We start from the raw sequence: 68,443 nt of genomic DNA on the forward strand, positions 1-68,443 counted from the left end.
CAAATGTTACACTGACCTCCCCACAAACTGATCGACATTTTATTCCGGCCATTGACCATGTTAAATGACTAAAACACCCTTCAATATTTTATTAATATCACATAAAGAATATCTTTGATTTGAAATTACTAAATTGTCCCTAATAGTTTTGAAGGGAAAAAAACTGATGGCTAAGTCCCATCATCTGCAACCCTTTCATTTCACTCATTATATCAGGCAACCCATTTATTTCCTTTATTTATATCAGAACCATTTTATTTCCTTTACACATATCATACAGCCGGTTCGAGAGAGAAATAGAAGAAAAAGATGGAGAAGCACAAAGGTGAAGAGTTTGATGCGCTGTCTTTCAAACCTTAGATTTCTAAAGACTTTGATCTTCTGTTCTCTTTGCTAGCCGTTACATAACCCATAATCGTCCAACAAGTAGGCATCGGTGTAATATATTTTCAAAAGCACGCATCGCTGGTGAAGGTAAGCCTAATTTTTTTCAGTTTTGCTATTCTTGTTGAGGTCTTAGGGTTTTTGTTTTAAAGATATATAATAGGTTCCTGTTCATTGCTATTTTGTTATGCATGTCTATTTTCGCAGTGATTTTTAGAGTTTTCGTTATAGTTTTTCATGGTTCGTTTATGATATATATATGTGTATATATATATATATATATTGCCTAATTTGTATTCTGATTTTGTCGTATTAATATGTAACGAGTATAGTTGTTTATAGTATGAATTTTCTTTTTTTTTGAATCTGGATTTTTTTTATATGCATCGTAATTTTTTTTTTTGAATCTGGATATTGTTGGATAGGTTCTTCGACAAGACATAATTGACACTTATATCTAGTATGTAATTATTGTCAGAGATTTTTTTTTTTCGTATCAACACTTATATCAGTTGTTGGATAGGTTTTTTTTATATGCATCCTAATTTTTTTATTTTTTTTATTTATAATTTTTTTTTTTTTTTTATGCAACGTTGTTTCATAATCTGGATTTTTTTTTTTTTGTTTACAGTATAGTTGTTCACAGTGTTTGGTTTCTAAAATTTTAGTGAAAATTACCATATTGAAATAATTTAGTGAAAAATCATTATATATATAGAATTTTTTTTCTATATTGATATGTGTTGAGATTACCATATTGAAATAATTTAGTCAAAATTCATTACATATATAGAATTTTTTTTTTTCTAAATGTTTTTTGTATTCTATATATATAATGAATTTTGACTAAATTATATCTATATCTTTTATTTTAGATTACCATATATATAATGAATTTCCACTTACTAGATTTTTTTTTATAATTATCCTAATGTTTTTGTGTTTTGATTTTTCCATATTAATATGTGTTAGACTAAGAAAATTGTGCTGTTATTTTGAAATATGCATGTGATTTTGTTATATGTATCCTAATGTTTTTTCTTATGTGGTATAAACAGATGGCAGATTCTGATTGCATGACATTATTGTGCACTAGAAGTCCACTATGAAAGGAATTTATAATATTGACCCTGATAGGTACTGTTTTATTGATTTGATGGTTGATGTTTTACAAGTGTCTTTAGAAAATTTACCTGCATAATTAGGAGTCTCAATTATCATGCATTGTGATTTGCCTGGGAGTAATGAGAAAATGGTAGTGCAGAGTGATGCTTATATGTTACAAAAGTTCAGCTTGCATACTAATCCTTATAAAAAATTTGTTCATATTCATGTTGAGTTAGAAACTGTTGAAAATTTAAACATGGTATATGAGAAGAATGGTGCTGTGAGGGATGGTGAAAGGGATGGTTGTCCAAGGGGTGCTCATGTAAGTGGTGGTGAGAGGGGTGGTAGGGTAAGGGATGGTGATGAGGAAGATGAGGATGATGGAGATTATATATTTGGTTTCAGTTCAGAAGATGAGAAATGGGAAGATGAAAATGAAGGGTATTCTAGTGATAGTGGACTAGTAGATGAAGGTACTATGGGGGGAGTTCAAATAAGTAGTGATGATGGTTTGTCAAATTATGGGTCAAGGGATGAATGTGGATCAGAATCAAGTATTAAAATATTGGGTGATACTGATAAAGAAGATAGGCCTAAGGGTAAAGCATTTGATCAATGTTTGTTTGGGATAGAATTTCATAGAGTTCCAGGACAAAAGATAGAGCTAGTAAAAGGTTACCTATTTGACAATATTAAGAAATTTAGGGAAGTGTTGAGGGATTATGCAATTCAAGAGTGTTTTAAAATGGTTAGGAAAAAAAATGAAAAAGCTAGAATAAGATGTCATTGTGCTGCTACAAGTTGCCTATGGATGATACATGCATCACCTCTCTTTGATAAAATCACCTATCAGATTAAAACAATAAACAAATAGCATACTTGTGTGAAGGAGAGCACTTCTAGGGAAGCAACATCAACATGGATTGCTATGAAGTTTGCAGATAGAATAAGAGAGAATCCGGAGATTAAAATAGCATCTTTGGGAGTTGCAGTGAAGACACAATATGGAATTGAACGTAGTAGAATGCATTTGTATAGGGCAAAGAGGAAGGCACTAGAGGAAATTAGGGGTAATCATGCTAAAGCTTACACATTACTTCCAACTTATGCAAATGAAATTGATAAAACAAATCCAAGAAGCTTGGTTAAAATTAAGAGGTTTAGGGCAAATTTGTATGTGAACCCAGTCTTTAGCAGAATTTTCATCTGTTTTGAGGCACTGGCCACTGGTTTGAAGAAAGGATGTAGACCATTTATTGGTCTAGATGGCTGCCATTTGAAAGGACGCTATGGTGGTGTTCTACTTGCAGCCACTGCACTAGATGGCAACAATGGCCTTTTCCCAGTGACCTATGGTGTTGTGGAAAGTGAAGGAAGGGAAAGTTGGGGTTTTTTTCTAACACATCTGCAGACTATGATTGGCAAAGATTTTGAGGACAACCCATGGACTTTCATGTCTGACCAACAAAAGGTATTTTTATATTGAAATTTTTTTAATTTTTATTTTATTGTCTTTGGTAAATTTAATTGTTGACACTGTTTTTACTATTTTATATAGGAACTGGATTCTGCAATTTCTTATATCTTTCCTAAGGCCCACCATAGATATTGCTGCAGACATTTATTTAATAACTTTAAAAAGAAGTACCCTGGTTTGTTGTTAAGGAAGTACTTTTGGAGGGCTACAAGAGCTTACAACCAAGCTGACTTTGATATTGCCATGGGGCATTTGAGGAATCTTACAGAAGAAGGGTATAATAATTTGATAGAATTGCCTGTATCATCATGGTCTAGGCATGGATTTGATGAAAATGTGAAAAATGATCATGTCACAAACAATTTAAGTGAATCATTTAACAATTGGGTTATTGCACAAAGAAATAATACAATTCTGAACATGTTAGAATGGATTAGGATGCAACTGATGGGTAGGATTCAAAAGAGGTATGAGGTGGCATGCAGTTGGCAAACAGTGTGACTCCTAACATTAGGAAGAGATTGAACCAACTCATAGAGGAATCTAGACAATGTAGTGTCATCTTTGCTGGAGCGGATGAATATAAAATAATGGATGAAACTGGTAGAACTGTGGTAGACCTTGGTGTTAGGACTTATGTATGTAGGGCATGGCAAATTTCTGGCCTCCCCTGCAAGCATGCAGCTACTGTAATGGCTTATAAGAGAATGAATATTGAGCTATTTTGTGATGAAAATTTTAGTAAGCATGCTTATTTGGAAGCTCATGGGGGAATGATACATCCCATAGTTGACTCAAAACTATGGCCACCTGCTTATGGTGATCCACTTGATCCTCCTCCACCTTATAGAAGGCCTGGTAGGCCAAAGAAAAATAGAAGAAGAGATGCAGATGAACCTGCAGCAGGGACTAGTCAAGTGAGAAGGTCAATGATCATAAAATGAATAAGGTCCAGAAGGGAAGTTCTTCAAAAGCTGCAAATGCAAGTGGTCCAGAGGGAAGTTCAAGCACATCTTAGGTAATTTAATTATCTGGTTTAATTTAATTCAGTTTTTTTAATAAAAACTGAATTAGTCCATGCCATTTATTCTTATGTTTTGTTTGTTTTTTAATATCAGAGAGTTAGGAGGAGGGGTTTATCACAGCCCTTGGGTGCAAGCAGTTCTCAACCCCAACTTGGTAGAGGCACAACTCAAATGGTAACTTTTTATTTTTTTATTTTTTTCATTTACAGATTTACTTTATTGGTCATACAATTATTTGAAATTGTTGTGATTGTTTGACTTAGGCAGTTAGAGGTGGGAGGGGTGGTATAAGCAGTTCTCAACCCCAAGGTGCTACATGGAGTTTTGGTGCAAGCAGTTCTTAGCCCCAACTTGGTAGAGGGACAACTCAAATGGTAAATTTTTTTATTTTTATTTTTTCATTTACAGATTTACTTTATTGGCCATATAGCTATTTGAAATTGTTGTGTTTGTTTGACTTAGGCAGTTAAAGGTGGGAGGGGTGCGTCTATGTCTCAGCCCCAACTTGGTAGTGGTACCTCTTCTGACATGGTAAATTATAGTGTCATGTAAATTTTAGTTATATATTTCGTTTCTTCTTCTTCTTCTTCTTCTTCTTCTTCTTCTTCTTCTTTTTTTTTTTTTTTTTTTGAACTCCATTTATTTGTTTTCCATAGGCAATGTGGTAACTGTCATGCTGTTTCAATCCTTCTGGCCTCCCCTGAAGAATGTTTTTTGTGTTCTTATTTGGAGCATATATGGATAACTACCTGTCACTTTTGATGTTACTATTTTGTTTTGATGGCATGTGGACAAATGTTTGCTCATAGTTAGAGTTGCATTTGGAGCATATGTGGATAACCTGTCACTTTTGGGAAACTTTGCTGGCTACTTGTTGACAATTTTTGGGATATTGTTGGATAGGTTCTTGGACAGGATATAATTACATACTTATACTCATGGGTCTTGGGTATACTTTTGGTTGTTTTGTGTATGTAATGAAGTAGAGACAGTTGAATTGAACTATATATAAGCTTTTGGTTATTTTTTGCATGCCACTGTGTTTTGCAATGGAGTTCATACTATATAAACTTTTGATTATTTTTGCATGCCACTGTGTTTTGCAATGGAGTTCATACTATAAAACTTTTATATTTCTTCTTAATAGACTTATATTGCTTCTAGTTTATATGGAATACATAAGTGTCATATTTCTTCAAAAACAGACTTACATTGCTTCTAGCTCATATGAACACATAAATGTCATATTTTTTCTTAACACAGTACAAACTTAATAGCTACTAAAATGTTTTTAACAAGGCTAAGAAAGACAACAACAAAGCTGCAATAATGAATATCTTCATTTGTCCATTTCTTGCTTCAATCAGATCCAACCGCCTATTCATCGCTTCATATTGGTCTCTTAGATAAACAGCATCATCATTCGGTTGAACTTCACCATCTTGATTTGTAGATGATTAATAACCACCTATTGTACCAATGGGGTTGCACCACTCCCACAATAAACATTTTTTTCTTTCACAGGTATAATACAACTTCCCTTTGTTGTGAGAAGTGTCGTAAATTGTAACCCTTATTGCAGTTGTTACACTACAATAACAAGTCATACTATTGTACCTCAAAATCCTTGGAGCATTGCCTCTTGCAATATTTGAGCTTGACTGAGACATCTGGTTAATCAATAATGAAAAGGAAAAATAAAATAATTAAATAAAATCACAAAATATGAGAGATGGAGGGAAAAACTATAACTATATATATATATATATATACAGAGAGAGAGAGGGGGGGGGGGGGAAATAAAATCATATATATTTCATCATATATATATATATATATTGAGAGAGAGAAATATATATGATTTTATTTCCCTCTCTCTCTCTCTCTCTATATATATATATATATATATATAGCAGACCTTGAAGGAGACCTTAAAGGAGAACAGACCTTGAAGGAGTAGCAGATCTTGAAGTACCAGTTCTTATGTGGAGGGAGAGCCTTGAGGGATTAGCTTCACGTCGAGAAAATTTAGAAAGAGAATTGTTAGAGAGAGAAAGAATGTAGTATTATGTAGAGAGAGAGTGGGCTTATAAAGAAATCATACAAGTGTTTTATTGTCTTTTTATTCTAGATATATAGGTTATTTTAATACAAAAGTAAGGGTAAAAATGTCTTTGCAAATATAGTAAGGGCAAATGTGGTATTACATGGTTAAAAAGTGCTGATTTCATCAAAAATCATCATTGACCGGCGTTGACTTTCACCGGAGGGGGCTAAGTGTTACGACGGAGCAAACCTTGAGGGAGGGCGGTGTAATATTTGAAACGTTAGGGGTACCGCCTGTAATTAGGCCTAACCCTAGGGTAGGTAAGTGTAATTACCCAAAAAAAATTATTATTAGTATTAACCCACCCAAACAATCCCAAGGTTAAAATAAAGGCCTAATCCAAACAAACCCAAGCCAAACAAGGCCTAATAGATGAACTAGTGCCATGGTCCTAGCCTTAAGAATTGCAATTCGCAGACCTCTATTCTCATCTCCACAACTCTACCAGTCCACCACTGTCCTCCTCTGACCTCAAATATTTATATAGATTATTTATTAAAAATAAATAAATTTATACGGATTATGTAATCTTTGAATTCAAATATTTATATAGATTATGTTATTAAAAAAAAAAAAATTTGCTTAAGAAATTGTGTTATTAAATTTATGTTTAATTTTAGCCCACCTCATTATCAATTCCTAGATCCGCCCTTGCATGTAATCCTCCCATTTTACACGCACTTAGGCTCTAAAATAATTCAAACTTCCAATCTTCTGAATGTGAGATACTGGTTTGGAGTTCTTTCGGATAAGAAAATGTGTGTTCAATATAATGTCATCCCACTAATATTTATCAATAACTTTCTTTCAATGCATGTTTTTTCCTTATAAAAATATATTTGTGAGGATGGTGGTATCAGACCTCTTATAATACCACATAATTAATTATTTGGCACATAGTGTCCCCCAAAACTCTCTAAAAGTGGCTCTAAGAGAATTCAAAATTTTGACCTTCGGAACGAAAATGATTAAGGTTGGAGTTCTTACAGAGTGGTTATGCAATTTAATTTTATGTTTTGAAAATTAATTTCTTCGAAACTTATCATATAGATTAAGTAAATTGGCATCACATCCCAAAAAACAAGAACAAATAGATTGACTAGCATTCATGGAAGGATTATTCCCCTAAAAACAACAAACACATAGATCCAACAAAAGAGATAAGGATACCCCATGGCGTCGTGTTTGAGGTGTTCAAATATTATTAGTAATTTTTTTTTCCCCATAAAAAAAAAAACACAAAACAAACACAAGCTTCACATGATGTCATCTCACTAATGTGTATCGGGAATATTTTTTCAATGCGTGTTTTTCATACACATACAGGCTCCCATTTTACATGCACCTACGTTGAGGTTGTGGAGCTGCTATCTCAATCGATTAATACAAGCTTTCACTTCAATCAACACATCACATTATTGAGATTCCGAGGGCATGAAAAATCTCGCTCGAACTTAGACCTCTTTCGATCAATCAAGGACTAAGTAAGTTCGATCAAATAAATTTGCATTTGGCTCAATCGAACATTGGGATATTTTGATCCATCAAAACTGTGACCAATTCGATCGACATAGATAAGAAGCTACGAGATTTGTTCCCTAAATTGAATATTTGCTTCCAAAAGGCTCTTAGACTAGGAGAGCAAGTCGTTTCCACATAAATATTGGGTTTTGTATCAACCGTGCGAGTGATATGCGGGTAACACATTGTGGAGAGAGATATACACTAGAAATTGTGAGATCGATATATTGTGAGAAAGATTGATGGTGAGTATAGAATTTTTCTTGTTAACATCCATCATTATTGTTCATAGTGAATATTGGACTTCGTGTATGTAGGGAAAACAATTGTACTCTCCACACATCTCGTCACCTATATAAACTCTTATGTATCTTTGTATCATAAGACATCAATACAATACAGAGTTCTATATATAGGGTATTTATGTAAATATCTCATACATCAATACAATACAGAGTTCTATACTCTCTCTTTATTTCTAACATGGTATTGGAGACATAAACCCTCCTGTTCCTACTTGATCATTGTGTTCGCATATTTTTTTCTATCATATTATTCCCCAACGCCTAGTAATTACCAATATATATATATATATAGATATATATCTTGAAAGTCATATAGAATAAGTAATGTGACATCACATCTCATGAAACAGATAACAGATAACAAATAACAAACAGATTGACTAGCATTCTTGGAAGTATTATTCCCATAAAAAACAAACACATAGTTCCAACAAAAGGGATAAGGATTTACCCTATGTTCTCTAATTTGAGGTCTTCAAATATTACTTTTAATTCTTTCTTCTTAGGCAACTATAGTTACCATCATCATGAAAATGACACCAACAACTTTCATTCTTTTATTATATTATATTATGATTGGTTTTTACCATATTTGTATTGATGTCATCTTCAATTTGATTATTGTCCACCACTTCCACCAAACCTTAATATAAAGACGGCTTTGTGTACAAAACATGGATATTAAACTCGAAATGGTATTTGGAGGAATCAAAGCTCATCAAGATTCGAATTTTGTTTGCACAACAAGACACGTCTCTGCAACAATGTTTGGCTAACATTGCATATGACAAAATCAGCATCTTTGTAAGTTACGATGTTCTATAATACCACCAAATCTACAAATATACATGTACTGTGTACACATTATTGTATTGTCATTACTATGTACAATATTTTATATCAAAAATAATAATAAAATCAACCACCACATTTTTAACATTTTATGCATGCACTAGATCCCTACAGTCTTTTAGGACCTTATTCCTGCATTAGACTCCTACATATATATATATATATATATATATATAGAGAGAGAGAGAGAGAGAGAGAGAGAGCCTATATATGTATGCCCTGCAGTGATTAGGAGGGTGTCCTAATTTTGCATAGAGGGTTTAGTCTGCTAGAAAAATGGGCATTTCCAAATTCAATCCTAGTTTTGCCTAGAGGACTTTGGTGTCCTAGAAAAACAGGGCATTTTCAAATTCAATCCTAGTTTTGCATAGAGGGCTTAGTGTCCTAGAAAAACAGGACATTTTTCAAAGTTTGTCCTAGTCTTAAAATTGCCAAATGTGTTCCACATTTTCAGTTGCAGCCAAGCCTGGCATTAGAGTGGGCAATGACAAGTTCTTGTGTAGCAAATCCATGGCAACAATGGCAAGAATTGAGGCCACAGTAACTTCTCCAAGAACAACTAGGCCGCGCATTGTCCCTGAATTGTCGATACAAGGCGTTCCTCACCATGATCTACATGTGCGCGAAATCGTGCAGAAACAATCTCAGGCTAGCAGCTTTGCCATTGATGATGCTTGTAGGAAACCACAGTTCCACCCTATGTTCCTTGAAGAAGCGTATGATCGATGCAAGAATGTTTGTGCAGAATATGCAAAGACCTTTTATTTAGGTACAAAGTTTAATTGCCATGCTTTTGAATGTCTGAAAAACATATAACATTAAACATGAACTTCTCAAACATATTTTTGCTTTCTCTTGTACTAAGCTCATTGTTTGTTTCCTCCAAAATTGTTTTTCATTTTCTCAACTCTATTCGCATTATATTTTTACAACTACTTCCCTAGATTTTTTAATGATTTCAAGATGCCAAATGATATTCACATCCCATATTTTCATCACTCTATGAATGACTTTAAGATTAATATTTTGATTTGTTGTACTGATGCAGGAACTTTGCTGATGACAGAGGATAGACAGAAAGCAATATGGGCTATATATGGTTAGTGATTTACCATTAAATATTAAATATATTATTATTAATTCATATTGAGAGTGATTGGAAGAAATCTAGGGGAAAACACTTAATAGAAGCAAATCAGTCCCTGTCCTAGTTTAGTGATAATCGAGCCCTGCAAGTACTACCTAAAAAAAAGCTCTTACCAACTTGAGGAAACAGGTTGTCTACCTGGGAAGAAGAATCTTTATCTTTATTTGAACCACGACACCATTGATATGACATCATTACTAGTGAGAGAATCAAATCCAATGGTTGGTGGGTGTGCAGGACCTCTCCTTATCTACCAGTTGACTAGTTGGTAAAGCGTCCAGCTTCCCCGAGCCGGTACCTGTGTTTGAGTCCCCCCGCCCTTATTTTGCTAGGTAAAAAAAGGGTGGATTTTTTTTTTTTTTTTTTTTTTTTCGGAAGTCTTTTCTCCAAGTGCTCGAACCCTCAACCTTTCCTTTAGGATACCATCTAGGCTAATGCCCATTGGTTTGTTTGGAGATGTATTCATTTGAAGCTACTCTTTTACACCTATTAGCCCTTTTTTTCCCCTCGACAGTTGAGGCAACTAGTTGAGTTGTCATTGCTATGGCCTTAATTTAGAAGACATTTTTCATTAACATTAATACATAATCAATAGCTTTTGAACTGTTCTTTTGGGATTGAAATAGTTTTTTCCTGCAGTTTGGTGCAGAAGAACCGATGAACTGGTTGACGGCCCCAACGCTGCCCATATGAGTACTGCTGTTCTTGATAGGTGGGAGGAGAGACTCGAAGACATCTTCAACGAACGCCCCTATGACATGCTTGATGCTGCACTCACTGATACAGTTTACAAGTTTCCCCTAGACATTAAGGTACTTCAAAACTCTCCTATAAGCCTCTTTTTATGTTCACTAATCGACTGGTTTCCAAACCTGTCATTTTCCAAGAAAGAACTAGACAAAGTTCAATGACAGGTTATATGATTTTCTTTTGTCAAACACAGCCTTTCAGGGACATGATTGAGGGTATGAGAATGGACACAAGGAAAAGCCGGTACGCGAGTTTTGAAGAGCTCTACCTCTACTGCTACTATGTGGCTGGAACAGTGGGACTGATGAGCGTTCCTGTAATGGGGATTGCACCAGATTCTTCGGTTTCTGCTCAGCGTGTATACAATGCAGCTCTCTATTTGGGCATTGCCAATCAATTGACAAACATTCTTAGAGACGTAGGAGAAGAGTGAGTGTCTATACTCTATACCAATGCCCATTTCTTGTTTTTTTTTTTTTTTTAATAATCGGGGTGTCCAGGGTTTTGCCCCGACTAATCCACGGGACCCGTGCAAGGTGTCCCCATATGAATCGGATAATGTTCAGACTATGTCCGCGAGTGTAACTCCTAAGGAATTGTTTGCACTTAGGAGGAATTGATCTTGAGACCTAATGCTTCATTAGGCACCAGGACCCAAGTTTTTTCCAACTAGGCCAAACCCTTGGGGTTAATGCCCATTCCTTGTTCCCATTTCCTTAATTCCATTCTCTGTACTAAGAACTCTATTTTTTTTTTCCCAGTGCCTTAAGAGGGAGAGTTTATCTTCCTCAAGACGAGCTTGCACAGTTTGGGTTGAGCGAGGAAGATGTTTTCTCAAGAAAAGTCAGTGATAGATGGAGAGAATTCATGAAAAAGCAGGTTTCAAGAGCAAGGTTCTACTTCAACCAGGCTGAGGAGGGAGCTTCTCAGCTTGACAAGGATAGCCGTTGGCCGGTAATTAATCTTTTTTACCCCCCTAAAGTTTAAGTAAACACGCATAGAACCACAATATTGCCCCTAGCAGGCTCGAGTTAATTATTGGCCAACCCACAAACATTCATTAAACACACACACACACACACATATATATAAAGTGTTTTTGCAAGTGTTGATGAATTGATTTCTTGGAGATTTTGCAGGTGTGGTCATCCTTATTGTTGTATCGCAAGATCTTGGATGCAATAGAGGATAATGACTATGATAACTTGACAAAGAGAGCTTATGTTGGGAGGACTAAGAAGCTTCTCATGCTACCTCTAGCATACACCAGAGCTCTTCCACCACCAAGTTTGGCCTTTCACTAGGTGTTTGTGTGTGTGTGTGTGTGTGTGTGTGTGTGTGTGTGTGTGAGAGAGAGAGAGAGAGTAGCCATCTGCATGATAGAGAGAAGGATGGACATTATACTGAGGGAGTAGTGTATCATGTATAGTTGATTTCTTGAAAACTGGAGAAGAGAAATGTGTAATCAGGTTCTTCAGAATCCTGCTTCCTACAAATCATGAAATTGGGTGATCTTTTCCCAAGTGTGAATTTGACTGTGAAGAAATTAATATAAATCAATCTTGTAATTTGTTTACAATTCAATCAGAAATCCAATTGGCTGTGACTCTTTTTCATTACCTTTTCTTCTCTTTATTATGGGTGGCAATATTGGACAAAATAGTATTTTCAAGCTTTCTAAGGACATTCTCAGTTCTTAAGTAAATTTTGAGCATCACATCAGCACACAATAATGTCAGAATTTATAACACTAGAGGTGAACCAAATGAAAGATCAGTGTCATATTTGAAACTAGAGGGGAGATCCTTGTTATTTAGACAAACTATATGGGAAGTAAGTGTAATTATTCCTTCTTTAAATTAGTTTCACTTCAAGACTCTCTTTTACCGTTTTAACTTTCCTAACATCACTCCTTTAATCATACCAACTACCTATATGCTCTCGTTGTCCATCCCTAATTTTGTTGACCATGTGTATCAACCCCACAATACACGCACCATTTAAGTCAGCAGTGCAGTTCAAAATCGAGACTTCAAAAATTTACCTCCTGAATCCTTGCTAACGCCGCTATGTCCCTGAGGACATTTTTTTTCCTTATTACAGTAGAAGATTTCTTTACAAAAAGGTTAGGCATAGATAATTTGATCACACAAGTAAATCAAATCAAATTGTTATGAGAAATAGGGTTTCAGTTTTTTGAATCAGTCGATAGTTAGATTACATTATATTTCATTTTCATCTTATACATTCAAAATATCCACTTCTTTTTCAAATTAACTAATAATTGCAACTTCCTTTCTTTGTCAAAAAAAAGAAAAAGAAAAAAGAGGATTATCATTTTTCTTACAGCTCATACCACTATACCAGTACTCTGGTTTGAATCTTGTTAATTAGGATTCCGAAAATGTAAACGTTTGTGTTACAAAAATCTTGACCTCGCTCATCGTGGTTGGCACTCTGCCTAACCGGGCCACCTTCCGGGCGTGTGCTTACTGTGCCCTTCCGGGAGTGTGCTGTGATACCAAATCAAGGATGGTTTGACTCTATATCGACGGATTGACGTTTGCCTGCTAACCCAAAAGCTTAAACTATTTGATGTGCAATGCATATTCCATTCACTTCCCATCCCGATCCAATGTGGGAAGTGCCCCTCTAACACCACACCTGTACTAGATACCACCACAAAAACCCTAAAACCAACACTTCCAACACAACTACAGCATACGCACCCCGCCAGGCCTACAATGCCACCAGTCTTCTGAATTGTGTTCTATTACCTGAGTGGATTTAGACCTAAAATGTTGCTGAAAAACCATATATAGTGAGCCATCGTCATAACCAATTTCAAAAAGTACTCAAGAGTATTGTTTCAACAATAAGCAACCCTGCCCAAAGATATCATTAACCAATCAAGTACAATATTCCTTTCTGTTTTCTTTTTCTTTTTTCCATAGGTAATATCAAGTACAATATCACAGCACAAGTCATCCAAAAGTATTGTTATTTCCCAAGTTTGTTTAAATTTGGCAGTGACTTCTGAGAAATTATTAGTACATGATCCCAGCCAATCACTATTCAACACCTAAGCAAAAAAAGCTGAATAAAGCTTACACATTTCTGACACATTTGCTTAGGTATTAAATGGTGATTGGCTCTTCAGTAATGATCCAATCCAGTGAATCAGGTGTTAAAAGCTAGCTAATCAGACTAAATAAAGGTCAAACAATGCCCAAGATGTCAGTAACTAAAAGGAACACTTCTATACGTAGGGAAGCAAAAGAGACCATCCAAATCCATCAAATTCAATGAAGACCATCATGGGAATAAAAATCATCTTACCAATTACAGAACTTACTTCAACTATTGAAAAAATTATAAAAACACCATAATAAGAAAAGGAAAAAAAAAAAAAAGTGTTCCCTCTATTGACCCCCATTAAATGATCATCCATGACAAGAAAAAGACAAAAAATGTAGTAAAAAAAAACAAAGGATTGAGGAAAGAGAAGATGCCATATTGTTAGCAGGAAATGGTACACATGCAACATACGCATAGTTGGCTCTAGTGCATCTTCTGCAGCAACTTGGTATAGTTTCAGGAAACAACTGAATCAAAGGAAGCCTTACCTGCCCGTTTTACACACTTCGCCACCCCACCACCATCATAGCGAACTTATAAGTTTCAAATTTGAAAAACACATAAACCAGCTAGCAGGCTCTTGCAGCTCGCAGTCAGGGTAACAACTCAATGGCAGCCGCATCATAGAAAGTAATCTGGTGTTCTTCGGGTTACATCTGGCTCTCCTCTCCTGGGAGCTGGGTCAAACTGCAACCAAGAACAAATTTGCAATTCAAGCTTTAATTGCACAGCTAGCGCAAGCAAAACATAAACCAAATAAGGCCTGAAATTCACCTCATATTACGCTGCATTGAAGTGTGCTTGTTTGTGTGTGTGTTTGTGAGAGAGAGAGAGAAAGAGGAGATAGACCTGAATGAAAGTGTGGCCGTTGCAGTCATCTACTTCAAGGATAGATGCCATGTTCCCACAGCGATAACAATAATTAGGTGCACTAAATATGGTAACTACCTTTTGCTCCTGTCACAAACAAAGGCCAATCAATTATAAATCTCAGCACACAACGAAAATATCACCAACCAAACAAATCCCCAAGTTAGGCTAAGTAGGTACATGGCCCCAGTTGAATCCCTCCATAACCAGCTGGTGTGCTCTAGCAATGAGCTTTAAGTTGTTGGTATGGTTAAATTGTTCAGATATGTCCTGTAAAAACCAAACAGTTGACCAGGGAACAAAAGCTTAATTTTATGGAGAAATAAAAAACAGAAGACAGAACAAAGGAAAAGGGAACAAACATATAAAATACCTGGCCAAAAGTATATCCAGCACCCCTGGGTGAGATACCCCAACCACAACGATCATCAGGGTCAGACCACAAAAGATCGCACATGGGACCCTCGTGAGGAACTTCTTGAACACGGTCAAAATTACGGATGTTGTCAAGAGTTTCAATGGAAGGGGACAATCCACCATGGAGACAAAATATCTCAGATTCGACCTAGAAAATTTAGTGTGTGAAATATTGAATCAACACAAAAAACAATAATGTTAACAAGAAATGGCATCATACACGGCAAGAATTAAAAAATATAAATTTGCATTCAGATTAAGGGTGCCTCCTGATTGTGTACTCCTGGGTATATTAAAAAACAGAAGAAAGCTGTATTGTGGCTGGATGCACAACCACTTACATTGTTTAGGGTAATTTCAGGGAATCCTAACAAATAGACTTTCTGTGATGAGTCTAATGAATCAATGACTCATACACTAAACGAAGCTTACATGTAATTTACTAAACCATCCGAAAAATGACGTATGCAACAGTTGACATTTTAGTCTATTGGGACCAGTTAACCAATGGTCCATCAGAGTGCAAGTATAAAACAATAACTGAACTTCGAATGCAGAGAATGGAACTTCCAGAAGACATCTGTAGAATCTCAAAAGGACATTCAATCTCAGGGTGAAATAAGATAATCTCTACTACATTTTATTTTTTATTTGAGAAGTTACAATTTGAACATAAAATTCAAACTGTTAATCTACATGCAATAAAGTAAGAGCAAAAGTAATCTAACAAGTCAGAAAGAACAAAATCATTTTTTCCCCTTTGATGCACAACACAGGTAAATTGTAAATGTAAGCCTGTGGACCACTAAGCACAAGTGGTATACTTATTAAAAAAAAAAAAAAAAAAAAAAAAAAAAAAAAAAAAAAAAAAACGAAAAAAACATCAAATAGAATTTAATACTGAACGTGACAGCAACAATGGCAATACTGCCAATAGTTACAATGAAGTGCAATTATGCATCAGCATGTTAGTAACTGTGGTAGCAGTAGCGTTTTACTAAGAAGGTGTGGCTATTCTTCCTAAGAAACAATTCTGCTTCATAATAAACGAAATTTTCCGTTTCACAATTTTGCTTCCAATAACACATTTGCAAAGAGCATTATTGTCCAGTTCAGCTACATATAACTCTAGTGCCAACAAAGTTAACCACACAAATACTTTCAATACCGATTCCCACCATCGACGGCTTCAACTTTTGGTACACATGTTTATTTTTGCCATTTCCAAAACCTTCAACATGAGCATTGCCCTACTTTACATTGTTTAACCAAACACTTCATTTAATTCTTTGTCTAATTTCAAAACAAGAACCATAAAAAATTTCTATATCATAAATCATACTAACCAATGCGGTAAGTGGAAAATAGTCGAACAAATCCGTAAAGATCTTCCACACATTAGCATTGCCGTATCTGCAAATAAAACAGTAGGAATGGGTTACCATTGCAGATTTGCAAAGAGAAACAAGAAGAAAAGAACCACCAAAAAAATGAGCCATAGAAAAAATCAAGCAGTATAAAAGGACATGGTATTTAGATGGCAATCAACAGTTTAATTATATCAAACAGGTGGTAGCTCTGTAAGAAAAGTTAACAAAAAAATCCACTTCTGAGACTGGTTTAGCATTGAATATAAAACTTATGAGTTGTTCAGCAATAGAATTGGTGTTTTATTACTGTCTCATGCTTGCACATATAAGCAGGAACATTGAAACATTGAAGGATATAACTATAGCGAACAATACCAACGAATCATTGAAGCCTGTACTGGAATTACAGCACTTGCCACTCAACATTAGAAAGAAAAAAAAATGCAGCAAGAAAACGATGTCACAACACAGATAATAGTATAAATTACCCATGTCCATGGCAACTAGAAAATGAGTCAGTAAATGTGTCACGACAAAACATGGGTAAATGAGTACAAGAAGTGCCCAGAAAGCATGTCTAATACGTTTGTCCACAGAGTATAGAAGAAAGAAAAGAAAAAAATTCCTATAGGTACAATGTCTCCTAGTCCACTAGCTTATACAATTTCTCTTTTACATGTTCTCTTGAGCGATAGAAACTGGCTGTCCCTCCCTCCCTCAACCATTGATACTTATCAATAGTCAAATCATGAGCTTAGATCTCGCAGAAGAATCCCCAGTGATATCATATAACCACCCAAGCATGATCATAACGATATAGCAACAGCTTTGATACAAGACTGCAAATGGAACTCATAAACATGATTATCCCCAAAAAAGAAAGAAGGGGGGAAGGGGAAAAATATAAACATTTCTTCAATATTAAATCTGTATAATTCTGTAATGAAATAACATATTGAAATTAAGAACAAAGATATTTTTTTTGATAAGTAAAATAATTTAATAACTTATTATATACTTTTTTTTTTTTTTATTTAAATAAATCAATTAGTGCTGCACCCATGACTTGAACCTGAAACCTTAAGCATAAATCCCAAACACACTACAAACTTGGCTACTACGCTCTTAAAATTAAGCAGAAAGATCAAGCTTAGGTTGAAGTTTTTAGACAAAACTATAAACTATTATCATTCTGTTGATAATTAAAACTCCTACAAGCAAGATGTGAGAACTCACTTCCTTAGGCATTCGTCATAAAATCCATAGACTTGAGTTATCTGCAGTCAGAAGCATAAACCAATATTCAGCACTAATTCAATAAACATGAAAGAACCAGTAAAAGGATTTTCAAAGTAAAATGAATAAAAGCCTACACCTGTATGGAAGAGGACAAAACTATCAACGATCAAAATAGAACTTCTGAGGATAATTAACTATAGCTATCACCAGCTACCAATGCTATAATTTCAACTCACAGAAACAATCCTAGTTGATAAAGAAAAAAACAAAAGGAAGTGGTAACCAGGATGTTGAACAAGAGAGGCAGCATATGAGATGAAATAAAGAAGCGGAATATACCTGACGACTTTCATGGTTTCCTCTTAGAATAGTTATTCGTTGAGAGTAGCGCACCTTCAGGGCCACCAGAAGCTGAATAAATGAACGATCAATATCAGAACAATATTACTGTACCTCAACTCAAATGAAGCAAACTCAAGGAACATCCTTAGGATTGGACAAATCCAAACAGGAAGTCCTCAACAGTACTATAGGTCCATCTACATGAAACTGACCTATAAGCACTGCACGGATGCACATATGCAATCAATTAAAACTAGAACATGTATGCAACAAGCTCATCTTATTCTCCCACTTCCACAATATCACCATTCACCACATGTGGTCAAATATTGGAACTTGTGTAGCATATAGGGTGAAAAGAAGGATCAAGGTGTGCCATTATAGTCGCAGGATGTTAAGAAAATTGTTGTTCAATTTGCTAACCTTGAGAAAATTCCAAATTGGTCTTTACGCTTAAGCTAAATTAGTTCTGTTTGTCATCTTAGCTACTTTGACAAGGGAAAATCTACTTTGTTTTGGTATTCCTGGAATTTTTATTTTCACTATATATTCATGTACCCACTCCATGAAAGAAGGAAATAAAAGAGAAGAAAAGGAAAAGTGGTCTGCTATAATGACTTGTCAGGTCACCACAAATCATACTGAACTTTTCTTACTTAAAAAGGATAGATTCACACTTACCGTTACAGTTTCGACTGAATAATAGCCACGATCAACATAATCTCCCATAAACAAATAGTTCGTATCTGGACACTACCAATCATAAGAAGACAACATCAAATGAATTTATGATTGAGAATGCTAAAAGGATAAGAAAGAAGAAATCTAACAAGATAAACATCTTGTGTGTAACATTTTGTGTATGCATGCACATATATTATATATATAAGATAGCAATATTAATAACAAGCAACATAAAATGAACATAAGTAACTTAATCCAATTATTAGAGCTCAATAAACATAACAGTGCAGCAACATAAAACAGAGTTCATTTTAACATAGCATGTGGCAGTATCACACTGTTGCATTCACAAATAGAAATTAAAGTGGAAAATTGTATAAATTGTATGGGTCACCAGAGATACTTAGGAACACAAAGTGGACAACCGTAGCTACTAAAATTGTATGTCACCAAAGATAGTCAAAGGAACACAAAGTGGACAACCACGGCCAGCTATGGAGCTTAGGGCTGTAAACTAACCGAGCGTTCGACAAACAGTTCGAACTAGGAGCTCGGCTAGTGTTCGTTTGTTAACAGTTTGTCTATTTGGTTCGTTTACTAAACAAATGAAAACGAACCAAGCTCTTGCAGGGCCAAGCCCGAGCTATTCGTCGAATGTTTGGTTCATTTACAGCCCTATCCGTGGCAATCCTAAAGAGTCTAGGGATACAGCATGTAAAGAACGATCCCCATACCAAATGTCCTTCCAAAAATCTGATTCCCCTGCCATCCCTAACCCCGAATCTGATGTGTTTAGAGAATCCATCCCACCCCTTCCGGATGAATTTCCAAACCCCAACTCCACCTGGCACTCTCAACTCAGGAGATCACCTTCCATCTCTCTCCTCCCCAAATCTACAAACAATCAGTGTCCTCCACTAAAATGTGTAAGTTTTATATCAGAATAAATATCTATGCTAAGAGAATGACAAACTCCCAATTCCCTTCCCTAATTCTCTCTTTCTTCTCTTCATCTTCTTTGCTTCCTCAACCCAAAAAACCCTCAGTTACACTTCCAACCTTGATGTGACTCATAAAAGAACATATAATTCAACACCGAGATTGCAATATATTAAAACATAAACTAGGTATCTGAATCATTCATGGCATTTTAATCTTCAAAGCACAGCATTACTTTTTCCCTTTTCTGGTAAATTCAAGAGCACAACAATCCCAGTTAGCACCTTCACACTATACGGTACTAAGTAAAAAATATTCACCATCTTGTTTCCCAAGCATGTGCCGATTACCAAATGTTTCCAAAAAAATACCATATATCCAAAAAAAAAAAAAAAAAGGTATACCATTCCTCCAATTCGAAAAAGCTCTGCAAGATCATGAAATTGCCCATGAATGTCACCACATATAGTTACAGGACTTTTCACAGGCTGCATAGAGAGAAACAAAACGATCAGTTAAGATTTTGCCCGCCCTAACTCAAAATAAACTTGAAAATGGTATTTATGATGCAATAAATGGCCAAGGATACATGTCTACAAAAACCAGCCACTCACAGGAAAAAGGAAACAAAGAAAAGGAAAAAAAAAAATAGAGGAAGAAGAAGAACGTAAACTTGAATGAAAAAAACTGATTTTTACCTCCTGCTTAGAACCTTAATGCATATTCTTTCACACAATATAAGTATAACAGTAAGTATTTCTTGGCACGCCAAAACCTCAAACCCTCTTTACAAGTAAATGAAAATGCTTATCCTCCCAAAAATCCTCCATAAGATATAAAAACTAAAGTCAAACTGGTGCAGGACAGCTTTAGGAAACTAGAAATTATGCTCCTGGTGATCAATCTCATGGTGAGTTAAGGCTGTCGAAAGCTTGTGTAATTAAGGTTTAAAAGGATGGAACAAAGGGTGTAGAATTCACAAATGGAAAGTTGTGGGATTCAGTATTGTTTTACAAGTGGTAGATTGTAGGAATAACAAAAATTAGTTGCTGGAAATTATTTACAACAACTAAGTTAGGGTTAGGGTTGATTTAGGCTTGGTAGTGAAGGGTTGTAGTGCAAAAATAGGGGGCTGTTCTGGGCTGCAAACACCAACTAGAAAACAATTGTTAAAGAGAAGCAAAGAAAAAAAAATTACGATTCCACATAGAATCATATTTATTGAAGACTAAAAGGCACCTTATGGTGCTAAGATCCCCTAAAGCATAAGTGCAACATCGGGTGCACCTTGAGCAAAGTAACAATACGTATGACAGAGAGATATATCAAATACACTTGCAGTTGAAACAATTCACAATATGCAACAAAAACTAGTCAAAAAAATTAAATAAATGGACGTGTCAATAGAAAGAGTTAGATAAATTAATATACACCTAAGTTTCCAATATGCCTATGCATTAAATATCACAGAAATGAGCATTAATTCAACCATATAGATTTAACATTACTATATTTTCATAATATTCAACATCAAGCAGTATCCAAGGGTAATTTAATGAGTCAACCATACTAATATGAATCTCTTTTTTTTTTTTTTCATATTTGAAACTCACACACCCAATTTGCCCCCCTAGGGACTTGAACCCTCGACCTTCTACTTGGAAGTACTACTAGGCTAAAAGTTACAACCCTTTTAAAAAAGATAAAAGTTTTTTTCTTTCTCTAGAATCTAATATGTTGCGTGCACCTGATAGCTTTATATGAACCTACTAAAGGGGCCTTGCCTATCAAAAATTTAAACGGTATAGTAAAGCCTCAACAAACAATTATGCCTCACATCAAACAATCTTCAATTCTTAAAATTCAATTTTATTGGATAAAAATTCAAAATAACTGCTTATAGGCTGCTAGGCTACTCTTGACTCAAGGCCATGACTCAAAAATCAGAAACTTAGAAACACAGACTACAAAAGTCTACTTTAGACCAACAAAGACTCCAAATAGAAATCCAACAATATAACTTAATCGTGTGCAACTAATTTTGAAATTATTAAAACGTCCTTTACTCTTACCTAATAAAATAAAATAATCCTAATTTAGCATAAGATAAAACTCAATTCAATCCTAAACATGATTAGAAATCCAACAATATAACCTTTTTTTCCCTAAATAATTCAACAATATAACTTAATCATGTGCAACTAATTTTGAAATTATTAAAAATTCCCTTTGCTCTTAAAACCTAATAAAATAAAATTATCCTAATTTACATAAGTCATAAGATAAAACTCAATTCAATCCTAAACATGATTACACAAGATGAAAAAGACTCAAAGAAACAGGTTCGCCATGACAAGGAACGGCATGACAATTAAATAATTAGTAACAACTTCCCTGTTATCCAGAATTTGAGAGCCTTACTTCTAAAACTTTAGCTAGTTAACAAATGTTTCAAAGAAACAAATAATACCCTTTACAAGCTTCCATTAGTTCTTATTCAGCCAAGCAAAATGGTGGGAACTCAGAACGCCTCAATTGGTTTTTATTTTATTTTATTGTCAATGGTGTCCTCAACCCATTTTGAACTACAGATTTCAGTACATAATAATGTGAAATTTCAAAGAACATTTGAACCATAAATTAAGATAGAGATACACAAAAATATAAACTTACAATGCAGCCTTGACCAATAACAGCAATAGCAGAAATTCATATTGGGGGGGGGGGAAGGAATACCTGCACATTGCTTTCTTCCATTAGAATCTCCTTTGCTTTTTCGCATAATACCCTAACCTACACCAAGAAAACAAGATATCACTGAAGAACAATTTTCTTATTCATCCCACAAGATAAAAAGAACCATTAAAACGTAAACTCTAGACCCTAATAATAACAAAAATTCTTTCACAAGAAAAACAAAAAGGGAAGTATGTACCAAAGGCAACACAAGATAACGTCAAACATTCAAACAATAGCACCTTAGTAAAAAATACATGCTACACACACAAGAAAGATTAATTGTGAGCACATAACTAAATGAAATTGGGGCACCTTTAACATTCTTCTTAAAAGTACAAGAATGGTTGTGGAAGCCCATGGAGAAAACACAACGACGTGAACTACAAGATCCATGAAAGTATTTTCAGATGGTCACTGATAGCTAAGGGTTTATGTTGATTTAGTTTTCAATAAAATAGTTTTCAAGAGCTCTGAAAATATAAAACAGCCATTGGATGACTAAAAAAGACTACTAAATGAAGTTGGGGCACCTTTAACTCTGTTTTCAATGAGTAATTTCAGAAAATCATCAACCACGGACTGTTAGTATTCTGTTCTTTGAGATCAGAAATCTGAACCTAACAGGCCCTAAAATCAATCCCTAATGCCAATATTCTTTTCCTTTTTACAAATTCATTGTTGGAGTTTGCATGTCCTAGTGATTTAGATCGTGTATTTCCATCTCTATTTGGAGTTAATATCTTCCTCCCCTGCACTTTTCTTCTCATCTTAGCATATTTTTCGTTAAGATAATAAAAGAAGATTATACTTATCAACAAAAAAAAAAAAAAAAGATAATAAAAGAAGATTATGAAACAATAAGACATCTCAAAGTACAAGTGCTATTTGAAAATAGAGCAGCACTTCCATGTTACTGCCTAAAATGACCCAAGCATATGAATTATAAAGATATGGAATAATTCAGATTAAAAAAATACAAATTTAATTAAACAGACTACCACATTTAATTCCTATTTAAACCGTAAGCATTTTGGGCAGATTGCAATATTGTTACTAGAAATTACAATGTTACTTCTCATATTTAACAACTCAACAAAACCTTTTCCTAACTATTTAGAGTTGGGTACATGAATCTTGTTTTCCCATTTTACTCTATCTAAAGTAATAAATTTCATTAAACCAGATTATATCTTTACTTAGTATCAATACATATTAGTTTACTATCCTAATGTCACTCTCAAAGTCAACCACACCACTCTTCCTCACTAGTACCGTTATTGGGGAACAATTTTATACGATTGTCTCTTATTTTATCTCCAACTAGTGCTATTTTAACCATCATATAAATGTTTTTTTTTTTTTTTACAACTTTATCCTTTTCTCTTGCTAAACATATATCTCAACATTTATATTTCGGTCACACTATTTTAAGAATATGTTAACTTTTCAATTGCTCAAGATTATGTCCAAAGTTTCACCCAAGCTTCATCCTGGTCATGGATAGATCACCCAGGTTCGGGTCCATAAGATGAGCATATGAGCTGTTTATTAAATTTACAAGTGCACATCAATCATACAAATATGCCAAAAACACCTCCATTTAACTCATCCTTTTTTAATGATATGATTAACAACAAATCTAATTTCTTCCTCTTTCTAGAGAATAAGAAAAAAATATGTCTAGTCATTTTATATCTATAAGATGAGTATATGACTTGTTTATTAAATTTACAAGTGCACATCAATCATACAAATATGCCAAAAACACCTCCATTTAACTCATCCTTTTTAACGATATGATTAACAACAAATCTAATTTCTTCCTCTTTCTAGAGACTAAGAAAAAAAAATGTCTTCGTCTTTTTATATCAATTAACCCTCAATATTCACTGCATCCCTACTTATATTTCTAATTTTGCTAAAGTCAACTTTAGTCTTGTAAACATTAGGGTTAGGATTAGATGTAAAGGAGAAGAGCGAAGGTTTGGAGAATTGCTTGATCCCTCACCTTTTAGAACTATTTTTTTTTTTTTTTTTTTTTTTTTTTGGATAAGTAAAATTTATTGAAAACGCTCAAAAAAAGGGAGCGGAACCCAAGAAAACAAAAAGGCCACAAAGCGCCTTAAAACTTCAACGAGGCCAAAAATACAATAATCTCCTCAATAGATTTATAATCTCTCACTGACACCCAACAAAAAAGAGTGGAAATAATAGAGAACTTAAGCGTAGAAATAGATTTCTTCTTTCCATCAAAATATCTCCTATTTCGCTCGAGCCATATGCACCACCAAATACAAAGAGGCGTAGCCCTCCAAGCCTCCCGAATAAGAGCCCCAACAGAGACACCTCTCCAAGCCTCAATCAACCCTCTAAAAGACATAGGCATAACCCAATGGATTCCAAATAATCCAAGCATCAAATCCCAACAATCTCTGGCCATACTGCAGTGCAAAAGAAGGTGGTCAACGGTCTCCTCATCACACAAGCACATATAACAATGATTGACCACCACTTGATTCCTCCTCCTCAAATTATCCTGGGTTAAAATCTTGCCTAGGACGGAAGTCCATGCAAAAAAGGCAACCTTAAGGGAGGCTTTAGACCGCCAAATAGACTTCCAAGGGAAAGAGCCTCCATAATCAACCGAAAGGCACTTAAAGAAGGACCTAACCTCGAACTTACCGTGAGAGTTAGGATCCCAAAACCAGCAATCCGAATCCCTAACAATGATCGCCTGACGGTACAATACTTCCAAAAGACGAGTAACATCCTCAATCTCCCAGTCCTGAAAGTGTCTCCTAAACTGGACATCCCAAGTCAGTCTCCCATTATTAAGGTGATAACAGTTAACCACCATGGTCTATCTATGAGAAGCAATCCTATAGAGCTGTGGAGAAGCAAGAGCAAGAGGAAGTTCCCCAAAAGAGTAAAAAAGAGAACCCTCACCTTTTAGAACTATTATAATATATGAATTGAGAAAACAAAGGATCGACTAGTATACCCTTGTGTGGCATAGTGAGGTGTATACTAATACAATATGCCATAACACATATGTTTTAACACTCCCCCTCAAACTCAAACTAGAGAGTCTATAGCATATAATCCCAGCTTGGAACAAATTCACTTCGACCAATTATGACTTAGGGGATTAGTGAACAACGTGATTGAGATTTCCCAAAAGGTGTAGTAATATTCCCACTCAATATCTTATCTTGAATAAATTGAAAGTCAATTTCAATATACTTAGTCCTCTCATGAAACACTGGATAAGAGGCAATGTAGAGTGCAGTTTGATTATCACAAAATAACGGAAGAGGAGTTTGAACTGCTGAACCAAGTTCTTTCAAGAATATGTTGCAGCCATGTTAATTCACTAGAAGTTTGAATAATGGCCATGTGCTTAGTTTCAGCACTGGATCATGCTACCACTGTCTACTTCTTACTCCTCCATGTAACCAGATTACCTCCTGAGAAGGTGCAGTACTTATATTGAATCTTCTACCTAAGGGAAAACCAGACCAATCAACATCAGTAAAACCTTCCACCTTAAGGTTCCCATTTGATCCATACAACAATCTGAGACCCAGAACTAGCTTGAGGTATTGAATAGTCCGAAGAACAACATTCCAATAACGCCCTAGGAGCTCTGATGAACTAACTCACTACGCTAACCGCGTATGAGATATCAAGCTAACTAATGTGAGATATATTAGTTTTCAACCAGTCAATGATATCTACCAAGATTGTTAAATAAGTCTCCCCCATTGTTCAAGAGTTTATGGTTACACATCCATAAGAATGTCAGGTGGATGACCACCAAATTAAATCCAGGATTGTCAAATAAGTCTCCCCCATTGTTCAGAGTTTATGGTTTTGCTCACTTAGTTTCTTACAGCCATTTTATATTAACATTCCTTCCACTCATTATTTTTTACCAGCTCCATCACTTCATCTGTTAGTATTCCTTTCTTCCAAATCCCCAGTCCAAGTCACCTCTCATAATTGTATGAAAGAAAATTCCAAACACCTTCAGCCTTAGAAGGACACGCAGGGAAGGAACTTACTAATAAAATTGTTGAGCAAAGGTGACTATATTAAATATGAATCCCACATCCATTGCATTTCTTGAAACAAAATCCAACAAGAAAAGTTATCTAAATCATACGGGAGTTTTCAGATCTTCCTTTTTCTGTACTCTAATTTTGAGAATCTGTGCACAAAATCTTTATTAAATCCCATTTCGTATATTCTCAAACAATTGCAAAACCACATCCTTCTTATTTAAAATATAAACAAAAAACATAAAGTCTTGTGCCTCAACTAAATCAATTTCTCTGAAATAAGCCACTTATGATCTTTGCATAAACCAGAAATTTTCAAAGTCTTTGAGCATGTCTCAGATCAGCTTCGGCATATTAGTTGACCTTTTGATGTTCATTAGAACAGAATGGTTCAAGAGAAATCTAAATGACAATGGTCAGGGTCACAACAAAAAAAAATGCAAATTGGGAATATGCACACATTTAGTAAATTTTATGTTCCAGGCAGAAGCACTGGAAACTCTAGTTGTGTTTCTATAATTGTGACACAATTATGGAGAACAATCCAAAACATGGAGGTTTCAAAAAAGACACTGTTAAGCAATATTATGTAGATGCATTGTGTATATTCAAATATTTGTCTAAGCAAGCCTCTCTGCTTAAAAAATAAAGAGCTATTTATGATCCAAAAACTAGATTTGGTAAAGGATAATAATCAACACCTCAAGGAAAATGCCAGTGGTATATCTTTTTCATGAAGGCTCATAATCAGATTACTGTTGATTATTTAAAGGAACAGTCTCAGTAAACGGGTGACTAGTAGAATGGAGACATTTTATAGTCCAAGTTATATCAGGGCTTATTCAGTGCAATTTCCAGAAACAATTTCCATTATCAAGGTTAAAAAAAAAAAATTAAAAGAAAAAAACAAAAGGCAATGCAAAAAATTGTTTCATTTACTATGCCACTTCCAAAAACTTTTTTAAAAATTTTATGTTAAACAAATGCGAGTTATCCAGAAATCAAAAATTTATGTTTTCCTCTTCTCCTTTTGATTTTAAATCAAAACAATTAAAAGGAATTAAAACAATATATGCTTCTCAAAGTTTTCATATTTTTGAAGAAAAAATCGTTGGTAAATTCACTTCTGAAACTTCATAACAGGCCCACCGGGTTGGGAAAAAAAAAATCACTACTAGGGGGTAGGGGTGAGGTGGTGGGAAGAAAGTGACCTCCAAGATTGTATAGGAAAGAAATGGATTGCTCTAACCAAGTTTACTTGCTAGTTGCTGCTCTGGCAAAATAAAGCAGGGTTGCAATAAAGAGAAATGGAAAAGAAAACAAGATAACAGGAATGTATAGCATATTTCATCACAAATATCTAAATTAGTAAAAAGTCAAATCTTTTATTTCTCTGATCATTGTATACAAGGCTTAAATTTTGAACTTAAAAACCTATCAAGGATCAAAGTCCTAAAAGCTCCGGTCTATGTGTCATAATACCTCTCAACAAATCTAATTCTATCACCAGATCAATCTGAGTTTCTCTGGATCACATCAACATCAACCGTTTTGTAGTTTACAAAAAACTAAATCATCTGAACATTCATAAAACAGCCAAACGAAGCAATAAATCACAAAAATGTACAAACTTGCCCGCAAATCAAGAGAAATCCAAACAAATCGAATCTGATCCATAATAATTCACAGAGACATATCAACGAAACTAGTGACATCTCAAGAAATTTGAAGAATTCAAGAAGAAATGCCAAATAAAAAGACGTGAATCGATGATAGTAATGGAACCTCTTGCTCGGACAAGGGTTTGCACTGCATAAGCTGAGAAATCTGCTCCTCGAGATTGCCATGAGTGCTCGAAGGGACCGGATCGAAGCTCATCTTCGTCTACTTCGAATGAGAGACCCCTTCAAAACCCTAGATTTCTTCTTCCCCGTCGTCGTTCTTCTAGAGAGAGAAAAAGGGAGCTTAGAGAGAGAGAGGGTAGCGAGTGCAGAGTGGGAGCGAGTGGTGGTGGTGAAACCAATGTCGTAAATCACCGCTCTTTTTTTATTTCAAAATATAAAAATAAAATTGTTTTTTTTATTTTTCAGGCCGACTCTCACTTTAAGTGGACTCAAGCGCATCCATCCATCTCTATCAGTTTTTTCATCACTAGTTGTGAACAATAGGCATTTTCAGAATCCTGTCTTGTATTGATGCAACTAAACTGTTTTTCTTTCTTTTTTTTCCAATTATAAAACACCAATTTCATACCACTGGACATATAGGGAGTGATTCTATGCATTTTAAATCCATGATATAAAATTTATATAATCTCAATTAATAGTAAATTTATCTGGGGAATGCAATTCGATAACATATTGTTTGTGCCTAAATTAAATATTTGGTCTCACAAACCATAGTTAACTAAAGGAATAGCAAAATCATCCAGATGAAACGATACATCAGAACTAAAGTCCTATCTTGAAAGCCCCTACCCTGGGCAAAGTTCGAAAACTCTTATACAGCCAAATGTCATAGGATTGGACGTACTACTTTTGAATAGAGTATTCAAATACTCCACACTATAAAAGGCATACCAACTTTCAAGTTGTCACGTCAAAACGTGACAGTTTACTATCAACAAATATTCGATGCAATAACAATCGGACGTCACGTCAAAATATGACAATCTACTATCAACAAATATCCGATGTAACGACAGACAGACGTCACGTCAAAACATAACACTCTACTGCCAACAAATATTCGGTACAACAACAATTGGACATCCCATCAACATCAACTCTTCACCTTATCCTCGCGTGGGCAATTACAAATCAATAATCATAAAAGTCACTTCAAGAGATTCAACAAAATCTTTAAATCAAGGTCGAAGTTTGAAAGAGTTATTCCTACTCTCCACAATTGTCAAAGTTAGATAAGGTCAACCTACAAAACCCCTCACAATTGTAGTAATCAAGAATATTTGATTGGGTGTAGTTAGCTAGGTCGAAGTCAGCTCAGCTGCAAATTTGAACTTGATTTTTGAAAGGGTTATTCCTAGTCTCCACAATTGTTTTTCTTTTTTCCCAATTATAAAACACCAATTTCATACAGTGGACATATCGGGAGTGATTTTATGTATTCTAAATCCATGATATAAAACTTATATAATCTCGATTTAGAGTAAATTTATTTCGGGAATGCAATTCGATAGCATATTGTTTGCGCCGAAATTGAATATTTGGTCTCAAAACCATAATTAACTAAAGAAATACCAAGATTATCGAGATAAAACAATACATCAGAACTAAAGTCCTATCTTGAAAGCCCCTACCCTAGGTAGAGTTTGAAAACTCTTATATGTCCAAATGTCGTACAATTGGACGTATTTACTTTTGTCAAATCAACGTATGCTCAAACATATTGTGTAATAGAGCATTCAAATACTTAACACTATAAAGGATATCCCAACTCTTAAGTTGTCACGTCAAAACATGACATTCTATTGTCAACAAATATTCAGTGCAACAACAGTTGAACGTCTCATCAATGTCAACTTTTCATCTTATTCTCGCGTGGGCAATAACAAATCAATAATCATAAAAGTCACTTAAGAGATTCTACAAAATCTTTGAATCAAGGTCAAAATTTGAAAGAGTTATTCCTACTCTCCATAATTGTCAAAGTTAAATAAGGTCAACCTACAAACCCCCTCACAACTGTACTAATCAAGAATATTTGATTGCGTCTAGTTAGCTAGGACGAAGTCAGCTCAACTGCAAATTTGAACCTGGTAGTCCTAGCTTGCCCGCACACGTGAAATTACAAGCCTACCCTTAAAGCACATTTTGAGACAAACACATACTGAATTAGATGCAGCATTGTACCTAACAACATTAAATCAAAAATGTGACAACATTAAGTCATTATTGCATCCTCAATCTTAAATAACTGTATAACAATGTAATTAGTATTGATAATCATTCCCAGGTTTTAAATATTTGAATCAACTAACAACATTCTTGAAAGATATTGGACACACACACAAATATATATATATATGTATGAATTAGGTGCCACGGGCTATCATTTCCTGGAACCTTTTGAATGATTCTTCTCGCTGAATCTTAAGCTGATTGCGGAAGTTCTTGATGAAATATTCAGCCTGTTTGTTTACATCTTCTCTCTCTTCCTCCATAAGCATCCTCCTTCCCATCCTTCGACGACTCCTCTCAGCTAACTCATTCTTCATCTCGTTTGTTGCACGTTTTCCATCAGAGAAAACCTCTCCACGATGATCCATTTCTATATGATCGGATGGTTAGAGTGTTTGGTCGAATTATCGTCTCTAAAATTAACTCTAATGATTATAGAGAGAGAGAGACAGAGATGCAAATCGTGTTCGTGTTAATTTGTGTTTGTGTTTGTGTTTTGTGTCTCCCTATATATATAGATTTATGAAGGCAATCTCAAACTTGAAGCATGAGTATAACGTGTATAAAAAAGCAAAGGAAAGGCCGAAGAAGTTAGAGAAAAGGGTGTGAATGTGTGCTTGTTGACGAGTGAAAGCCATTTCTGTGGTACTTAATTAGTGAGGCCACAAATCAGAATTTCTTTATTTTATTCCAGCTTTTTGAATGCTTTAATTATTTTTAATTTTTGGACTTGTTTGACTATGTATTACTATATTCTTACATGGTAGGGAAAAAAGAATAAAAATATTTCAATAGACATTGATACTATCTGTTGAAACTTTTTGACGTGTTATCAATCAATTTAAATTTGAGTAGTAGTATTATTTTAACATACTTGGCCGTTTAATCTGGTTCAATTAAATACATAGTGACAAAGGGAAGGCATGTGGTGACAAAAAACAAAAAAACAAGTCTAAACACATGTTTTTTAATTATAAGTAGTTTTTAATAATTAACACAACTTTTAGTACGTGTTTCACAAACATGTTCCTCACGGTTTTTATTCATGGTTGCTATATATTGAAAACTGTAAATTAGATACAGAGTTGCTATATATTGACAACTGTTGCTTCAAAGCCTTCAATTGATCATTTCTTTTGACAAAAAGACTCTCTTGCTTTACTTGTTTTTCTTTCTTTAATTTCTATGTGGTTAGAGTAGCTTTTGATTTTTCCTATTTAATTGATATGTGTGTGTGTGTGTGTGTGTATAATTGTGTGTTTTTATGACTTGTTCACCTAAAGTCATTCTTGGTTAGACAAATAAAAATGTCTGGCTACCAAACATAAATCTAGTACGAAGATATATAACTATTTAGTACATCCCTTTCATAACCTTTGATTAAAAGTTTTTTAGTTTGGAGAGCATTTAAAACACAGATTTGGATACAAGAACAATATTTTTGTGCAAATAAAGAAACACCCTTGATTATATGTATAGTATCACCTATGACATAGTTTGGTAAGAAGGTTTGAAGCAGGGGCACTTTTATGAAAGAATTGTATTCCTATCTTGTCTGCGTGACACTCGTTGAATACTCTTTGGACACTCAACCTCGGTTCCTCTTATCAATATGGTGTCATACGTATTGCTACTAACCTAGCATTATATCATCATACCTACACCAAAAAAAGGGACTGTATTCAATACTTTATATACGTATCTACAAATAAAAATTAAATTTTATTATTTTGAACATTTCGCCGACACTTCTAGACACTTAGCCTGATATTTTCTAACATTTCTAAAACAAATTTCCTTGGTAATCTTGAAAATAATATGAACACATTTTAAAATATTCAACTTTTTCTTTAAGAAAAATTGGCATTATACATGTGATCACAAGTGAAGCATAAAAGATAATTAGTTAATTTAAAGCAAAAATACTATTATGACAAAGTAGTAAGTGTGTGAGATATAAAAGTCATTATAATAATTTTTTTTTTTTTTTTTTCTTAGTTGGTATTCACACACGTGCCTCCACCAAGACTCAAATCTCCGACCTCCCTTTGGAAAGTAGGGGTCTGGTACTGCTAGACCATTGGCATGTTGATATAATAACATAATTTCATTTTCTAAATCATTTCAAATCAACTCTTAATATAAAAATTGGAAATGAATCAAATATATAGATGAATATAAATAAAAATATTCATACTTATATATAGTTGTGTCTACAACGTACTCATATTCTACTTTTTAAAATATTAACGTGTTAATATATCTGTATCGTGTTGTGTAGGTATCCTGTCTATGTCCATGTTATATAACAAGAGGACCATCAATGGCCTTCTCTCTGTTTAGCATAATGGGGTTGAGTTATGTCTCTCTTAAAATTTCATGTTTACGTGTCTCACTTATATCAAATATATACACATCATTTAGTAATGCAATTCGACTAAGCTTCTCTTTTCTCTTCAAACAATAAATCATGAAGGTTGAGTATGATTAGGGGTTTTTTTTTTTTTTTTTTTTTTTTTTTTTTCTTCTCTGTGGAATATTGAAGGTTGAGTTTGAATGGAATTTAAAGATTTAATCTCTTACTTGGGTGTTCAGCTCGGCTAAATAAATCATGGTTTTTATCATTTTTTTTGAACATTTAGAAGGGTCACTCATTCATTTAGCACTCGCTTTGTTGAGATTAATTTACCAAAAGGTGGAGTCCGATGATGGTGTGATCCCCGTTTTTTGTTTCTACAACCATAGAAATTAACCTGACACTTTAAGGTTTACACGAGATACTAATTCACTGAGCTATCGAGACATCAGCACATAATAATTAGGTTAGTATATGTATACATGATAACGGAGTAAGCTAGTGCAGAGATGAATTTGTAATTTAACAACAATGGTATAACAATGTAACTATGATTGATCATCATTCCAGGTTATTTGAATCAACTAACAACATTCTTGAAAAATAATGGACACACACACACGCATACATACATACACGTACGTATAGATATACATGTATGTATGATTTTAAGTGCCGCGGGCTATCATTTGCCGGAAGCGTTTGAAGGAGTCTTCTCTCTGAATCTTAAGCTGATTGCGGAAGTTTTTGATGAAAGCTTCAGCCTGTTTGTTTATATCCTCTCTCTCTTCTTCCATAACCACCATCCTCTTTCCCATCTTACCCCTCCTCTTAATAACTTCACTCCCCATCTCATTCATTGTACACTTTCCATCACCATCATTATCCATTTTATATATAGTGTTTGGTCGAATTATTGGCTCTAAAATAACTCTAATGATCCAAGAGAAAGAGCAATTGAGTTTGTGTTTGTGAGTCTGTGTTTGTGTCTCTCCCTCTACATATATATATATATATATATATTAGAGGTAATCTCAAACTTGAAGCATGAGTTTAACGTGTATAAAAACAATGGAAAGGGAAAGGTTGTTAATGTCATAATGTGTGTGCTTGTTGACGAGTGAAAGGCATTTCTGGGTAACTGAGGCCACAAACATAATTTCCTTCTTTTATTCAAGCTTTTCAAATGCTTTATTTATTTTTAATTTTAGGCCTTGTTTGACTATGTATTCTTTCTTACATGGAAAATACTTGGTAAAAGAGTATCAATACATTCACAGGGTGATGTATATCTATATATTGTAACTTTTTATCTGGTACGTACACAGAATATTTATCTAACCAATTTTAATATGAATATGATTTTTTTACATGTTTAGTTATGAATTGATGGTTCAAAAAGAAACATGACACATTAAATTATCATATCAATTTAAATCGATACGATTATAACACGAATAGGATTAAGTAAAATTTAAATTCACTAATTTGAGTTGTGTATTTGAATCATATTAATGTGTCACTCTTATTTTTCATTGTATTATCAATCAATTTATTATTATAATTTGAGTACGTAGTTCTATTTTAGCATAGTTGCTTTTTGAATATGGTAAAAAGTAAACACAAAGTGACAAAAGAGTGTTTAGAAATTAGGACTAAACAAAGTTAGGACATAACATGAGGCGAAAAAAATAAATAAATAAACAAGTCTAACCACATGTTAATTGATTATAAGTAGTTTTAATTTACTTTGACCAATCCCTTTCAAAACCTTTGATTAACGAAATATGTTTTGTTTTCTCATTCGATCCCTCCTAATACCCTTGATTAAATAGTAAGAAGTAGAGACCATGTAACCTTTGATCAGACTAAAAAATGTTTGTGCCAATTTAGGATTTTTTTTTTTTTTTTTTTTTTTTTTTTTTGTTCTTTCTTCTGTTTTTTTCCCCAACTTTGTAAAGAAGTAAAAGTAAACCAATACAAAAGATAAAGATTTTTTTTTTTTTAAATTTTTTTTTATTTTATGTTGAATTTGGAAGCACCAATTCATAGCTTTAGTGCATTCTCATGCATAAAATTAGAACCTTTGAATTGAAAGCGGAGGCTCTAATTCCAATTTGAATTACTTTTACGCAGAAATATTCCATTGAATAACTTAATCTCCATTACTAATTTTTTGTGTACATGGGTGTTCCTAATCATCCACTATGTTCATTTCAAATGTTTACTCTTACCATAACTACAAATGTTCATGAACATACCCAAAACAATAGAAACATTTTGAGGAACATGCTATAAAATAAAGGGGTTTGAAAAAAAATAAAAATCAAACTAAAATACACTGAACAAAATAGAAGCAAATGTAAAGTGGTCCTTAAACCCTGGTATACATAACATGAACATGAAATTTACAGTGTAAATGTTCGAGGGAATTTATTTCTGCAACAATCATTTTGTAGATGTGGAAAAACATACGAGGTTCATTCCAGTTCCCAGTTTTCGGTGGAATTGGAGGGTTTCCAGTTCCGTATCACGGGATAATCAATCTGGGTTGCACCTGCAATAGAATCAAGGCATATTTGTTAATCTTCGACACCAGTTTAAACTTAATTCTAGCCTTACAAGACAAATCAGATTCTGATAGCCTGAATCATATTCCCCAATTCTAATTTCATGAGGCCATGTTAACTGCAAATACGGAAACTTTAAAGATGCAACAAATAATAGAGGACGTTATAGAAATAATTACTGGAATGATACATTAAAGATTGATATTCTCTTATTTCCACTTCCAATTAAAGTAAATTTCATTCACTACAGAATGGCTGATGACATTAAACAGTAAAATGTTTGATGAAGGAAATCGTCTATCGCCTGAAGAAGAAAAGGACTAGAAAAATGATTTGCCAGTGCAAAAACAGTAAAGTCAGTATGATATTGATCCATGGAAAGCTTATAGGGTGTCTGAAATTATAATGGCCAGCTCCATACCCCTAATCCTATATGTATAACAAAACAAATGAAAGCATAATCATCTATGAAACAATCAAAAGACAACAGCTTAGATTAAATGACAGAATCCAGATTATTGTCATCAGAAAGAAAGTCAACCCCCAACTAATAGATAATAAATAACCACACCCCGTCTTTTCAGCCTCTCAAGACTGAGTTATGGACGAGCAAAGTTGCTAACAATTCCAAATGAGTGAACTAGCCGTGTCAGATGACATGTATGTTTAAAAAATGCTCACAAGTTGCATTCATGTGTAACTGATAAGATGTTGAAATAACAAAAGAAGTGAGTGAAGATGAGCACCAAAGTGTGTTTACAAGGAGAAGACGAAAAAAGGCAAGGGGTTAATCAAGAGGGATTCAAGTGTTAAAAAGTAGACTATTCAGCGGTTTTGATAAAGGATCTTCAAAAACTGAGGCCAGGAAGAGGAGGAATAGGAGGTAGTCAATATTCTGGGCATGAAAGTATGTTTACAATTAAGAGGTAGATATGATAGCTTATTTCCTTTCTTCCCCACCCCCAAACTCCAAACTAGGATGTGGGAAACAATGAACAATACACAAGCCCACAATTTAGAGGATACAGTACAACTGTTTCCATTCCCGTTCCACGTATAATGTTAAAGTTCCCTCTATTGAAGTTTTAGTCCTAATACAAGTAAATATTAGCAGCCTATAAATATTTATGCATTCTTACACTTTGGTTTTAAATCTGAAAAAAGGGTTACCCCAATAAACAAGGCTCGAGCCTTTGCGATGTCTAGAGAGGGTTAGATGCAAACAGCATTATCTCCGCATGCAGAGAGGCTGTTTCCTGAAAATCCAAGAACCTGATACCTTTCTCATTGAAAAAACATAAACCATTCTTCGACATTTTAATATTTATATCTACATGGTTTTGCTACCTTATGACAATACGACCATCATCCCATATGAATGGGGGTTGGCACCTTTTGACAATACAATCAATTGCTAGCAACATCTATTTTAAAGTTTTCTAGTGCTATCGCACACCACCTAAATTTATACAAGGAAGATGCATATTTTTCAAGACACGCTAATTAAGTATGTTTGCTTCAGTTCTCTAACAATAGTTTTAAAGAACATTGAAAAAAGAAAATATTTTTACAAAAATTGAAAATAGAAAATAGTTTTTAAAACAACTAAAATGGACTATTCTCTGAACCAAACATGCCCTACAATTTTCCTATTCACTTTAAGTGATGGTAATAGGTGGCTGAAACCACCAACTCAGAGATTCAGGGCAGGATCATGGCCTACCGTAGACTTTAGAGTTCAATTGTTAAGAAGTGCACATCCTGTTTTATATTTATATAAGAAAGGTTTACATCAGTTTCTGAAGATGGAACACTGCAATAACTCAACAGGAAATTTCTTCAGTCACAAGGATGGTACAGTTACACTTTTGGCAATGGTAAACAAGACAAGCAAAGTTATGAATTTGCCTTATTCTGAAAAAAATCATATCTAATTAATAAAATATTTAAACAAAAAAATGTATAATTGTTGATAAAAGATATAAGAGTTGTGGAGAAACAGTCCAACTTGTGCAATGCATGCTCAACAAATCAGATTGCCTGATTTTCGCGTATGTTAACTTCCACTTAATGAAAATTCCTGAGCTCAATGACTTCCCACCACAAGTAGTTTTGCTCACTGTAGATCGAACCAGCAAAAATTCTTGACTCGTTAAACTCAAAATTACATTACATTTGGGAGACTTCAACACAATGTTTTTGGTAATACATCATATTTACTCATCCTCAAATGAAAAATGGTACTGAAGCATGGATCCCTCTAGTATGCGGAAACTGGAAAGTGATTGATTAGTGATTAGACTAAGCTCTGCTTAACTTGGAGCGCGGTATGATGGGGGTGTTCGTCTACAGCTTATATAGATCGCTTAAATTTTTTTTGAATGCATTTAAGGTATATAAATGCAAGATTTGGTTTTCTTTTTGTTCAATAGAGGATAATACGTTTTTTTTTTATAAGTAATATAGAGGATAATACATGAAACATTATTTCTAAAATATATGTTTTCTGCTCACTTTGGATGCTTGGAATTAAATAGTGTAAAGACACAACCCTACATGTTTCTTCTTTGCACGGGTATCTGGTTGTCTAATGCTATTGTGCCTGTTGCCTTTAAATCGCACCATTATGTCTACAGCCTAAACATCAGGGGAAACAGTAAAATAAGTATGGAATTGATTAATTTAGCATTCTATAAAAAAAAAATATACTATGCCTTGGAATATAATATGCCTTGGATCAGATTGCAGTCCTACAGTACTACTGAATTATGGAACCTTTGCATGCGATTTAAGCGAGCATAGTGCTGAATGTATCCAAAATTCATGAAACAATTCTCAGGGTGTAGAAGAGGTGATCGACAGAACATAAGATAGTTATCTTGTCCTTGAGACTATGCAAATATATGATGGTGACAACTGATACTTATTTTCTAGTACAAAAATTTAAAATTCAGTTGACAAACTTCCTTGAATCCTTTCATACAAAGTCAAATATATTAATAGTAACCCAGTAAAAAAGTTAATTAAGCGAATGTTGATTATCAACATAACAGATGGGATAAATCATCCTAAGGCTTTGTTTGGATAAGTATAAGTTATGATGGAAGAGAAAGGAATGAATAACAATAACATATATTCTTGTTTGGAAAAGGTAAAGAAGAGAAAAGAAATGAAACTATCTTATTAAATTTACTATCATCTTTTCTTCTTTACAATTTTAATGTTACTTTCTGTATTTTGAGAGTTTCATTAAAGTGTCTATCATTTCTCTCCAAATCCTCCTACTTTTGGAAGGATGGTGAAAATATAATTAGAGGGATTAAGCAATCCCTCCTAATCCTCTGTTTTCCTTCCGCAATCTAAACCAAACATGAAAATAGCCATCCCTCGATTTATTTTCTTTTATTCGGCAACCAAGCCTAAGTTTCTTGATTAACGAAGCAAGAGACTTTCTACCAATTAGAAGTCCCATAAGACCAGAACAATTGATAAAGTATAATAAAGTTACCCAGCTATGAAAAAAATGTACCGTATACGCATATGTATAACAACAACAATCAAGCCTTTTTTCCCGAATACTGGGGGTCTGCTACATGAATCCTATGTTTCCATTCAGGCCATAGTTATCATATCCTTCCTTACTAACTCTACATTAACTTTGGGAAGACTTTGGTCTTCCTCTTCCCCTAATATTACCCTCAATGTGAGCTATGTCACTTTTCCTCACTCGCGCACTTAAAAGGAGTTAAAGGTCTTCTTTGCACACATATGTAGACACATGACCAACAAAATATATCATACCACTTGAACATCCTAAAATGGTAAAAGAAGTAAAACCCACATCCCCTTCTGATGCCAACAACTAATTATACTAACCACACATATTAATTCATTTAAACTTTTAAACAAACACACAGCAAAACACGCAGACATCTATGCTAATATATGTAAAGAAATAACCTCAAATAGATTCGGGTATGGTCTCAAACAGCTCGGCCGCAAACTCTGGTTGTGACTCTTGACATCCCTTGTTCTTACAATTGGGGATTGTCTCGAACTGTTCCGCCGGCAACTTCTCCGACAAAGCCCCAACGTGAAACTCGATCATCCCCGATTTGGAATCGACATTCATTCCGGTCACGGGCACCCACAAGAACAGCTTCTTGGCTTGAATGCCCGAAACATCCGAGACCGACCCATAAGTGAGCTTGCCTTTGACTTTCTTGTCATACCAAACAAGCTCATCGAACTGGACGTAACAGGGACGGTGGAGTTCGATGGTGAACGTGCCGTCAGAGGAGAGAGAGTAGGACTTGACGGCGTTTGGGATGATACCCTTTGGGAGGCCGTACTGGGGGAGGAGGTCGTGGACGTCTGTGATTGAGTTGATGGGTCTGGTGGATAGAGAGAGATGGGTGTTGGAGAAGAGGATGAGAGAGAAGAGGCAAAGAGAGATCGATGGGATGAGTAGCTTAGGAGGGAACGCCATTGACGCAGAGCTAGATTGATAGAGAGAGAGAGAGAGAGAGAGAGAGTCAATGAATGACTTGGCGAGACACAGAAGATATCGGCAAAACTTATGAATTCCTGTGGAAAAAAGTTTTCGGATTTGGCTAAGATTACGAAATTACCCTCGGGATGAGGTTGGTGGTAGATTGGTCTTTGTTGGTTTGATTTGTCATTTGGTCATGACAATATTCAAACTACATTATGAGAAGAGTGTTCACACAAATTTCTGAAATTATGGACTGTTTGGTGTTGCTTACTTTTCATAATTAAAGCATTTTTTAATTTGTTTAATGGCAATTCCGTAAATGTACAAGAATACTTTTAATGGAGTGTTCTTACATTTGTTAGGTATGACTTTATAGAAGGATAAAATTATTGAATTTCAAATAGGTTAATAAAGTATAGAAGTTCTATTCAAAATGTAGTTTTAAAAGTGATAAATCTCAAAGTCTCAACTTCATTTAAAACTCTATCAGACTTGAGGTCATCTGGTGCGTTGTTTTGCCATCTGAATGGCAGAATTGTTAGAAAAATCAGGACCCCTCGACAATAGGCTTGTTGCTAGCTGCTCTATGGACTTCTTTTGTTTTGTTTTTTGTTTTTCCTTTCCAACACCTCTTATTCTTTTCAAATGTAAAATTTTTATTTCTTCGCCTTTTGAATATTTTTTTTCTTTTAAATTTGTCAAATGTTTAAATTTTTCCTTTGCAATGTGTCCCAAGGGGATGTCAACTCTCTTTCTACTCTGAAAGGTGAGAAAGTACTACGAAAATCATCTATTACTTGGAAGTTAGGAACTCAAAAATCATACTCAAACCAGTTCTCAATAGAAACGTTCAGCTTTTGGAATACCATTTTAGCAGTATGATTTCAGATCAATTGTTCCTGCAACGGGGTCATTTTAGCATCATTCTAGAATATGAGAAGCTGCACCCTTCTGAATTAGTGTGTGTGTGTACCTTGGCAACATTGCCTCTCTAGATCTTCTACTTCGGAAGATGAGAAAGTACTACTATGTTACAACCCTTGGTGATAATTAGGGTATAAACGAAGTTGGATGTTCTTTTGCGTGTTCTGTTATCCATAGAATATGTACATAATGTGTCCTGTGACATGCTAATACAAGTAAAACTTTATTCAAAACACCTCCCTGGGGAAAAAATGTGTTGTGCTTCATGTAGTATTGGCAAATTAAAGGCAACATTTTATTTTTTTGTTGATAAATGAAAATTACGAAATGTTGACATGAAACACAGTGGAGTAATTTATGAGCTTCAGTTTCGTTACAGCTTTTTTTTTTTACTTGGTATCATACCAGTGGAGCAGAATAACTAAGAGCACAGTACATTTCTAGATGATCCTGAAGTTGGTCATCAAATCTGACAGGCAGTTTCTTACAGTTTGAACAGAAAATAGTTGCACACTAAGAACTGAAGTTTCGATATAGATATATACACATTTATCCCCTTAAATTACATCACTCAAATTTCCAGGTACACCAACATTGGAAATCCTGAAATGGAAATACAGAAGGCAAATGATTGAATAATACCTTCCACTGCTACCTTTCCATCAACAGAAGCATCTTTGCGCCGGGCTACTCTGTAATCAGCATCGGAATTTCATCAATGGGAGATGGAAGCTGCAGATTGCACAAAGGAAAACAATGATTCAACGTAGAAAAACAGTAAAAGTTGATCTATTGCAAAGCATATTGTTGGCTAATGTTTGGAGGGCGCGGGTTGGATATTATAAAAAAAAAAAAAGTACATATAGCTCAGAAAAATATTGGAAGTTGTTTAAGCTGCATAACGAGTGGAAATAATATGAGTATTAACCAAGGAAAATTAACAACAAAAAGGATATATCAAAAGCATGAAAAATTTATAAATTGCTACCGCACATCAATATTGCAAATTTTAAATAAAAAAATAATAGTAAATGGTGAAATTTTTTAATGAAATTTTTTCTGCTTACAGGGATGCTGGTGCACGCTATGAGCAAATGCAAACAAAATGAATCTTTGACAAGTATATGCCATATGATGTCAAGGGTACAAATAATGCACACTGCAGTAAATAAAAAGGACACGACCACAATCATTTCATAAAAATAATATCTACATGAAGTAAGGTCAAATATGATATGAATATTAAATTAAATTCAAATATCAATGAACATAGTTGCGTAGTTAATATAACTATAAAGTTCATAATTACACTTGTAAAATATAAATATATGTATGTATGTATGTATGTAAATTTAAAGGCTTTCAGTATTTTCAGAATCATACTAGCAGCATATAAGAAGATTGAGATGTGTCTTCAGATAAATCCCATTTTCAATCGACGATAATTTCATCCTAATTTTAATTATATCCCAATTCTATATATTTTGAAATAGATCGTGATAGTTTGCAACATATTACCGAGAATTTGAAAAATCAAGATCACACGTAGATACCTGTACGTATCTCACGGATATCTTATATATCTATTTACATATCATGTTTCCATTTTTATTCCAGGGTATTGACTGAAATTGTAGAGTTACAGCTCATCCCTTTTTTGATAAAAGATGAGTGCTTTGATTTCATCAAAACAATATTACAAGGCTATTTAGGAATTTTGTGAGTGTTGAAAAGAGCGCAACAGTGATGCCGAAATTACAACATTGGGTGTATGGTACATATGGGTGCACTAAAATTTTGATAATAATAAAGGCTAGCAAACTTGTGAGATTAACAAGTTAAAAGGTATTCCTTGAAAAACAGAATTGACAAAGAATAGGCTAAATCCATAATTAATATTGTGTTTGAAGAAAATTGTAAAATCTTCTCATAGTCTTAAAGTCAATGCAGGAGGAAATCATATATACTTCAAAGTTAGAACAAAAGGGTATAACATAAAACATACGACTATTGTCTATACATTTTTTTTATAAAATAGAACAAAACCAACCAATCACATGATAAACATAGAGGGAGAAATACTCATTGCAGAAATTTAGTGATCTTTAACATTTAACCTGACTAGAATTCTGTTCTTTTATTAAGTATTTTTTACGGTAAAGAACTAAAATCAGACACCTTAAAATTTGTTTGACTACCGTGCTAACCATCCAATCTGCAACAATTTCACTTATTTAAAGCAATTATTATAGTAATGATATAAACTTACTTAAGATATTCAATAATTACTATTATTAAAGTAGCCATTTCTTAAATACAAGCCTAACAAGTGTAAGGACATTGGTTCGACCTCAAGAGCAGCCATTTTGTGCAAAAACAATGCAAAAAATTAGGTCTGTCTCCAATCTTTTCCTTCTAGCATCCCACGTAGGTAGGCTAGGCAGACATGTGCTAGCAATGGTCTTTCTATTCAATAACTATAATTATGGCTTGAAATGAAAGGAATTATTCATAAGACAATAATCAATCAGGCCTAAATGTGTCACCTAGAATTCGGCCAATTTTTTTAAAAAATACAGGGCAAACAGCGCAATATGAATCCACCATCATCCTTGCCTTTATCCTAAGCGAATAGGGTCAACCACATAAATTCTCTTCTTTTATTCTATTCTATTACACACCATGTCTCTTCTATTTAATTTTTTAAAGTCATTATTAAATACTTCATCCCACATTAATTTTGGTCGACCTCGTCATCTCATACCAACTACTGGCTATGCAAATTAATCTTCCTTTTTCTTAATGGTGCATTGCCGGTCTACGTTCTGTGTGTCTATAACACCCAAGTCTATATTCGCTTATTTTAACTAATAGACGGTATTCCTAATTGATCCCTCACACTTACATTAGTTAATTTACTCTCCTAGTCACTCCTAGCATCCATCTCAACATTCTCCTTTCAGTTACATAAATCTGTTGCCGCATAAGATGGTTGGCATAATGATTGTCCTTTAGAATTTCCCTTTTAGTTTCTTTGGTATTGTTTTATCACATAGGATACACTAGCCCATCTCCATTTTGTCCATCCTACTCCAGTCCTGCTAGTATTATCATCATCTAATTTTCCATTTATTATTATTAAAATTTGGCATTACTGATCCCACGTATCAAAAATGATTTTCTTAGAGCAACCCCTTCAGTCTTAAATTGCAATTGTTATGTTATTATTTTCCGAGCCTTTATTAATGTTGGCAGACAATCTTCTTTTTTATGATTGTCTTCCTCTGCGTTTTAGTTTGACACCTCCCTCATCTAGCAATAGGATAAGTCAACATTCAATCTCCAAGGCCGGTTTCTGTTGAGAACAGAATAGTGTTCGTGTCCAAAGGTGAACAAACCCCACACTTCTAGAGTTCACTGATTTTCGCAGGTCCGGGAAGGGCTTGTTCTGCTCACTTTTGTTTGATATGTTTCTAATGCATTCCTCCAAGTTTACAATTTTGTTCTCAAGACTTACAAGTTATCCAACAAACACTATGTCATCAGCAAACAACATGCACCACAAAATATCTTCTTGAATATCTTTTGTATTACATCTAAGACTAGCATAAATAGGTATAGGCTAAGTACTGATCTTGGGTTTAGTCCCACTTTTATACACAGATTGTTAGTTTCTCTACATATGATAGATACAAACTCTAATCTTTGTCTTGTTACACATATCTTTTTTTGTAAGCCCCACCAAATTATATTGCTGGGAACTCTATCATATGTATTTTCTAAGTCCATACCATATGCAATCTGTTTGTTGGCTTCTACATTCTTCTATCAATTCTCTAATCCAATGAATGCCCTCCGTAGTAGATCTCCCTAGCATAAATCCAAATTGATTTTCAGACACTGTACTTTCATTTCTTTTTTTGATAAGTAACTGTAGTTTCATTTCTAAATCTTTGTTTTACAACCCTTTTCCAAAATATCAGTGTATGACTCATTAAATTAATTCCTCGATAACTACTTCAATTTTGTGTATTGCTTTTATTTTTATAAATTGGTACTTCCTTAGTTTCTCTCCATTCATTAGGTATCATTCCTTTCCAGAATTTTATTGAAAAAACTTGGTACTCATTCAAAACCTACTTTTCTTAAGTTCCCCAAGCTTCTATTAGTATGTGAACATGAAACTGGCTTAAATTTTAACTTCTTTCCCCTTAAAATTGAAATCGAAGAGCTTGATACCCTTCATTAGCTTCCCAACTGAATATTGAATTTACCATAACCAAAATGGTTAGAGAATAATTCTTCGAACTTATCAATACCAATGTGATCAAAAGGTATCACAGCTAATGAAATCCTCACCTTTTAAGGACATTTTCCAAAAGGACAAGAGGGCCATCTTTCTTTTCCCTAACATCCCTTGCAAACCCTTTTGAGCCTACGAAATTTCTTTCAAAGAATACCCCTGCGATCCGTCACCTCCACATTGGGCCACATTTTTATGATGTTCAAAATGAGAAACAATTCCTCCTGCTGCTTTATTATTAGTAGTAGTACACTTCCAAGGCAGAAACTTTTTTCTTGTTTAACCTTCAATCCCCTAGGTTTGCAATCATAATAACATTCAAGATTTGCGTACCTTGATAGGTTGAGAACATTTTTGCATTATAATAGAGCATAATTTAACTAAGAAAGTTAGGACAAGGTACAATTAAACAATAAATAAACTGGATAAAGTCGGCCAGGCTAGCTAAGAGCCAAACAGAAGAAACAATGACACAACACAGACCAATCAAAAAATTCAGATGAGTACAATTCAAGGGATCAAAGCAAATTAAGGTTTCCTCCTTTAACTAAACCATAGAAAATTAGAAACTGCTAAACCTTTTGGCCTCCCAAGGCATCAATATTTCTGCCTTTACAAATAATTTTGCAAAGACAGTTACCCAGGGATCCCATCAAAACAATAATTAACATTGAATTGACTATGCATGCATAAAAGATATCCATCACTGCAAACAACAATAGGTTAATTTCTGCCCACATGAATCATGTGTCCAGTAAAATTACAAATATTTTATTAAGAATTAGCAGGATTAAACATCAAACTCCTAAATAGAAAGATAAAGAAGTAATTTGCTAATGTCTCGTACATTTAATTTGATTGCAAACACCTAGAAGTATGAAATTCAAATCTATAAAATATTATTATGGAGCTTAAGAGTTAAAAATGATAATCAAGACTCCGGGAATTACACAATAAGTAAATACATCAGTCCAAAATCAAGACATCATTCAAAAGCATCTTTTACTAAAAAAAAAAAAAAAAAAGAAGATCCAATTAATTAGTTATCCTGGAAAGTCAAACAACTTTGCACCCTAACTAGAAAAAAAGGCCATATTTCTCAGTTGATATATAGTTGTTCAACTAACATTACGTTTTCAACACCAAAAAGGTATTCCAACCAACCAAATGATACAAATCTTAAAAATAAGACATCTATCTTTTACCATAAGTAATGAAAATTCTAGATTGCTCTTAAAATCAAATCAAAGCATGTCTTCCCTTGGAGTTAATGACAGCATTTATATTAATCTATACATTACTCAACTTTACTTTCACTATTAGATCAGTCTATTAAATCACATTGATCTCCTCGTATTCCACTTCCAAATATTTTAAAAATAAAAAAACAAAATGATCTCGGAATTGACCAAAACCAATGAAAATTCTAGATTGTTCTTCAAATCGAATCGGACCAAGTTTTTTACAAAAAAAAATATATATGAAATAGGCCCTTGGAGTTATACATGACTAAACTTTGTCTTCAACATAAGATCAGTCTATTTAATCACATGATCTCCTCATATTCAGCACTAACTTCCATTTCCAAATACTATGAAAAACAAAATGAACTCGTACAACTTCTACGTCACACTCAAATAGCCCTAAATTATCCGCATCAAATCATATAATTCACAGTCTCACAGAGCCCATCGAAGACCACACACGCACATACACACACAAAAAGGATTCATGAATTCAATAAAACTACCAGAACAATAATTCAGAGTTTCATACCTCAAGAACTCGCTTCAAAGATTGGCCACACAACACCGAGACCTTATCGCGGCAAGAATGCAGAGTCTTGAACTGATCAACATCGAGCTTCTTGTTGATGATCCCCACCTGAAAATATATGCTATCGGACGGCGGCAAATCGACTCTGATCTCATCGACATCGAACCACAAAAAGAACCGTTGGACCTGAATGCCATCCAAATTTGTGATTGACCCATATTTGAGCTTCCCTGTAATTTTCGTCTCGTAATAGACCAAGTACTCGAACTGTATATAGCATGGCTTTCCGAGCTCGACGACGAAGCTTCCGTCGTCGGAGAGAGAGTAGGATTTGACGGAGTCCGGCAAGAGACCGCTCGGGAGGCCAAATTGGGGGAGAATTTCGTAGACAGTTGGGGGATCGGAGGAGGGGGAAATTGCGGGGACGGAGATGATGTAGAGAGAGAAGAGGAGGAGACCCAAATGGGGTTTTAGACTGGGCACCATGGTTTCCGATAGGGGTGGTCTAGAGAGAGAAATGTTGGGGAGAGAGAGGGAGAGAGAGAAAGAGAGAGAGAGAGTTGAAAGAGGATGCAACTTCTTGGAAGGTGGGGAAACTGAAATATGACTATGGGAATGGCTTGTCGTGTTCTATATTTGGTACGGGTGTGTGTATGTACTGTGTGTGATAGTTTGGTAGATCCAACGGACGAAAATCAAGCATTATACAGTAATTACAGCAAAATGTTAAAAAATAAATAAATTGACCAGTGATATGGCCTCACCCTTCAAAATTTCAAATAGAGGGTACTATGCCAGAATTGTCACGATGTCAATATCTTTGTTTGGTTGATTAAAGAAATAAAAAAATATTGCAAAAAAGTTTATTTTGCTGGTTTGTAAAGTTGAAGAGGTCTTCTACTGGTTCGCAAAGTCAAAGCAAAAATAAATAAAAACATATTAACAAAGCTGTCTCTCGATTGAAGGTATTAATTCAATTTTTTTTTTTTAAATATATTCATTAACTTCTTTATAGGTATTTCATTGAACATAACTCTAATGTAAGATACATTAATATAAACACGTTAACCACATCAGTTCAAATGATGTATAACTCCTTTAGCAATCTTGCGCTTCTGATTATGGTAATAATTTCAAAATTCATATAGTTAGATACTTTTTTCACAATCCACTTTGTTTTGCACACTTTCTTTTTGGTGCTAATGATATCCCTCAAAACATATTTACATGATTGAAGGGTGTCAATACATGCAAGTCTCAACAATTTATCCCTTAGACAATGTGAAATGTCAATCACCCTTCTCATGACCTAGTATCCTGGTTAGCCTAACCCTACTTTTCAATTGGCTCATTTTTTTATTATATTTTTTCTTTAGATTATAGTGCAACCATAGAAGAGTAGAGTGTGAATATTGCATCCTTTTATGATATACTTGTTGGGTTTTAATCAAATAATCTACATGTAGAAATTAAGAATACTACAATTAATTAAAGAGATAATTTAGTCTCGTACCTAATTAATGATTAAAGCATAAATACCTTTAGATTTAGTCGAAATAATCTCATGAGCGAAATACCACTCCCAGGCAAACATAATAGCACGTGCATAAACCATGTATATCAAGATAATAATAATAATGCATCATAACTTTATTTTAGATGCAAATAACCGTCACCATAAGGTATAAACTGGAGGAAAAATAAATGTCACCACAAAGTATGAAGAAACTAACTGCAATGTAGCATATATAAAAGAAATACCAGACATCATAACATAATGACTCTCGAACACCTATCCGAATCACGTGCTTTATAAATACTTTATTATCTTCGGTTGAAAACCTTTAATGAGAGGATTTGCAACAATCTTTCTGTAACCATATAGGAAATCTTAATGGCACTTAAATCTTAACATTCTCACACTTGAAAATGTATTTTATGTCAATGGGTTTACTACGCTTGGTCACTCTTAATTTTTTTTATATATACTTAATTAATATAAGTCTTTAGAGAAAGTTTAAGTATTCCAGTATCGTAATCTCTATGGATCCTAATGCCAAGGACCTGCATGTCCTACATGCCAAACATTTTACATAAAATTCTTAATATCATGTATCGCATGAATGTTATTGCCACCTTGCAAAATATCATCAACATATAAGACAAGAAAAACAAAAAGACTCCCACTAAACTTGAGGTATATGCATTTATCCATAACATTCTTTTTGAACCTACAATTAGTAATCACTGTATCAAAATTCAGATACCACTGCTGTAAAACTTGCTTAAGTCATAAATGAGCTACAATGAAATAATGACTCTTAAAGAGTCATTTAATGAAATTGGAGAAAAATCTCAAAGAAATTAACATTTAACTTTTGCTTAAGCACTTAGCCATCAATTTTGTCTTATATCCATCATACACCTTAAAATCACCAACTATAGCACACTTCCAAGCTTTAGAAGATCTCTTAAGCTAAACAGGCTTAGAAACTAAATTGGAAACTGAAAGAAGAGACTACAAATTAAGGAGAAAAAACTAAATGAGTGGGAATAGCTGAAAGATTGGGAATAGTGTGATACCCCTCGGATCCAAGACACGGGTTGATCAGGCCCAGGCCCAAACCCGAGGCAATATCAAACAATTAATATTTTAAAACGAACACAGATGACAAACTGAAATAAGAATAAACATTTAAAAGGTGAAAGAGAAACTAAAATAAAATCCTTTAAAGATAAATACTTAAATCTCAAAAATCCAAAACCTCCAATAGATTAAACAACTCGGGAATCCATCTCTAGTGGACCCATAACAAAAATCCAAACTGAAATAAAACAACTGAAAGAACATCCTGATATAAGCTATGGAGATAAGTCCTACTTCGTCGGTAGAGTGAATAGTAGTCTCTGCTCAGCACGATCAAGCCTAAGTCTGGAACTGTCGTGTACCTGAAAAATAGAAGTGGGTCAGGCCCACGCGCAAGTTCTATACTATTACAATCCAAGCAGAGACCCGATACGCATGTACATCCTAATCAATCCAACAATAAATAAATAGTCTGTGAATATGTGTGTGTGTGTGTGTGTGTGTGTGTGTGTGTGTGTATATATTCACACTACAGGACTCTCACTGGACTACAGGCCCGTCTCAACCTGACTAGTAGGCACCATACAAAATGCACCTAAGGTGGGCATGATTACCTAAACCTAGCAGGGTACACATCCAACCATCATAGCCAGCTATGCATCCCAATGCATATACGCTCCCTAACCAACGACTCTGAGACTCAGGCTCATATCGTGACACCATAAAAATATATTTAAATTCCATTCCAAACCAAAGTGTCACTCAACTTTTTCGTGATCTGACACAAAATACAGGTAGGACTTAACTTTTGTAGTTAATCCATCCATTAATCCAGAGTAGGTAGGACTTAGCGTTTTTGAGCTAATCCCCCTAGTATGTCACCGTCCCATACCGGTGCATACCATCCATCTATCCAGTGTTGATAACATAAATGACAGTAAACATTTCAATATCAACATATCCAATATAAGTATAACAAGAATGTATAAATAACATGTTTGTTCAATACTACCAGTATATGATTCACTACAATTTAAAATGCAGAGATATAACAACAACCATTCTATATCCCACAATAAGCATAATAATATCAATAATATAATTAACATGCTTACTTGTAATTACTCCACAACATCCCATAAGTTGATACAAACAATACTTTGTAAACTAGTTTCTTATTAAGCATTAACTGAATTTATATTAGTTGACATGCTTAATTCCATACCACTGTTACATGATTTAAATATAAAATTCTTAATTCAATTGCTAAATTTAAAAATAAGCAACTTGAATTGTCTGTAGCAAAATCGTCACACAAACTTTCTTAAGTGTTTCCGACCGTTCCTACCTTAGCTTCTTATGGTGCTTTATGTATCACCATGTCTTCTGAACTTTTATCAAGGATTTATACATTACTGGACATCCTTAAAACTACTCTTGAATCAGCCCGGAACCTTAAAAATTTAACCACAGTAGCCTAGGTTCGCAGAAAAATCAAGAAAACTGGAAAACGTTGAAGGAGCCGGCTCCAACTTGGAGCCGGCTCCAAACATGTTGGAACCGCCTCCAACTCTCTTTGAGCCGGCTCCATGATTCCATGGAGCCGCCTTGTAATACCCCTAATTTTAAAAGGATAGTCCTGGAATTTAATTTAATTGTTTATGTGCATTTTTAATAAATAAATTAATTATTTGCTTGTTTGCCTTGTTATTAGAATTACTTGTTGATTAATTTATTTAACCGTGTTTTATTTTTCTTTAATTAAATTAATTATTTTCTTTTATTATTATTATTGCTTTCTTTTAATTTAATTGTTTTAATTGGGTTAATTATTTAAAGGCGTAAATTGGAGTTAGGGTTTTAAGTTTCACGATGTAGCCGACTTAATATTTAATTAATTATACGGTTTCATTCTTGGATTACAAGTAGAATTAGGGTTGTGTTTTAAAAACACACACCCCTATATAAATACATGTATAAGTTCTGCCTAAGGTTTTAAAAACCCCATACACGTAGTGAAAGGGCAGAGAGAAACAGAGAGAAGAAGTTGAGAGAAACAAAGAGTGAACCTTTAGAGGTTTACAGAGGGGTTCAAGGAGGAAGAAGTGGAGTGCTTCTGGGTTGAACCAAGGGCACCGGAGGAGTAGAACAACAGTCGACGACGTTGACGGACAACTCAGAGACTGTGGAATTAGAGTTTCAAATCTGAAACTCAAAGGCAAGTTTTGTTCTTATCTATCCCTCTAATCTGTGTTCTGTGCATGTTTAGGAAGACTCCAGGGATTAAACTAAGGTTTAATTATAACTTTTATGCATATTTAATCAATGTTTAAATTCATGGAATTGAACCTGTTCTTCGTTGTTTCAGAATGATAGTAAAGAAACTGTAGTTCTGTAACCTTGTTCCGTTGTGTAGTGATTTGTTTTCAATTCAAGTTTGATGGTATATCATTGTTTTACAATCAATCTGGAACTGAATTAGACCTTAAAACATGCACTAAAAGTTACTACAAGAACTGGTACTCACAGAAATCAGATAAGACAACAAAACGGACGAAACTGCTAAGGGGAAAAGGGAGCAGGCTCTAAAAAACCCTTAGAGCCGGCTCCTAGAAGGTAGAGCCGGCTCTATTAAGAAAAGAAGAGCAGGCTCTTCTAATTTCTAGAGCCTGCTCTCTCTTAAAAGGTCCAGAAACTGATTTTTTTGTGGTTCGTTTGGCTGAAATTGAATTTTCTGGAACTGTTTGAAGCTACTGAATGTTGTAAATATGTGTTTAAGACTTATAATAATGTTAAAAAGCAAACTCACATTCAGTTATTGAGGACATAAATTAATTTAAGATCAAATAGAGGGCTCGTAGGTTAATGGTTAAATATTTACATTACACTGCTTACTGTTTTAGCAATTGATTTTATTGCATGATCTTAAATTATGAATCATATTTGTTAGTTATGTTAAGAGCATATGACTGTTAAAATATATGTGTTCTTAGCTGGAATTAACTGATGTTTACAAACTGACATACAACGCATCAGTTATGGTATTATATGGAGAAATAAATTGTATAATCTTGATTTGTCAATTTAAAGGATTGGAATTGGGATTCATAAATTTGTTATTGGATGCATAATTTAGTTATACACATGTTAAACTATATTTATGCAAATTTTGGAGTATGGTTAATTAGTATCTGATACTGTTTTCGTCAACTACGCTAATTAGAGGAGCTAAGTGTGCAGTCTTTTTTATTTTTATAAAGAACTGCAATGGGATATCTAAATGTTATATTAGAGGCATAAATTGGTTGTATTTATGCTAAACTATATTTATGCTTATTCTGGGATGTGATTAATAAATAGATATACTGTGTTATTAATTATGTAAACTGGAGGATGGTATGCACCGGTATGGGACGGTGTCATATTAGGTACGGATTAGTTCAGACACTAAGCCTACCTAAATCTGGATTAAGGTATGGATTAATCATAAAAGTTAAGTCCATCACCTACATGTGTTATATCAATTGTGAATTGAATGACTTACTATGGTTTCAGGATAGATTGGTTATACATATATCAGACCACTACACAGATGGATGGTATACTGTATTAGGAGGAATTCGGACTTTATATATATATTATATGGTGCCGTGGAATGAGCTTGAGTCTCATGACCATGGTTAGGGCGCGTATATCGCCTAGGATGGATAACTGGACATATGTGTTGTTCCCTGGTAGGTCTAGGTACTCATGCCCACCTTAGAGTGCGTATTCGCATGTTGCCTTCTATTCAGGCTGAGACAGACCTATTGGACTAGCGAGCGTCCTATAGTGTGTACTATATATTTATATAGACTACTCTAGATATTGTTGAGTCTTCCTAGGATGTATCTGCGTATCGGATTACTGTATGAATTGTAGTAGATTAGGACTTGCATCTGGGCCTGACTCGCTTCTTTATTTTTCAGGTGCTCGTCAGTTCCAGGGTTAAAGCTTGGACGTGCAGAGCAGATATAGCTATTCATTCCTCCAATTATATAGGAATCTTCTCTATGACAGTTTTGGATTTCATTTTTATTATTTCAGTATCTTTTGGAGAATTTTAATAAGGGGTGCAATGGATGGATTCCCGAGTTGTAAGCTTATGGAGTTTTGGATTATTGGATTTCAGTATTTATATTTTACGGATTTTCGGTTAGTACTTTTTCAGCTTATTATTTTTATTTCTTATTTTATCTTGTATTATGTGTTCGGTTACATATTAATTATTTGATATTCTTTGGGTTTGGGCCTGCGCCTGATCAACCCGTGTCTCGGATCCGAGGGTTATCACACGCCTCTTCTTTCCCCTCTCTTCCTGATTGCTTGTTTCGTCTCCGGTGATCTCCATTGTTTCCGTTCCTCTCTGTTACAGCCTCTAACGCTTTTAATTATGTTTTGACTGATTAAACTAAGTCCTAGGGTGATCCAGAGTTAATTAAATTCATTGATCATTAATCAAATTCAATTGGAACAAGAATTAAACAAAAAGAATTTAAAAATGATTAGCATTCACATAAAGGAAGACATACTGTTTTGAAATAAATAACGGGGCAACCAAAATAATTTATCTTGATTTCTTCCTGGGACTGTATTAGGAATGCAAAGAACACAGGCCAAAGAGATAGAACTAGTATAAAACTTGCCTGTGAGATTTGGTTCAAAAATCTCAACGTTTTTCTCCTAAGCTTTTCCGGCGATCCTTTGGTTTTGTCCCAGACTTCTCTATACGTTTCTTGCTTCCAGTATGCCGTGAATAGGGTTCTAAAACCCTAGGCAGACGCTCATTACATATATTTATAGGTTTACAGGTTTACATAAAACCCTAATTTAATTCAAACCCTACACTAATCCGTAGTCGGCCCATAAAAAACCTAATCAATGTTTAACTATGTCGGCTACATACGTAACGTCTAAAAACCTAATTTAACAAAAACACATTTAACCCATTATCAGAAATCAATTAATGAAAGATATAATTAAGTCAAACAGAATAAAATAAATCCAATTAAATAACAATTAAAACAAAACAATCAAATAAAACAAGTCATTAACTAAATCACAACCAATTCACAATTAAATCGCCAATAAAACAATTAAATAAATACCCGGACTATGCTTTTAAAATTAGGGATATTACAAATAAGGAACTATAAATAAAACCACTAAAGAAAGTGGAATGAAGTCTGAAATAAATAGAATAGATACTAAAAATTTCTCATCTGCAAAAAGAAACTACAATATTCTTAACTCCCACTAGATTCGCCTCACTCATCAAATTTTTGTGATATATATCTATAATCTCCATAGGTATACTGCACAGTAAAATCTTCAAATCATTTAATCTTCCAAGATGCCCAATAAAATAACAAGTGATAGTGTGAGTATTAAGTTCCTTGATATCTACATTATATAACTTTGCCTTTGTAAGGCATTCCCACACTTTCTCTTTTTTCCTGCAACTTTATTCTGCTTAGGAGAACTAGGAGTAGTGTAATGTGGTACAATATCTTGCTCTTTAAGTATGTACTGAAAGTACTACAATTTACACCATCCTTATCCATTCTCCCATAATATTCACCACCTCTACTTGGTCTTTAAAAAAAACCTTAATTTGTTTGCCTAACTGCTTTCAACTTTAGCTTGATAGATTTTACACATATCAAATGCTTCGGACTTCTGATGGCTTAATTACACAATCATACCTTGAGATTTCATTAATGAAAGTAATAAAATACCTTTACCGCAAATAAGCTACAATAAGAAATGGACCTCAAATGTTGGTATAAATATAGTCCAAAAGACCAAATGATCGACTAGCCTCAAAAATTGTGTTTCTATGCCTTTATCCTTAATCACAACCAACGCATAAATTTTGTGGTATAATAATCTCATCCTTGACCAAGCGTTTAAGTCTCTTTTAAGAGACATTCCCCAATATCCTATGCATAGCATAGATGAATCTTCTCTAACCAAAACACGATTTTATTCGGAAGGTATCAAGTTTATAGAAAAACAAGAAACATGTAGGATCACAACCGAATCCATCCACCATGTCTATACCTATACTTTTACCAAGTTAGGCTCAAATATTAACATGGTAATTTTTTTCATGCTTTGTTTTTCTTTTTCACCACAATAGCCTTTTTTCTTTCGATGTCTTTTTATTTTTACAGAACCAACATCAATCATTCCATGATCAATGTCTTTTGATGTATTATTCTACCTTTCTTTATTTTGTTTAGCCTTATACACTTTTTGTCGCTTAGTTTTTTCTTGAAACTATTCTTACTGTTACAACAAGATAACTTGACTCAGTTTTAATACCCTTGAGTCACTCCCCTTCAATCACACAAAATGATAACAGTTAGTTAATGCCACATGTAACTTCTTGTGAATTATAATTTGCCTTGAAAAGCTAAAAATACTTAAGCAGAAAATAGATCACCATCTGGACTAATAACTTATCATCAAATATGATTCCTTACTACCTCGGATCATTAACCAACTTGCACATCTCATAGATGTACTCCCTCACCGAATCATTGTCGTCATATCTGACTACCATAAATCATGTCAGATAATAGTATTATAGTTGTTTCTTAATGCTCATTAACTCTTTCTTGATCAAATCAATAAGCTTATTGGTAGTATAATAAATCAGAATACCACTATGAATAGTATTGCCAATAGAAGCATAAATTAACCTAATGACATGGTAGTACCTTTAGTCCACTTAAAAATGCAACAACTTTTCTATCTAAGAAGACTCTGCACTGGTGATATGGGTTTTTTTTTTTTTTAAAAAAAAAAAAAAAAAAAAACACAAACTTGTAATTGAAGAAACCCAATATAATATCAAAACCTGTCTTCTAGGTAATATAATTTTAACCATTCAATGGTTCAATCCCTATGAGCTGTCTTTAAATTGCAGAAGCATCTGTAACTTGAATAAATGTTATATTGAATAACACTACATAAACAACATATAAAACAATATGTCATAGTTTTAGGGATTATTACTTTAATTTGTGCTTGGAGTTTCAAGCCAAATTTCTCAGGGTATTTTACTATGTAAAAAAATCGTCCACCCTGCGAGAACAGATAAAATGCCATCTAAAAATCACCTTTTGGTAGAATTTTAAATTTTACTTTACCTCCCAAACCTGCGATCAAAATCGCATATAGACCTATTTGATTATGCTTGAATTATTACTAAACACTTCCACTACATTTTGGCAAAAGGGTTATTTAGTTATAATCCAAACACTCTCAAATATTTTACTCACTTATCCCACATTAAGACATTGATCACCTTTTAGCAGAACAAATGCTGTCATGCAGGTAAGTGCACTGTGAGACCTCAATAAGACCAATGCCTTAAAATTTCAAAAAATAATAACCTCTGTGAGCGTGTCACCTTTTGGCAGGTATCACCCACTTTGGCTACCATATTTGAAACGGTCACTTTACCGGTCTTCCTAAACCCCAAGGAAGAACCTAAACTACAGAAATTCTATTTATTTAAGTTTAACAATTTCTTTGTAATGCACATAAACTAAACCCAAATATTATGAAACACTTGATTTCACTGTAATATAAATGGCTTTAACACAAATAAAATTAAGTATCTTCATACATATTAAGAAATTACAGTGAACAATATAATAACATGTACATCAATCAAGATTTAAAATCTCAATTTTTTCTATACTTTAATTGAAAGAAAATTATAAGGGTTAATTTTACTCACAACCCCTCAAGTTTGGCCATTTTTCACCCTCAAACTTCTTTCAAAAATAACTATCACTTAGGCCCATTCTTACTTTTCCATCATAAAATTCGTTAAAAATATGTAAAAGACATTTTTGCCCTTAATTTTTTAATCTCATTTATTCTCAATTATCAGATTACCATATATACCCCCTTATTATTACACCCACCAACCACCACAACCCAGTGACCTACACACTCACCTCTCTCTCTCGTCCCTCCACGCCTCCATAATTATATCACTATAATTTTACACCGCACTTTAGTGTCTGACATTTCCCAATCATCATTACTCCATAGTTATTGACTCCACCACTAGATAAACGGCACAATAGGAGGAGAAGTCATAGATTACCATATCAATCCATATCAAATTACCATATCAATCTTTTGTTGGATCAGATTGATAGAGTGAACCTGCGTCTAATTTCGATGACGCAGCAACAAACACTTTAAAGACGGCCACCGTTGGTTTAACAGAGACTCGCAACTCTGACTCCGACATTGTAGATTCTAATGACACTCCGAGGATGATGACGGATGGGTTCTGCAGAATTTGACGACGGATGGGTATTGCTAGTGGTGGTTATGATGGCGGCGGATGGGTCTTGCAGATTCTGGCAACATATGATAAAAACAATGTTTTGGTATACACAAAACCAAAAGGTGTCATAGACTTTCGTGGCCAAGAAACCGAGATTCTCAAACTAGAGTTGAAGATGCTAAAAAAAGAGTTTAATGGGTCTTGCAGATTCTGGCAATGACATTGGTGATGGGTTTGGAAAGTGGTGGTTGTGATGGCGGCGACGACGATTGGTGATGGATTGGGATTGGGATTGGGATTGTGTAGGTGGTGGTGGAGACCAATGGTGATGGGTTGGGATTTGGATTATGTGGGTGAAGGCGGCGACGATTAGTGATGGGCTAGTTGGGCAGCAATGGCGATGGCGGATGCTTTGTGTGTATATCTATGTATGTATGTGTATATGTTGGTGATGGGCTGGGATTGTGTTGGTGACTGGGTGGCAGCGGCAGCGGCAACAGATGCTCTGTGTGTATCTATGTCTGTGTGTGTTGGGTTGGGATTGTGTGGGCAGCGACGACGATGGTGGATGCTCTGTGTGTATCTACGTGTGTGTATGTGTGTGTGTGTGTGTGTGTGTGTGTGTGTGTGTATCTATATATGTGTGTGTGTGTATCTATATATATATATATATGTATTTTGTAAATTTATAAATTTTTAGGGGTATTTTAGTCTTTTAATTTAATAATATAGGCTGAAGGTTGTTTTAACAAATTCAAAGTGTATTTAAGTCATTTTATATCGTGTAAGATTCATTCTACTAACAGTTGGGGTGTTAGTGAAAAACGAAGCAAAAGTTTGTAAGGTGAGTGATAGTTATTTTCGAAAGATGTTTGAGGGTGAAATATGGCCAGGTCTAAGGGGGTGTGAGTGAAATTAACCCAAATTATAAATACTTGATGCATGTATATTATATATTCAGTAAAAAAATTTAGAAGTATTTAAATCTTTAAATCAATTAGTTTAATACTACTTGGTTATGGCATGCAAGCCTCATAGGTTTTTCAACCTAGAATTAAACAATTAAAACTTAAATCTTCAAAACAATCAGATCAATAATACTTGCTTATGGCACGCAAGCCCCCATAATTCTTTCAACTTAAAATTGAACAAGTATCATGAATTACTTAAAACATTGAACATAGGGCATGGCTAGACTGCCACACAACTCCACATATATTAAGCCAAAAAGATCACTTGAACCTTTTAGAAAAACTTCATAAAGAAAACATGTAAGGTATGCATTGTATTTAAGACTTGAACAAATTTGAATCTTCTAGCAACTTGATTCCAAAGGAATCATTGATTCATTACGTTCTAGAATCATATAAAAATCAAATTCTTGAACAATTTGACAATTGATTGAAATTTCATATAAAATAGATTCTTAAGTTCCATATAGAAAATATATAAAACCATTAAATACCTGCACTTTTATATTGCACACATACTTACTAGTAGGGGTGGCAAAGTTCGATATGACCCGCCAACACGACACGAGTTAAATAGGTAAACGGGTTTGTGTCGTAAATGGGTTGACACGATTAACCCGTTTAGTTAAACGTGTCGTGTTCGGATTTTGGGGCTCAACCTGTTTAATTAAATGTGTCACCTGAGAACCCGTTTAACTCGTTACCTATTTTGACTTGATTAGTAGGGGATATTTTAGTCATTTCATGTTGACATAAGAAACCCTATTATTCACATCACTATACTCCTTTAGTCATTACGCAGCGGCAGCGCCTCATATATTCTCTTCAGTCTCCTTCTCCTCTTTCCTCTTCAGACAACTTCCTCTCTCTCTTAAATTAATCTCTCAAATCCTCGATTTTTCCCTTTGAGTCATACACTCCTCTATCTCTATCTTCTCTTTTTATCCGCAGAAGTGCTCTCTGTTTGGATTACCAAAAATCATTGAAGTAATCCATCTTCTACAACTCAGTGAACTCACCCGGATTGATCGATCTATTTTCTTGTTAAAGTAAAATTATTGATACCTCTCTCTATCTAAGATTCACAGTTTATGTAATGAATCCACTATTTTTCATTGTGGATTTTGTTTATTGAATTTCTTTGGTTGTTACGTACTCCTGATTTGGGTTAGAGAATGATTGTTGGGTTGGATTTGGTTGTGGAGGAGAGTTTTATCAATTAAATATTTTTTTTCCCTTTGCTAAGGAAGTTTGGAAGTGGTTCATGTCTTTCAACTCTACTTTGAAACAAGTTTTCTTTAATTTATTTTGTCTTTCATTTTCTCTAACTTTACTGTAATTTTATTTTTTTTTTGTTTTTCATTTTCTCTAACTTTACTGTAATTTTTTTTGGCTGTTTTCTCTAACTTTACTATAATTGGATTTCTTTGGCTATTACGTATTCTTGATTTGGGTTGGGGTTTGATTGCTGGGTTGGATTTGGTGGAGGAGAGTTTTATCAATTAAATATTTTTTCCCCTTTGCTAATTTAGGAAGTTCGAAAGTGGTTCATGTCTTTCAGATTTACATTGAAACAAGTTTTCTCTAATTTTTTTTTTTTTTTTTTGTCTTTCATTTTCTCTAACTTTACTGTAATTTTATTTTTTTTGTCTTTCATTTTTTCTAACTTTATTGTAATTTTTTTTTCCTGTTTTCTCGAACTTTACTGTAATTGGATTTCTTTGGTTGTTTAATTGGATTTTGTTTATTGGATTTCTTTGGCTGTTTTCTCAACTTTACTGTAATTTTATGTCCTCTTTATTATATATGTCTAATTTATTATTATTATTATTTTGTAATATTTAGATGGATTCTGCGATGATACTGACGAAAGTGGATCAAAATATGATCTTGATTTGATTGACCTTGAAGCGGATCAGAATCAAAATACAGATGTGCAACCGAAAAAGAAACAAGATATAAAGTGCAAAAGAAAACTGACATCAAAAGTTTTGTTGCACTACGAGATACTTCCACTCGGCAAGGACAAGAAGAGAAGATGCAAATGTAAGAAGTGTGGGATTGAGTATATTGCTGAGGGGAGGTATGGCACTGGTAATTTAAAGTGACATATAGATTCGTGTGTTAGGAGGGATACATGAGACATAGGTCAGTTGCTTTTATCTCAGTCATCTGGATTCATATATATGCATGCTTCTAAGTTTGATTTTAATAGATTTCGTGAGTTAGTGAGTGCTACTATCATTATGCATGATTTGCCCTTTCAATTTGTTGAATTATTTATGTGAGGAGGTTCAAACAGTAAGTAGGAACACAACCAAGGCTTACATATTAAGGATGCATAAAAGTGAAAAGGTTAGGGTTCAAAATATGTTGGAATCAACAAATAGTAGGATTTCTCTAACATTTGATTTGTGGTCTTCTCTGACTACTGATGGGTACTTATCTCTTACTGCACACTTTATTGATGTGGATTGGCGCTTACAAAAAAGGATTTTGAACTTCTCTTACATGCCATCTCCACACAACAGTGTTGCTTTGACAGAAAAGATTTATACATTGCTAGTTGAATGGTGGATTGAAACAAAAAACCATTTTCAATTACTCTAGACAATGCTTCTTCAAACTGTTCATTTGTTGCATTGTTAAAGTCTTAACTCAATTTGAATGATGCTTTATTAAGTGGTGGGGAGTTTTTTCACATTCGTTGTTCTGCATATATCTTAAATTTGATAGTGCAAGAGGGGTTAAAAGAGGTTGATGAATCTATTATAAAGATTCGAGAGAGTGTTAAGTATGTCAAAGGTTATCAAATGAGGAAACAAAAATTCTTTGAATGTGTCTCTCATGTTTCCTTAGAATGTAAAAGAAGGTTAAGGCAAGATGTTCCTACAAGATGGAATGCAACATATTTTATGCTTCAGTCTGCCATTTCTTATCGTCAGGCTTTTTGTCATTTGCAGTTGAGTGATTCAAATTACAAGTTTTGCCCATCTCAAGAGAAGTGGAGTAGGATAGAAAAGGTTTACAAATTCTTAACTGTTTTTTATGATGTTATAAACATCTTTTCTGGATCCAAGTATCCTACAGCAAACTTGTATTTTCCATCTGTGTTTTCGATTCAATTGACATTGCGAGAGGAAATGGATAGTAAGGATAAGTTTATATATGAGCAAGATGGCAACTCAAATGTATTCAAAGTTTATAAAGTATTGGTCTGATTATAGCATGATCCTTGCTATTGCTGTGATTTTAGATCTTAGATACAAGTTTGGGTTTGTTATTTTTAGCTATAACAAGCTTAATGGTGATAACAACATTGAGAGCACACTAGTTCGTGATGCACTGTTTTACCTTTTTTATCAATATTTATTGAATTCTCCTATGACTTGAACCACCAAATCCACATTTTCACCAAATGATGGAAGTGAGCACGGGAAAGTTGACGAGGGACAGTTAACTAAAAAGTTCATTGATGTTATGAAGGTGAATAATACTTTTGTGAGAAATTAGATTCCTTTAATGCCTATTTTATTCATTACATCTATTCATTGGTTGTTCTGTTTGTTTTTCTTAATTACTGTAATATAGGAATATGACTCATTTGCGAGTGATAAATTGCTTGGAAATGCCCAAAAATCAGAGTTGAAACTCTATTTAGATGAACAAAAAATCAATAGGAATGCGAACCTTGTTATGCTTATCTATTGGAAAGCCAATCAGTTTAGGTATCCTGTGTTTGCTAAAATGGCTCGTGATATATTGAGCATTCCAATTACTACAGTTGCTTCTGAGTCTGCGTTTAGTGTTGGTAGTCGGGTTCTTGATCAATATCGTAGTGCACTTAAACTAGAAAATGTGGAAGCTTTGGTATGCACGAGGGACTGGCTTTTTGGTTTGAAAGGTAAATGACTCATAATAAACTTCAAATTATATTCTTATTGCAGAAAATAGTGAACTAATAATTTTTTTGTGTATGTTTTTTTATAGATACAATGAAGCTTTAAATGGATGACTTTATTAATGATGTAATGAAACTAAATATCAACAATGATGACCCTGCTAAGGGCCAATGTTCCACCAGTGTTAGTGTGACCAAAAATTAAAATCCAGGGCCTCATTGCCTCAAAACTTAGTTTCAGACATTTATATTAAATATATTTATTTGGTTCTGTAATAATTAATAACTTATGACTTATCTTTTGTTTTTAATCTTTTTTGGACTAGAGTAATGTTTGCTAATATTTTATTAAATTTATTTGCTAGTATTTTAATCTTTTGCCACCTTAAACAGGTTAAATGGGTAAACACCTTAAATAGGTTAAGTGGGTAAACATATTAAACAGGTCGTGTTTGGTGTGTCTAACACGACTCATTTATTAAACGGGTTACACGTGTCGTGTCGTGTTACCCATTTAATAAATATGTCGTGTTCAGATTTAGGATATGTGACACAATTATTGATCGTGTCATATTCGAGTCGACATGTTTAATATTATACTCCTAAATCGATACGACACGATTATAATAAGCGAATCCGAATTCCCACCCCTACTTACTGGACAAAGTAATTGATTCATTCCATTGTCCTGAACGTAAATTAAGATTTTAAAAGTCTCCAGTTTCTTCTGTAGTAAATTTCAGTAAGGCAATATATTCAACAAATCAGTTGAATCTTTAGTTTCATGTACAATATGAACAATAATTAAATAATAACTGAAAATCAATCAGATTGTCTTTTAGTATCTTTGTTCAGAATTTTCTTTATTTATTTATCAATAATCATTATCCATTCACTCTTTGTAACAAATCAATTCAAAAAACATTGCCTTCATTCGGTGGAATCCACATGTAAGCCAGCCTATAAGTTTCATAAACCGCAAGTGGGCATATATGAACGCAACCAAGGTCTGGAAAACCCAGTATAACACTCATGTATCATCCTTTGTTTCTAAATCAATTGGATTTGTGAACAGATGCGTGCGTGTAATTTCTATATATATCTAGTGATATATGAATCAACTATACAAAGCCATGGGTTTCCAACAAAGCTAACAACAATTTTTCTTAACACATTCATGCAATTGATCAGGCACCTTTAACGAAGAGGACCTTGATTAACAATTGAATCATGTATAGTAGGATGATCTGTTGGACCACTCATCTACATATAGAACTAACCACAGATCATATACTGATTGAAAACCTAAATCAAGAAACACCATGAAAATAATGAATAGGACGACTTGAAATCCTTAATTAAAGAATGCACGTGCTCTTTTGCTAGTAATAATAAATATGTATATGATCGTGAACCGTGGAAACTCATGTAAATCTAAGTGATTAATAAGATTATAATAAATTATAGAAAAATATTTGATCAGTGGTTAAGAAAACTTTGATAAACTGTAATTTATTTGATTTGATGCTTTTCAATATTAAGCAAGGAATATGAAAATATATCTTCATATGTCATCTATATCACAAATGAGCTTCTATTTTTAATTCGCGTTTTTGATACTCTGATAAAATATTTTTTTAGTTTTATCATACTTCTATCTATAATCATATTTTCTATGTAGAAATCTCTCGTTATCTTAGTAGAGCAATTCCCGTATATTTTCACGTTCAAATATTTCAAGTGATCGTCATACCAAGCAAAAAGATATCTTATTTTGCTTCTTAGGCTAACTCAAATCCATGTATATTAAGATATATTCTAAAATGTAGATTCTAATCAAATATATATATAATTATCATTTTGTAATCCACAAGGATCAAGCACAAAATGAATAACCTTCTATCATTTTGCTTTGTAAGACACTTCTTCTTTCTATAGCATTATAACATTTTTTGTTAAGACTTTCCTGTCATGGACTCAAGTTTCTTGAGATGAACGAAATTTTAAAAAATAAATACACTTGCGAAAGAAAAAAGAAAAAATAGTAATCCAAAACTCACATACACAAGTTGCCATACAAATACCATCTAAAATTTTCAAGAAACGGGACCAAGGAAGATTAAGCAAAAATGTTTTAAAAATTGAATTACAAATGCAAATCAAATGAAAACCAAAACAATTAAAGCTTTGGATAAAATGAATAGCCAAACTCAAGTCCTCGTTAGGAAAAAAAAAAAAAAATTTACATGCAATCCAAAGGAAGAATACAACAAAATACTCATATTCAAATAAATACTTCAATATGAGTAAAAGAAAACTTAATAATTGTTAATCTGTTGAATGAAACCTGACAATCCTTTCATAATCACAATGCCTAATATTAAAATAATTTAATATGAATTAATCACGATAAGTTAAACTGAGTATATATAGGATTCAAAATAAGCAAATAACTTAACCAAGCTAATTGATGCTTCTGATTTGTTGCACATGAATTCTCATCCTCACTACCAAAACTAATTGATGAAAAATGCTCCTTAATACTACTTCTTGTTGTGATCACTACTTGTAATGTTCTTATTGACCTCTAATCTTGCTGCTCCCTCAATATTGGAGCTTGATCTTGTAATTTTTACCTCTATTTATATAATAGACCTTTATGTTATTGTTCAAAATTTTAAGAGACATCAAATACTATTAAAGGTTGAAAATTTCAAGAGTTACAAAAGATTTGTATTAAACATGAAAATAATAAACTTTTAATGAAATTTAAGGTTACAAATAAGGTACCTAAGCAACCAAAAAACTCTCTCTTATTTGTAGAATTGATTATATATATATATATATATATATATACACACACACACACTTATTTATTTATTTATTGTATATATAACTCCCGTGAAACAAACCGTTCAAGTTCTTCCTATCATCCCATAGGTCTCATTCTCTCTGGGTGTGTTTGGTAGGGTTGATTTGGAGGGATAGGGAGAGAAAAAAAAAGAGAGGATAGTGTAAGTTTGTGTTTGGGTAAGTTAAGTGGATGGATAAGGAGAGATAGGGAGGGATAGCTATCCCTCCTTATCTCTTATTTGCTTTCTCTTCAATTTTGAGAAGATAGGGAGAGAAAGGATAGTGATTTTAGTGGTATTTTGATAAAACCAAAATTAGCCTCCACAAATCAATACACAGATTTATTATTCCATTCAAGTCACATGGTTATGAAAGGGTAAAAAAGTAATTTGTCTACTATCATTTCTTTTCTTTCCTTCCTCTATCTTATCCAAACAAAAATAACTATCCTTTCTTTTCTTTTCTTCCCTATCTATCCAAACACAAATAAAAATTATTATTATCCTTTCTTTTCTTTTCTCACTAATACGATCATTTTTTTCCTCTCATAACTAATACTATCCAAACAGACTATCCAAACAGACCCTCTTTCTTTCAAGCTTTATTTTCTCTCTCTAGAATCAGAGGAAACAAACATGCCCACTACTCAAGCTATTTCTCTCTCCTCTCTCTTGGTTTCTTCCTCATTATCTCAATTCTCATACTTTTCTCAAAACAAACCCATCTCTCTGCCTGTGCATCTGTTTGATCATATTAGCGTGGGTGTAAGGAATTGATGGACATTGTTATCTATCATATAAATTTACAAAATTACTAAATAGAACTTTATCTCGATTTGATTAAAAGAAGGAAATTGGGTGTAGTGATCCAGGCAGGAAAAAAAATTGATTAAAAGAAGGAAATTGAGAGAAAGTATTCCTAAATTGGAATGATTCACAAAAGGACTAATTAAATTAGACATACCACTGGAGGCATCGTCTCCTCCGGCGACGGCAAATTTTCTGGCATCGGCGCTGACAAGTATGGTACAAGCCGAACACTCCCACTAGAATGTACCAGGTAGGGTTTCGAGCTTGACGACGAGGCAGCTCACGTGCCACGTCGTGACGCACGTGTTACAGGTCAGCTTCTCCTCGTCCGGTGGCTTGTTTTCGCATAGCGTGAAGTTTGCTATCGTGTGCCATTGGTAGCGCTGCGCACTGTCTATAGATTGATTGAGGCTATTTTCGGAATAACAAATATAAATTTATACCATCTGTTTCGGCACATGTTCCTCCAGAGTATTTTGGTTACTAAATTTTGATAGCCAAAACACTTGTTAACCGCGTTAACGGAAATTTGTAATCATGTTGAAGTTTTAACAAACAAGTTAAAGTTTTACAATCAAAAAATAAAAATAGTGGAGGTTTTAAGCCCTTAATAGTATATATATGTGTGCGTGTGTTTTGTTTTATTTTTTTTCTTCTTGTTTTTTATTTATAATAATAAATTATGTATGAATCATTATATGCTCTTAATCACTTTTAGAATAATATTTTTTATATTATTAAAGTGCTATTAAAGTGGTTTAAATGTATATGCATTAAAAAAATAAATTAAAATTGTTAAAAAATTCTCTATACTTTTAGAATAATATAGATATAGATATAGATAGCTATAGATATACATATAGATAGATATTATTATTATTTTATGTTCACACGCTAAAATAATATGTTATATGGATTCAATTACTTTATCTTGACTTCTACACATAAACTCTAACCCCTAACCATGACTCTGCTACCAATTGTTGGGATTTAATAAAATAATCTAAATGTAGAAATCAAGAATACTATAATTAATTAAAGAGAGAATTTAGTCTCGTATCTGATTGATGATTAAAGTATAAATATCTTTAAATTTTGAAGGATAACCTTAAAATTCTTTGTGATCTTATAAAATTTTAGAGTACTTTACTCCTAATTAAAAGTTGTCCTTCGATAAGGCGGGCCGACCTGACCAAGGTAGCGATTTTAGAGGGTCGCCCACGGATCAAAATCATCTTCAGCGCAACAGGGAATATGTCCCAGCCTATGAGTGATATGTGGACACCATTTTGCCACGTCAGTTAGTCAAAGAATAGAAAAGAAAGTAAATCAATTTTTACTGAAGACGTATTAGTGTATACATACAAAGTTTGCCACGTCACTTAGTTAAAAAAGATAAAAGAGAGTAAGTCAGTTTTTAGTGCATATATACAAAATTTATACATTCCAACTTTCTCCTTAACAACATCCCAATATTTTATTAATGTACATCCCAATATTTTCTTAGAATACGGTCTACTATTCATCTATTTCTCTTGTTAAGGAAATGTTTGGATCGTTTGTCTTGCATCGCAATATTTTCCTAACGTACATTCTAATTTTCTCCTTATTAGCATCCCAACATTTTTCTAACATGTATTCCAAATAAGATAAATCAATGAATAGTGTGATGTTGGTAAGGAGAAAATTGGAGATGCTGGTAAGAAAAAAGTTGGGATGTAGGTAAATCAGTTTTTAGTGTAAATATACAAAGTCTATACATCCCAACTTTCTCCTTAATAACATCCCAATATTTTCCAAAATTCTCCTTACTACCATCCCATCATTTTTCTAATGTACATCTCAAACAAGATAAAGCAATGAATCGTGTGATGTTGGTAAGGAAAAAGTTGGGATATTAGTGAGGAAAAAGTTGAGATGTAGCTTAGGTTAGGAAAATGTTGTGATATACAATTTATACTAAGATATGTTTATTTATGTATTTGTACAATAAGTGGGATGTTGGTGATGAAAAAGTTAGGATGTAAATTAGGGAAATGTTGTGATGTTAGGGAAATGTTTGTATTGAGAGAAAAAAACAGAGTAAAAAGTTGGTCTGGTTTTGATTTGGTCTCATACGTATGTGTGTATGTATATACAAAAATTTTG

The 68,443-nt window shown here is 33.9% G+C and overlaps 5 protein-coding genes across 8 annotated transcripts; 2 read left to right on the forward strand and 3 right to left on the reverse strand.

Moving 5' to 3' along the window:
- Positions 1–204: 204 nt before the first annotated feature.
- Positions 205–5,025, forward strand: LOC132271439 (uncharacterized). 3 transcript variants are annotated; one of them, XM_059772816.1, is made up of 7 exons: positions 205–474; positions 1,443–2,962; positions 3,050–3,986; positions 4,087–4,167; positions 4,257–4,367; positions 4,456–4,524; positions 4,650–5,025. In XM_059772816.1, exons 2-3 carry the CDS (start codon positions 2,420–2,422, stop codon positions 3,467–3,469), a joined length of 963 nt encoding a protein of 320 aa, XP_059628799.1. In that variant the 5' UTR covers positions 205–474; positions 1,443–2,419; the 3' UTR covers positions 3,470–3,986; positions 4,087–4,167; positions 4,257–4,367; positions 4,456–4,524; positions 4,650–5,025. The 3 variants fall into 3 exon arrangements, with proteins under 3 accessions (XP_059628799.1, XP_059628800.1, XP_059628801.1); XM_059772817.1 differs by lacking the exon at positions 4,257–4,367; XM_059772818.1 differs by lacking the exon at positions 4,087–4,167.
- A 4,145-nt stretch (positions 5,026–9,170) lies between these two features.
- Positions 9,171–11,979, forward strand: LOC132271442 (phytoene synthase 2, chloroplastic-like). Its single transcript, XM_059772820.1, has 6 exons — positions 9,171–9,547; positions 9,827–9,877; positions 10,565–10,737; positions 10,869–11,104; positions 11,437–11,656; positions 11,815–11,979. Exons 1-6 carry the CDS (start codon positions 9,214–9,216, stop codon positions 11,977–11,979), a joined length of 1,179 nt encoding a protein of 392 aa, XP_059628803.1. The 5' UTR covers positions 9,171–9,213.
- Positions 11,980–13,956: 1,977 nt separating this feature from the next.
- LOC132271440 (serine/threonine-protein phosphatase PP2A catalytic subunit-like) lies at positions 13,957–28,503 on the reverse strand. Its single transcript, XM_059772819.1, has 11 exons — positions 28,260–28,503; positions 22,411–22,467; positions 20,079–20,162; positions 18,733–18,804; positions 18,049–18,120; positions 17,707–17,747; positions 16,447–16,513; positions 15,057–15,248; positions 14,864–14,953; positions 14,663–14,770; positions 13,957–14,500 (listed from the first exon to the last, which is right to left on the reverse strand). The coding sequence occupies exons 1-11, from the start codon at positions 28,350–28,352 to the stop codon at positions 14,435–14,437; spliced, it is 942 nt and encodes a 313-aa protein (XP_059628802.1). The 5' UTR covers positions 28,353–28,503; the 3' UTR covers positions 13,957–14,434.
- Positions 28,504–35,103: 6,600 nt separating this feature from the next.
- Positions 35,104–47,427, reverse strand: LOC132271443 (uncharacterized). 2 transcript variants are annotated; one of them, XR_009469713.1, is made up of 3 exons: positions 46,819–47,427; positions 39,281–41,471; positions 35,104–35,307 (listed from the first exon to the last, which is right to left on the reverse strand). XR_009469713.1 is itself a non-coding variant. In XM_059772821.1 (3 exons), the coding sequence occupies exons 1-2, from the start codon at positions 47,302–47,304 to the stop codon at positions 41,427–41,429; spliced, it is 531 nt and encodes a 176-aa protein (XP_059628804.1). In that variant the 5' UTR covers positions 47,305–47,427; the 3' UTR covers positions 35,104–35,307; positions 41,382–41,426. The 2 variants fall into 2 exon arrangements, 1 of the variants encoding a protein (XP_059628804.1); XM_059772821.1 differs by having other exon boundaries at positions 41,382–41,471.
- On the reverse strand, positions 39,282–39,809 carry LOC132270104 (uncharacterized). The gene has a single exon (XM_059771309.1). The coding sequence runs from the start codon at positions 39,807–39,809 to the stop codon at positions 39,282–39,284; it is 528 nt and encodes a 175-aa protein (XP_059627292.1).
- Positions 47,428–68,443: the final 21,016 nt, after the last annotated feature.

Source organism: Cornus florida, unplaced genomic scaffold (genome assembly GCF_030987335.1).
Source record: "Cornus florida cultivar Cherokee Brave unplaced genomic scaffold, ASM3098733v1 CherokeeBrave_3.0.0_Hap2_Chr08, whole genome shotgun sequence".
In the NCBI taxonomy this organism is placed as follows: domain Eukaryota; kingdom Viridiplantae; phylum Streptophyta; class Magnoliopsida; order Cornales; family Cornaceae; genus Cornus; species Cornus florida.

Excerpts from the sequence above, each read along its gene's own strand:
- LOC132271439 (XM_059772816.1), top strand. The coding sequence starts at position 2,420 with ATGAAGTTTGCAGATAGAATAAGAGAGAATCCGGAGATTAAAATAGCA. Across the intron at positions 2,963-3,049 it reads TCATGTCTGACCAACAAAAG|GAACTGGATTCTGCAATTTC; the intron begins GTATTTTTATAT and ends TATTTTATATAG.
- LOC132271442 (XM_059772820.1), top strand. The coding sequence starts at position 9,214 with ATGTGTTCCACATTTTCAGTTGCAGCCAAGCCTGGCATTAGAGTGGGC. Across the intron at positions 9,548-9,826 it reads TGCAAAGACCTTTTATTTAG|GAACTTTGCTGATGACAGAG; the intron begins GTACAAAGTTTA and ends GTACTGATGCAG. Across the intron at positions 10,738-10,868 it reads AGTTTCCCCTAGACATTAAG|CCTTTCAGGGACATGATTGA; the intron begins GTACTTCAAAAC and ends TGTCAAACACAG.
- LOC132271440 (XM_059772819.1), bottom strand. The coding sequence starts at position 28,352 with ATGAGCTTCGATCCGGTCCCTTCGAGCACTCATGGCAATCTCGAGGAG. Across the intron at positions 16,514-17,706 it reads TATGACGAATGCCTAAGGAA|ATACGGCAATGCTAATGTGT; the intron begins GTGAGTTCTCAC and ends TTTTATTTGCAG. Across the intron at positions 14,771-14,863 it reads AGGGATTCAACTGGGGCCAT|GAGCAAAAGGTAGTTACCAT; the intron begins GTACCTACTTAG and ends TGTTTGTGACAG.
- LOC132270104 (XM_059771309.1), bottom strand. The coding sequence starts at position 39,809 with ATGGCGTTCCCTCCTAAGCTACTCATCCCATCGATCTCTCTTTGCCTC.
- LOC132271443 (XM_059772821.1), bottom strand. The coding sequence starts at position 47,304 with ATGGTGCCCAGTCTAAAACCCCATTTGGGTCTCCTCCTCTTCTCTCTC. Across the intron at positions 41,472-46,818 it reads CTTTGAAGCGAGTTCTTGAG|CTTCCATCTCCCATTGATGA; the intron begins GTATGAAACTCT and ends TGCAATCTGCAG.